This window comes from Melospiza melodia, chromosome 19 (assembly GCF_035770615.1).
Source record: "Melospiza melodia melodia isolate bMelMel2 chromosome 19, bMelMel2.pri, whole genome shotgun sequence".
Taxonomy (NCBI): Eukaryota; Metazoa; Chordata; class Aves; order Passeriformes; family Passerellidae; genus Melospiza; species Melospiza melodia.
In genome coordinates, this window is record NC_086212.1 from 15,407,517 (window position 1) to 15,471,353 (window position 63,837).

The 63,837-nt window shown below is 53.5% G+C and overlaps 2 protein-coding genes across 4 annotated transcripts in view; one reads left to right on the forward strand and one right to left on the reverse strand.

The window, feature by feature from the left end:
* SLC9A8 (solute carrier family 9 member A8) overlaps positions 1 to 5,617 on the reverse strand; it is a 19,030-nt gene extending 13,413 nt beyond the window's left edge. For 2 of the 3 annotated variants that reach the window (XM_063172665.1, XM_063172666.1), the window contains exons 1-4: positions 5,563 to 5,617; positions 4,778 to 4,956; positions 4,392 to 4,472; positions 1,256 to 1,314 (exon numbers count right to left, since the gene is read on the reverse strand). In XM_063172665.1, the coding sequence (XP_063028735.1) occupies positions 1,256 to 1,314; positions 4,392 to 4,472; positions 4,778 to 4,956; positions 5,563 to 5,570 (327 nt within the window). In that variant the 5' untranslated portion in view covers positions 5,571 to 5,617. Of the gene's footprint in view, positions 1 to 1,255; positions 1,315 to 4,391; positions 4,473 to 4,777; positions 4,957 to 5,039; positions 5,179 to 5,562 lie in introns of those variants that run through there. The other variant, XM_063172667.1, reaches the window with a different exon arrangement.
* An 18,438-nt stretch (positions 5,618 to 24,055) lies between these two features.
* B4GALT5 (beta-1,4-galactosyltransferase 5) lies at positions 24,056 to 56,031 on the forward strand. The gene is made up of 9 exons (XM_063172668.1): positions 24,056 to 24,182; positions 45,993 to 46,127; positions 48,577 to 48,690; positions 49,447 to 49,571; positions 49,976 to 50,092; positions 50,820 to 51,007; positions 51,252 to 51,374; positions 51,895 to 51,996; positions 53,086 to 56,031. The coding sequence occupies exons 1-9, from the start codon at positions 24,056 to 24,058 to the stop codon at positions 53,231 to 53,233; spliced, it is 1,179 nt and encodes a 392-aa protein (XP_063028738.1). The 3' UTR covers positions 53,234 to 56,031.
* The last annotated feature ends 7,806 nt before the right edge of the window (positions 56,032 to 63,837 follow it).

Here is a 63,837-nt window from a genome sequence, read left to right on the forward strand (position 1 = left end):
CTCTCACTATCAGCTGTGAGAACAAGAACAACCAGCAAGCACAAGGTCCTAGTGCTGAACCTGAATGAACACTCAGAAGTTAAACAGCAAAGTTCTCAGGGCAGGGAGATTATCCAAGATTTGCTTTGTACAGGGATATAGCCTGCAGTTAAATATTTCATTTTTTATCTTATCAGATAAACAGAAGGTATTTAGTAAATCTAGAACCATTTAAAACCATGTAATAAAGTCCATAATTATTGATCTAACATTACAACAGCCTATGTTAAAACCTAAGTTTTATTACAATGAAAATAACTCAAATAAAAAATAATAATGTGATATCTGTGGCCTTCCACCTTGGCTGACAACACAAACAAGCACAACTCCCCAGTGCCTCCCAAGATGTGACCAACACTTCCCAGAAAACCCCCATGTAATTGATCAGCTGTGATCAGTATTTGCTGTGTTTAGAGAACAACTGCCCTAATCAGAGCATGAAGCTTTCTTTTTCTCTCTTACATGCATGATCTTACTCAGATTATTTTATTTAATCTGTAAGAAACTACTTTAAAATGCTGATGTTGTGGCCATTTAATTGATTTTCAATTTTAAGTCAAATCCAGTTGACACAAATCATGAATGAAAAAGCACTAACTACTGCAGCCCCCATTGTTTCTAATGACTTCATATGTAAAAATGAAATATTTCAACACAACTGCTGAGCTATGTAATTGTTTAAACAAGTGTACACAGAACCAGTGTGGTTAGTTGATAAAAAAATAAAAGTATAATATGTAGTTCAAAAGCTACATCAGATTGAAAATCTATGCATTTTAATGTATTTCAACTAAGGAGAAAAAGATCTTCCTTTAGGGCAATAACTGCCAAGAAATATAAAATTACAAGCTAGGATTAAAATTCACTACTCAGACCAAGATGTTCAGCTGGCAGATATAAATTCTGTTCAGAACTGGCAATTCAAATCACTGTGACTTCAGTCAGTTCACTGATCTAATAAATTGTTCAGTGCTGTGAAACAAAATCATAGTTTAAATGCCGCAAGATTTTAAATTAAAGCAGGAATAGTGAAGAGTTCATTGCTTCGATAATGTGGAGAAACAGTAGGAGGCAAAATCCTTCCTTCAATGGAGACTTCAGCTCTCAAGAGAAACTTCTGCCAGGACTTGCCCTCTAAAACACCAAGTATTACAAAGCCTTTTTTGTAAGATTGAGGGACTTTTCTACATTTAAAAATTAATTGTTACAACTATACCTTCCAGTTGGCCAGCTTTTGAGCCTCTATGATTTTTATAAAAGCTCCCATAAGGATACCTAGGAGAGAATAAGAAAACATTCTGAAATAGCAACAAAATGTGTCACTGTTTATCAGCTCTCCAAGTTTTAGAAGAAGAAAACAATGCAAAACATAGTGCAAGTTAGTTTCATCCCTAAACCATGAAAGCACTGAGTGGTTTTGGGTTTAATCCCCAAATACCCAGTTTCCAATACCTTACATAACTGCAGTTTCCCTGCACAACAGATTGTCTCTTGGGATATCCCAGCTCCAAACAGACCTACCGAGAGAGTGATGCTCACTGGGTCAGAAAGATAACAGGCTTAACTACTCAAAACCACTTCACATCCTAGCTGCACTCAAATGAAATTGCACCTTGCTTGCTGAAGAACCAGGAAGTTATGAGTTAGGCATCTGTGCTTCATGTCACTTCAATATTATCTGCAGTTAAAGCAGCTTAAACGAAATCAGTCTTCTCCACAGAAATGAATTTTGTTTGAATGAAATCATAGCCCTTTCTGGCAATGAAGAAGGCAACAAACTCTGATCAGGGTGGAGATCCTGTCAGAACTATTTTCCAAATGAATTACACACTGTTTAAGTCATGTAGAAATAATGTGAATACAGAAGATAGAATTTTATCAAGGCTGCTGCAAACTTGGTGGTTAAAGGTTATAGCACTCTTTCCTCCCATACATCTTCAAACATAAAACTGTAACAAGATTTCCTCTAGAAGTCAAGAAGATAACTCATGAACTGTCATTAATTGTTTTCAAGTAGTTCTAGGGAACTTGTCTTCAGCCAGATTTCAGATCTGTGCCTCTGCCTACTTGTGTTTTATAATTTACAGAATGGAGACTTCACAGTCAAACACTGGGACAGAAGCCAAATACTCCAAACAAAAGGTACAGAGTGTCTGAGGAGCCTGAAGTATGCCTTCCTGTAACTCATGTTAAGTGTGCTTTTCTGTGACTCATGAGACCTCCTCTCCTGCTGCAGCTAACAAAAGAGTCTCACAAACAGAATCACATGGATTACTGCTGATGGATGTGTCACACACACAAAGCCACGAGGCCTAAGCCCTCCTTTATACAAAGATCTGGGAAGGCTTCGGTCCCAGAGGGGAGAAATAATTGTTCCATGAAATGGTTTCTGCGGAAAGGAAGAGGAAAACATAAATGAAGCAACATCAAAGGTCTGCTGTTCCTTGAAGGACAGAATGCAGACAGCCATTCACATGCCACATGCATTTACAAACTACTCTTTCTTTATTACTAAATGAATGAATGCAGGTTTAGATCAGCTGTTTCTATTAAATCAGGCAGGTCAGTTTTGTCAAGGGGTTAATTAGAAGGGTTAGTCTGCACCAGTTAATCTATACCTCATTTTTTAAAAATTTTATAGGCATTTTCTTATTGCAACCAACCTTTATTTTTCCTGAGAACATGTTAAAACTCAGTAACAAGTCAAAGAGAAAAAACATTTCTGGAAACTATTTTTACCAACAAAATTCCAGCAACTTATAAGGATGAGGATCAAAACCCAGCCTCAGAGAATGCACTCCCACCCTGTCCACCAGGAGAGACACACCCTCTAGGAAACATAAACCAGAAGCTTCCGAGCAGCTCAGACAATGGATGGAAAAACACTTGTGAAAATCATATCTCTCTTCTCTGCTGCCACTTTTATTAGCCTTCAATAACTTCCTGAGAGGACTGCTAAATTTACAAGTCAAAACAGGACACACCTCACTTCTGGCACTGCTGGCAAAACTGGATACTTGAAACTCAAGCTGTGCTCTTGCAGCTGTGCAGAGCATTAGCAGGACCAGAGGGTCACTGTGCTGGCAGCTGCAGGGATCACACAGGTGCTGTACTCCCACCAGGCTGAGAGTACATTGAGAAAATAATGAATATTAGAGAAAAATACAGTAGAGAAAATAATCAATATTTTACCTGATTTGCTCCTCAATTACACATTTATAAATCAGGAGCAGCAGCATACAAATAAATTAAATTACCTTGACATGAAACTGTAGGCTCAGAAATACTCCAAATTTATTCAAAATGAAGTACACACCTGATCTCCATGAAGCATGACACTCTTGTAGCCCTAGCCATAGGAAAAGCTCTTGTCATGGTACTGCTGGGACAGTTAAGGGTCTGGCAGTCCAGGTGAGTTTTTGGGACAGTTGCAGTCCCCAGCTACATTAAAATCCCACACTCAGACATAAATCTGCCAACACCAATATAAACTCATGTAGCAGCTCAAAGGGAAGGCTGGAGCCTCATGACCAGGGGGTGTTGCACATCTTGTCCTGCCCTGAGGATGCAAACCAGAGGAAGATGCCAAAGTACTCAGGCAGTGACATCCCTACAGGTGTCATTTTCCTGGGCCGGTCTCTGTGTGTATGCTCATTTCTTTATTTATTCAATCAATTTAACTCTGAGAATTACTTGTTTTCTTCACTGCATTCAGTGTGCCGTATCTTTCTAGTGATGGCTAACACACAACAGAGCATTATCTCTCTTATAGGTAAAAGTTAAATTAGGGTATAGTTCAATTATAGTGTATTAATTATGTTATATTAATTGCATTATGTTAAGGGGGGGTTATTAGAATGTTCTAGAAGGGCCCAAGGTTTGGCGGAACAGCGGCCTGGCGGCGCAAGGCGAGGATGAAGAGGGACTGGATGGAAGATCTGACCAATCACTCGAAGCCCTGCAGAACGATTGGTCCGGAATGAATGGTGGTAAAGACCAATGGGAAGCCTGAAAACGGACCAATCACCATGCGGATCCAAAATGGACCAATCCTGGCCTCGAGGGGGACTATAAATGGGGCAGTTCCGTGGCTCGGGGTGGTTCTTTTCAGAAACTTGTATTGTGGGGAGAGCCCAGTGCACTTGGGGGTAGCGCACTGTTCTGGTTTGGCTTGCTCTGTGGGTGCCTGGGCTTACCCTGGGTACTCCGTTCCTGGCAGCTGTTTTAATAAACGAGAATCTCTTTCTCCAGAGGAAGTTTGGCCTCGTTCATATTCGTAACATCTCCAGTGCACACTACTGACAGTCCCTGGATTAACACAAATCCAACATAAAAATGTCATGGTTACTTACCTAAGGAAACAACAGCCACGCTCTCTGGTAAAAAATGAAGCCGGTATTCTATCAGTAAATGCACCAATATGATGCAAATTGCTGTGAAGGGAAAAGAATGGAGATTCAGGAGTGTTGGAAAAGAGTAAAATATACTTTTAAGTAGTATTTTTAAAATACACAAACTTCTAATGATTTAGTAGACTTCACTTTGACAATAAACCAAAGCACCAGTGTAAGCAGTGGCTTCCATCACCACAAATGTTCCAAACCCCTGTGCCTGCACAAAATGCCACTTCTCAGAGAGAACCAGAGGAGAAATAATAACTATGATTTTGAGTTGGCCTATGTCCTCAGACACAGAGTACAGTTAACAGAGATTAACAGACTTTCAATTCATCATTCACCTATAACAAGAAGACTAAAAAAAATCGTCATGCCACTGGACTGTTCCTCTTGCTGTGCCTGGACTCCAGTCTGAACTGGAAGGATGGGCTTGGGAGGCGTAGGTGCCACCAGCTTGGTAGTGGCGGCCAGCAGAGTGTGGAGGGTGGCATTGATGACCTCGTGGGTGGCATTTGCAGACCTGTCAGGACAACACAATGTGTGATTATAGCGGACGGGAGCAGCACGACAGAGCCCAGTTCAGACATGCACACACCGACCCACCGCCAGATCACCCGGAGCTCGTGCCGGTGACCGGCTCCTCACGGTGTGCTTCACAAGCAGTCCGATCAGACAAACACGGCAGGCTCCCGTTCCCGGAGCCACTGCTGAGTGCCCCACGCACCGCAGCGCCCACCCCGCTGTGCACCGAGCCTGGTACCGAGGGCACGACCGGCGCACCCGGCTGGGCACGGCAACAGCAACAGCAACAACCCCGCTGCCGGTCCCGGTGCCTCCGCCACTGCCACTGCGGCCCGTGCCCGCCGCTCCGGCACCGCGCGGGGCCTGGGGCCGCACCGCACGGCACCGCACCGCGAGCCGCTGCGGAGGGGACGGGCACCTCCGGCAGGCACGGCACAGCACAGCCCGCCCGTGCCCCGCAGCGCGACCGATCCCGGCCGGCACGGCGCCGAACGGAACGGAACGGAACGGCACGGCACGGAACGGCACGGAATGGAATGGAACGGCACGGCACGGAACGGCCGTGGCTCGCAGCCCCGGGCCGCCCCCGCCGCCCCGCACTCACTCCGCCATCTTGCCGGGCTCACGCTCCCACGGCGCTCCGCGCGCCGCCGCTTCCGGCGCTCGGGCGGGCACGTCCGGCCGCGCGCGCGGCGGCGGAACGGCCGCGGGGGCGGCGGCGGGCGCGCGACACCGTTCCCGCTCCGCGCGCGCATCGGGGCGGCGGAGCCTGGGGCGCCCCCTGCCGGCGGGGGCAGCGGCTGCAGCGCCGCCATCGCTCCCTGGCCCCAGGGCCGCCGTCGTGTTCTGTATCCCAGAGCCACCATTGCTCTCCGTCCTCAGAGCCACCACTGCTCCCCATCCCCAGAGTCACCATTGCTCCGTGTCCCCACAGCTGCCATCCTGTCTTGTCTCTCAGATCCACCATCGCTCCCTGTCCCCAGATCCACCATCGCTCCCTGTCCCCAGAGCCGCCTCTGCGGTCACGGTGGCACAGGCTGTCCCCCAGGCTGCTGTGACTCCAGGGTGAGATGCCTGCAAGTGTCACACCAGGCCTGCTCTGCGGTGCCCAGGGCAGACGTGGATCCTGATTTTCCACCCAGACACGTTCACCTGCTGGAGCCCTTGCCCTGGCTGAGCTGAGCTGACCTGTGCAGGGCACAGCTGGTCACGGCTCCCACCTCCAGCCACAGCCTGGCCCTACAGCAACAACAGAGCCTCAGATACGTCCCACTGAGCTGAATCAAAGCCACTGCCTCAAAAACAGCATAAAAATTCACTTGAATTAAAATAGCAGTGAGTAATTAATTAGTGATTTTAATCAGCAAGTTAAAATAAAATTTAGACCAGCTTTATTTGGTCTAAGTTCAAATGCCCTCCTGGCCCAGGCTGCTGCTGGGATTGGGTCTCTAAAGTCTCCTGTGCATCCTGGAAAATAATGCTAATTAGCACCTTTCTGGTTATAAAGTCAGTCGAGGATATCCATCCATCCATCCATCCATCCATCCATCCATCCATACATACATACATACATCCATCGCAAGTTCAAGCTGCTGGGCTGACAGGGACATGGGACAGTATAACAGCATCACATGCATTTCTTTGATTTCTGGTCTGACTAGCTCAGGAAATAAAAGGGGACCTGTACAAACACACTCATTGAGTACCTCAAATTGTTTTAAAGGCCCTCTGAAATATCAGCTGTAAACTTAATCAAATTAAATTTCAGATTTATGACATTGACACTCATTTACTTAAAAGTGAAAGCCGCATGAATAGTTACGAACATGCCTGAATTTTAAAAACCGGCGACTAGGACAGTAGCTGTTTTTCTCCGGGTTACTGGCAGGGCAGAGCGGGAGAATGTCTGGTTTCTTGTTGACAGACTGAACCTACACCTCCTTTGCTCATCTGATGTAGTTTTGTTGTGACCTACTTAGATAGTCTTACCACAGTTCTGACCAAGGGTTTTTTTCCACATTGGCTAATTTCCGATGATCTGCAGTTTGCTAATCCCATCTGCTTTAACTCATTCTCTGCATCCCAGTAGCACTGGGGACAGAGTGCATGGCTTCAGCAGAGGCACAGCCCATGGGGTGACTCAGCTCACAGGTGCCAGTGAAAAAGGAGACTGGTGCTTTGGAAAGTGGTGCAAGCTGATCTCCAGAGTGATGTGCACATCTTCCTCCACTTGGAAACAGCGGGACTGCAGGCCCCCAGCACATCACAAACCCAGGCACTTCTGCTTTTTGATCTCAGTTTTCATTATATACTGGAGTAGAGATTTTGAACAACACTTCATCCATAAATAATGAAGCTTGATCCAGAATGAGATGCACTTAAGCTGATGAAACACAGGAAATTTCCATGTGAATACTGTCTTCCTTTTTTCTGTGAAAACTAAAACTCAGAGTTTGCCAAGGAAGGCTGGAAGTAGCTGGTCACTAAAAGGTGAATCATCAGTGTTCCCCTTGAGAATGCCTCTAAGAAGAAATTAGTCTTCTGCAAACTTGCATGGTCTTAGCTATAATATCTTTTGGGGGTTTTATTTGTTTTTCTGGGAAGCACAGTGAAAAAGCCAGAAGTTCTGTTGAAAGGGACCAAGAGTCAGTGGGATTGTGGCAGAGAAGGACAGTGGGGACCATGTTCCCCTCTCCTCCATGCAGTACACCTCATGCTCTGGGTCACAGGACAGAAGAAGCTCCCCAGCTGTGCAGCCTAGTCCTCTTTGGCAGGCCAGCATCCTGTCTTCCTAAAAATCAGAGAAAAATATCATTGAAAGCACCTCTGGAGAGCTCCAGTCTGTCCTCTGTTTATAGCAGGTCTAGCTTCAAGGTCAGAGGAGTTTGCTCAGGGTCTTGTCTCTAGAGAAATTTTGATAATGTCTAAGGAATGGAATGTCTCTGTGGATGGAGCTGCTCTGGGAGACCTGTCCTCGTGCTGCACTGCTCTCAGGGTGAAGAACTCTTTCTCTTGTGCAGCTGGAAGCCCTTTATTTGCACTTCATAGCTGCTGCCATGGCAGGCACCTGCTCCTCTTCCCTTACAGCCATGCCCACACTGATCTGAGGCAGGAGTAGCTGTGTCCATTCCTGGTGGTTCAAATCCAGTCAGACAGTGGTGGAAAAGTCAGCTGGTCAGGGAAAAGGGCATGCCTGCAGTCCTGTGTGATCTTCAGCAGTGGCAAAGGGCTCCTGCCCTTGTCACCAGAGCAATGCTCAGCTCTGTACCAGGCTGGTGCACAACAAGAGGAAAATCTTAAAACTCTCTTTCCTAGTCATGTGAGTTGTGTTTGGCATAATGAGTAGGTCATCTGGCCTAAGAAAGAAGGCCAGAAATTGTACTGGTTTGCTTTTTCTTTGCTATTTCTTTGCTTTTGTTTTGTTTGGGGTTTTTTTGGTTTTGGCCTTGGCCTCAGCCTCATTTTTTGGGTTGTTTTTTGTTCCTTGAATCTTTCAACTGGTGTGATCAGAAAGCTCCACACTTGTTTTGTTTTACTGGCCTTTTAGCTGTCATGTGCTTTTAATCATGAGGGACTGGTGCGGAAAAGGGATGAGTGCAGATGTAAGTCTTCAGGAGGTGACTGACCTCGTCCTCTCTGTGCCTGCTGGCCATGGCCAAAAGGAAACCACAGATGGGGTTTGGTAGCCATGGGAAGGATTCAGGAAGGGATGTGGAAGGGAGGAAGATTTAGCCAGGAAAGCAGAGGCCTGGCAACATAAACACAAACTCAGGACTGAACCTCACGAAGGCCTGGATCTGAAGGGAAAAAAACAACAGGAAAAGGGAAAAAGGCAGATGGAGAACAAGGGAGCATCAGAGGGGCGAGCATCACAGCAGTTGGAGGCAACAAGGGCTGCTGGGTTAGGCTCCTGTGTGAGAACAGGAAATTGCAGCAAGCAGCACGTAGCAGTCGGTGCCTACTCGGAACCGTCTCCTTCCCACCGAGCTGCAGCGCTGCACACACACGCTCAGCACTGCACGCTGGCTGAAGTAATCACAGGTGATACAAATTATAACGTCTCAAGTGTCCTGTGCCAAGAGATGGTGATTTTCATGTCTCATCTCTGACTCATCAGCAGGAAATACCACTGCCTGTTTGACCTGTTGTTTCCAGTGAGAAGGGGCCAGTCCGAGGTAGTGCCACTGAGGTAACCAAGGCAAGCACCGCTCCAGCATCACGGTGCACTTGGGGTTTCAAGGACTTGGTCACAAGGAAAGTAATCATTTCAGCAGGAGGCTGTTCAGGCTGCTTCTCACTTGTGGTTTTCTGATGCACAGCTACTGAGCATCTGTTGATTAATGCATGCCCTGAATGTTGCTTTTAATAGATCACAGGAATTTCACAGTTGTTTAAGCTCATCTAAGATGATGTGGCTGTAGGTAACATAGTGTTTAGTTTTAATTCTTAAATTATGCAGAGCAGCCTAAAGAGATAGCTGTGTAGAGCATGGAGGGCAGGCACAGATGCGTTAGTGACCAGCTGTAACCTTGTGCTGGAAATGTTGGGGAAGGTGCTAATTTACAGCCCAGAACTTTGTTCTCGCTCGGGAGTGGAGTCTGTCAGCTCTAAAGGCCAAGGCCATGGCAGATTTCCTCTAGGGAGTTGGTTTAGCTCTTATGACAGTCTTTGGCCTTGAAGACACGTGGGTTTGCCTCTTAGATTATCTACATACATGGTGATCTCAGGCATGTTGAAGTCACCCTTGAGTCGATTCTCTCTGGAGCAGTGCTGAACTTCTTTGCAGTGGGTGCAGCAGCAGTGGGAGGAGCTGCCAGATGTAGGGAAGGTGAAGTGCTTCAACCAGATTTACTGTAGAACTATCCTACAAGTGTTTAAATACATCAGTTCCCTTCCAAGCCTGGATTCATAGTAAAGATAAAATATTTCCTGGGTTGTGGAGAGGGATTCAGCTCTAAACTTACCTGACACCAGATCCTGATCTGGCATGGAATATAGTATAAATCCAAAATAAGCCAGTGTTTTCAAAGACAAAATCAGCAATACTGAGAACACCAAGATCAGCAGTGGTCTGAAAGTGGCCATATCTGTGGGCTGCATGTGAGGAGGGAATGCCTATGGCTATGGCACCACAGTACCAACAGGGCTTACAAAACACCTGCCTTTTGGGGGCTGCAGCATCACCCGGGATTGGCCCCATCACAGCTGCTGAAGATCTTGGCAGGCTGGGATGTGCGTGCTGGAGAGCTGCACTGGCCTGAGAGCAACCTCTGCACAAATGGATCAGCTCCTCTCACTCCCCTCTCTCAGTCTGAGACTGAAAAAGAGAGAAATGGCGGTACTTTCACTGGGCAGAGGAATGATCTTTGTTATTAAACTGAGGACATTTCTTTATTACACATATGAAGGTTCAGCTGCCACTAAGGAGGCAGGGAAAGCATGTACTTTGCTTTATTGCTTTGGGATAGATGTGAGAGATTCTCTTAAGCTGACTAAGAAATGTTGAAAACACTTTTAGACCCTTCACTGTACAGAGTTGTTTTTCCATTTCTTCAAGTGCCCTAGCATGTACAACATTTTGTTCTCTTGTTTTCTAGCTATATGCAGTAACATATGCCTGGGTGCATATATACACACAGACTTGCATGTATAAACATAAATAAATACATAGGCAGGCACTAGTTCTCAACAGATAATCTCTCTCCTGTTGCTTTGTTATCTGTTGCTTGAAACTATTGGATGCTTGGTTTGTTTGCTTTTCATTGCATGTTTAGTCTGGTTTTGACATGCTCAATCTGGAGTTTATCCAGGAGGAAGCAGTGACAATGGGAATCGCACTGCGTGGCTGCAGCCAGTGCTTAGCAAGATGAGCTGCTGTGGCCAGGCAGCAAAGGTTGTGATTCACCTGCAGTGCAAAGGGGACCAGCTCTTGGAAACGGGGACCCAAAGGGCACAGGAGGGAGTGTCCCCAGGGACACTGCCGCCTCACCTGCTGGCACTGCTGGCTGAGTGGCTCAGTACCCAGGCTGGGGAGACTGAGTCCTCTGTTGCCTTGGGTGGGGACGGGGTGAGGAGCACCTCGCTGAGGAGTGATGCCAGCTTCTCCAGCCCTGATTGCTTTTCAGGGAAAGGCAGCTCTCCTGACCCCAGCCTCTCGTCTTCAATTTTGGCAGCAGAGGTTTGTTCATGCTGCCTTGTGCCCTGCCACACCAACAACTGCTCTGCCAGGCAGCAGCCACAGCACTGTCCCTATGACTGAGCTCGCTCCTTTACCCGCAGACAGGCTCTGCTGGCTGCACGGTTCAGACACTGACAGGTATGGCCAGGAGGTGCTACCCCAGAGACAGGACATAGAGGAATTTTCCTCTCTTGTTTTTTGTTTTAAACACTGAATTTTTTTGACTGTGAACTCGGGCATTTCATGAATTTCAGAGCTGGTGCTGTGCCGTGACTCATCGAGTCCCCTCTCCCAGCAGTGTGTGATGGGCCTTCTGTCTCACGACGTGACTCTCCCAGCACAAATGGGCTATGTTTAGTGACAGGCTTCGGCAGGAGGCTGTTGCTGTTTTACAAATGCCTAAACTGAGGCAAGAGAGGCTGGAGAAACGGGCCCAGAACAGACAGCAAGTCAACGAGTGAGCTGGGAAGCGTCTCACAGGGTCTCTTCCACCTGCTTTCTGACCAAGGCTTTATCTGGAAACCCAAACACGCTGGGGAAACCTGCTCCCCCATTTTACCCCAGTCTCCCAGTAAAGAGGTTTCTGTTTGTTTACAGGCAAAGTGGGCGATGGCTCTCACTGACACCACTTACTTATCTGCCCATCCTGCACCCTGCAGGCAGGCAGCCAGCCGGGCTGGAGCCCAGCACAGGGCAGCTCCACGCTCCTGTCTGCTGCCAGTCCAGGGACAGACACACTGCACAGGCCAGGGAGTCCTGCAGGCCCTGAGTCTTCTTCCCAGCAGTGGCCAAGGGCTGCTGCATGCTCATGACATGAGATGTGACAAGGCAGTGATGACTAAGTACCATCCTTTTCCTTTTCTTCCTGAATGTCTTCCTCAAGTCAATCCACTTTCTTTTTCAAAGGACTGTTCAATGCTTCATTTCAAACCAGCATTGCAAGTTTGAACCTCGCCCACCGTGCCCCAGGTGTGGTTTCTGGGGTGTATTTATGTATTTGGTGCTTGTGTATCCATCCCAGAATTTGATGGCACATTGCATGTGTGTGTGTGTGTAGGGGAATGACAGGGAAAGAAGACTATAGCAATAGAAAGTATAATTTCTAAACTAAGGGGAAAAAAGCATGAAGAGTGGAACAATCAATTATGGCCAGGCCAAAATGAGAATTTAAACAACCAAATGTCCCCCTTTCCCATACCCAAAGCCAGTAGAGGCTGTAAGGAGGCATCTCAGGAGGCAAAGGCAGGGTAAGCCTGGCTCTCAAAAGCCTCTCCAGCTGCTCCTCAGTAAATAAAAATCATGGAAACTTCTAGTATCTGCAGCTTCCTCTGGCAGCCAGTCCCCACTGGGCTGTGAGCACAGCCCCCTCCGTTTCTGTCTGGGACCTGGTTGCCACCAGATTCCTTGGGCACGGGCCCATGTGCTGCAGGAACCCAGGGTGTTGTGCCCACGTTTGCCCTCAGTGGGCAGACAGCAGCTGCTGCCAGGCAGGAGCCAATTGTCACCCAAACGGGGAGGTGAAACCCCAGTGCCATCTGCAGAAAGCTGGGGCTGAGCCCTGCCTTCCTTCCTGCACAGCTCACCTCCCCACTGCCTGCCCTCTGCCCGGGGTTTGTTCCAATGCTGAACACCTGTTTGTTAAGGGCAGGGTGCAGTATTCTCTGGATTACATTCTTTCTCGTCTATAAATTAAAAGTTCTTCCTCTTTCCTCATTACAGACTATCCTGAAAGGCCTTCTGTCAATGGGAATTAACAAATCTTTATGACAGCTCTGACAAACAGAGTGTTTGGTTAGCTGGATTACATTTACTGGTGCCAGCTGCAAACGAGTCCAAGTATCTGTTGTACTGGTGAGGTGCATCTGCTGTGACATGTCTACAAACAAATGGCAACTGGAAAAGAGAGCAACTGTACAAACAACTGCATTTCTCGCTCATGGCAGGAGCCTGGAGCTGCTGGGCACTCCCAGGGCTTGTCACCTCTCGCTCACATGAGCATCTTGCTCTCAAGCTGCTCCAGAGCCGCCAGCCCTCACAGGAGGAAAGGCAGGACCCTTCCAAGAAGGATGCCAGTGTTCTCTGCCCTTTGCCAGTAATGGGACGGCCTGGCAGGGACACAGGGAGGCACAGGGGGTGGTGCTCCAAAGTGTGTGCCAGTGTGCACACGTATTTCCCAGCTGGTCTGGCTGGCCTCCAGCCCGCTCTGCTCTGCTCAGGAGCCCTTGCTGCAGCTGGCCAGACACCTCTGCCCACTGCCATTGAGCACATTGTTGGGGGTACGAGCAGGAGGACCTAGAATTTTTGGGAGGCTCCATTTCCTTGTCCATGGTGCCTCTGCTGGGAGATGGAAGCTTCATAGCTGGAATTGTATAAGTATTCTGTTCAGTACCCAGCAAAGAGCAGAGAGAAAAATAATCACCTGAAAGTTCTGCTCGGCCCGGTACACCACTCTCTCTCTCATCTCCTTCCTGTCAGAGTCTGCTGCTGGTGGTCTTTAGGGGCATTCTCTGAAGTGTAAGAAGTAAAAGAATGTTCTCCTGCTTCTGTTATCTCTGCAATCCCTCATCAGGACAGCAATTGCTTTGTTGATAAAACACAGCTCCTGTTCACACCCACTTCACAAATCACTTTTGACACACAACATGCAGGACCCATAGGACAAGAGCTACATCCCCTCCCAGGGCCCTGTGGCCTTTCTTGCCCTGCATGGAGAACATGGCTCCTGCATCCTGAAGCACTGATAAGGGACAAATGCAGATTCTACAGAGGTAAAGTGGAAAAGCAACGTTAACAAAGATTTAATGCCACACAAGCAATAACCATCTCATAGGAAAAAGGGGATATATTGTGAAAGAAAGAAAAGACAATGGAAGAAAAGCTATCTAGCTGTGGTGGGCTGGTAAATACCCAAGCAGGTGTTCACTCCCCTCCAGCCAGATGGGGGAGAAGATCAGAAGGACAAAAGTGAGAAAGAAGGAGTGTGTTGGGACAGGGCAGTTTAGTAAGAGAAGCAGAGCTGTACAAGCAAGAAAGCAAGATAAGGAATTCAGTCACCACTTTGCATCAGCAGGCAAATGTTGGGCTGCTCCTAGGGAAGCTCATAAATGTTACTTGGGAAGACAAACACCATAACCTTGAACATCTCTCTTTCCTCATCCTGTCCCTGAGCTTTTATTGCTGAGAACAATGTCCAGTGGTGTGGAATGTCCTTTTGGTCACTGAGGGGGTCAGCTGTGTGTCCCCCCACAGGCTATTCACTGTGGGGGCAGAGTGTGGAAAAGAAAAGGCCTTGGTGCTGTGCCAGCCCTGCTGGACACTGGGTAAAGCACTGTGGCATTAGCAGGGCTGGTTTTGTCCAAACTACAAACCACAGCACCTGAGCAGTGCCACTGAAGAAACTCCACACGTCCCCAGCCAGAGCCAGTCTGGCAGCGCTGGAGGAGGTGAGAAAGGACTAAAGCCAAGGACAAGGGAATCATTTCTTTCCTTGGCAAGGCCATTTTCCTTGGGTACTCCTCTCTCTCCAAGAAGAGATGACTCTTTTGATAGACACAGCTGCTCCTTCTCACTGGCACATCCATGCAGCCGTGGCACACAGGCTGAAGTGGGTGCATTGCCATTCCTGCAGTGCTCCTGCCCGTGGCTGTTCCTGGCTCAGGTAAGATGAAGCTGTAACCAGCAGCTCCCCCTGCTCTCTAAGGGCCAGGTCTTCTGCTGATACTCCAATTAATTTCAGGTCTGATAAAGGGTTGCATAGTCTCAGAGTTTCAGCTGGGACATATAATATCACATCCCTCTGTCCCAGCAAAGCAGTGATGGCTCAAAGTGATCCATGCTATCCTAAACCCAGAAATCTGCAGCAGCAGGGAAAAATGTTAACAAAAAGGTATTTGTTTAGTTTAAAATACCCTTACAAACTAAACAGCTTAAATCCAGGTTGTGTACAATGAACTGTGCACTGTAAAAAAATATTTTTCTTAGTTTCTCTGAGAAAAATATGCTGATGGCAAGGCCAGGCCTGGTTTGTTGTTGTAACTAGGCACCGTTCTTAGCAAAGTCGCTGCTCGCCTCAGTCAGCCATTGTGAATAACAAATGGAGGTTGCATAAGAAGAGAATCTCTGCGAACCTGGCTGGAACCAGCTGGCCATGCAGGGAGCACCCTCACCCTGCTGAATCACAGGGTGGTGGCTGTCTGGGGACACAGCAGATAGGGCCAGCAGAGCCACGAGGTGACCTTCGCTGGCCACCTCTGTGTCACAGGCCAGTATTATCCTCTGTGAAACCCCGTAATGAGCCCCACAGCTTGTATTTCAGGATGTGTGGCTGACACTTAAATTCCCTGGAATTGCACTGATTTAATTGGGTGACAGCAAGACATCAAAAACCCCATCACTTCCACTCTGCTCTTACAAAACTCAGCCTGACTTTCAATTGGAATATTTCAGGCTGCAGTTATGTGGTCACTCAGGTTGGTTGTAAGAAGCAAGTATGAGCCCTGGTGTCCTGGACAAATTCCCGTTCAGGTGATTCTATTCTGCTTCCCACCATTGCTGTACTGGCTGGTGATGCACTGCCTTTCCTGCCCTGCCCCACATCTCAGGGTTATTCTGCACTGTCAGCTGCAGACCCTGCTGTAGCTTGGGTGGAGATTCTGCGATTCCCAGAGGAAATACCAGAGCAGGGTCAGCCTGATTGTGGACTGCAGCTCGTGTTCCTGTTCCGATGGCACAACCAACCCTGTCACACTGGATCCCTGGTGTCCTTGGGAAATGTTCTGCCTCTTTCAAGCCCACCTTGACACAGCCGCTGTCTTTCCCTGTGTGGGACCAGGGCTGGTGCCTTTCTTTGTGGCTTTCCTGGGTAGATGGTTTGTGCAGGCTCAGCAAATCCACCGTGCTCGAAAGGTGCTGACCCATCACACACACACAGCTGCACAACACCTCCACGGTGAGCCTGATGCTTCCAGAAGGTGTTGGGCTTGCAGCACAGGGACCATGCAGCAGACAGACAAACACTGTTCTTCCTGACTCTGCTGTGTGGCAGCACGGCTGGGGCTGCTGTACAGCACTGCTGGCCTGCCTGCACGCCCCTGGCTGCTGCCAATCTCTCCTCTCTCCAAGTGCAACATCTCAGCTGAAAAAGGGCAGGTATCTGGGCAGAGGCAGGCAGGCAGCAAACTCCTCTTCAGGGACAGCTGCAGTTGTGAAATAGGTTGTTTCCAGATGCCTTATGATCCCTTGCAGTGAGGGCATTAAATCAATACCTATTTCACTCCTATAGGCAGGGTCCTGCTTATGTCAGCAGCTGATACTTGCATTAAGTAATTAGAAAAGTGAACTGCCCTGCAGAGTGAGATATTCCATGGAGTAAAGATCTGTTTAGATCAGATTGTTGGGACTGAAGCCGGGTAATCTGCGAGGCCGCTTGAGAGACACTTTGCAGTTGAATTCTGGAGAAAGAAGGACAAGAGATTCGTGCATGGCCTTGTGTGAAGATCACTGGAGCGATGTTTCTGGTGAGCATTTTCCAGAATCAGTGCTGAGAGCACAGGGTGTGAGTGTGGTGTGGGTGCGGCGTGGCGCAGGTGTGTGCCCTGCCCTTGGTGGCAGCTCCCTGGCCCTGTACTGCTGAAATCACTGATTTGCTTTGTTTGGTCAGCAAGTCAAGCCAGTGGCTGGGAGCAGGCAGTGCTCGTGCTGTCAGCATCGAGCCCCAGGGCCAGGGGCAGTCTGTGTGGAGAGTTTGCAGCCCTGGATTCAGAGTCCTGCTGGTGTGGCTGTTACACTTGATGCCACATTCAAACCCTGAGTTTCCCTTTCTGCTCTGTGCTGGGGAATTTCTGGTTGTTAATTTTGCAGAGGCACCCAGCAAAGCTGGGTAATGCAGAGAAGCAGCCTCAGACTGCCTGAGTGTGGAGGAAGTTACACATTTGGCATTTGAGAAAATGTATGCAAATAGCTTTTCCAAGGCGTTCTCATCACCATCTACGTTTAAAGCAATTAAACCTCCCTCAGAGCAACACTTCCATGCAATAAACATTATACAGCACCTCACCAGTCTCCAGCACAGCCAAATAAATAATTGAAGACAAGGATTCTGAGCTCTGAACTGTTGTTCTCTAGCTGAGGAATAAATCAGCTGCAGCAGCAAGAGCTGCAGCTGTTTTTAGAGCTGGTGAAGGTCTCTTTAGCTTGACTTCACCTTTCCTGCTCCCAGTCGCGCTCACTTCTGCAAAGATTTGAGAGTCAGATATTTATAGAGGATAGCAGGAGTCCTGGAGCAAACAGGATCAGAATCAAGTATGACAGGAAATCATTAGGATTTCCTCAGAATAAAATAAATATAGTAAAGGTGCAAATGGTCCTTTGGGGAAAAGTAAGAGCACATGGCACAAGGGGTGCTAGTGCCAAAAGCAGGCGGTAATGAAGCCCAGAGGAGAGGGAATCCCAAAGGGCAGCGCTGGCTGCAGCAGCTCTCTCACAGGCTGAGCTGCTCCCCAAGCCTTGCTCCAGCACATGCCTGACCCCTGCAGAGGTCTGTGACTTTTCAGCAGGTACCCGAGTGCTCTGTCAGACTGCAGGGAGCAGGGACAGGGATGCCTGCCCACAGACCCACTCGCTGGGTGTGGATGATGTTACCCTGCTCGTGTCAGCTCCACATCACTGCTCTGCTGGGAGGAAAACCCCAGAGCCATGGCCAGGAGCCCCTGACAGGAGGGAAATGCCCAGAGCCATGGCCAGGAGCCCCTGACAGGAGGGAAACCCCAGAGCCATGGCCAGGAGCCCCTGACAGGAGGGAAATGCCCAGAGCCATGGCCAGGAGCCCCTGACAGGAGGGAAACCCCAGAGCCATGGCCAGGAGCCCCTGACAGGAGGGAAATGCCCAGAGCCATGGCCAGGAGCCCCTGACAGGAGGGAAATGCCCAGAGCCATGGCCAGGAGCCCCTGACAGGAGGGAAGCACCCAGAACCATGGCCAGGAGCCCCTGACCCTGCAGCCAGCTCCTCGTGGCTGTCACTGCTGTCACTGCCCAGGGAGGGCTGCAGGAGCCAGCAGCTTCAAGGCAAGAAGGGAGGGCCCCCAGCCCCAGCTTTTCATGGGGACACGTGCGACACAGACAATGCTCCAGCTCCTGTTGGCTGTGGGGGGCAAGGCAAGGCAAGCCTCCCTCCCTCATCTGATGATTGAGAAGAAGTCACTCTCACAAGATGAGCAGCAATCACTCTGTGCCATGTTCACTGCACAGCTTCTGAGTGATAAATCCAAAAACTGAGCCCGACCTTGCTACAATTTTAAGAGAAATGAAAGGCTGCACATGTTTTAAGGAAGTCCTACAAGGCCTTTCCTTGTACATCAAAGGGCAATGACTACAGAGGCAGCGCCTGGGTGGTCAAGAGGTTCATCTCTTTGCCTTTCTAATTAAACATTTATTCCAGCTAATCAAAATCCAAGTTAAGAAGAAGATTAAGGTGGCGGGAAGGCTTCATACTTTATTCCAGCAACATACCCAAATATATTCCCGGGATTGATCATGATTTTTTGTGTGGCTGAAAGTGCAAGGAGGGATCCCGAAGAGAGCCATTTTGTATGGCCACCTGAGCAGCTTACCACTGGTCAGCTATAGAGCAGAAATGGTTAAAACCCCATCTGTTATAGCTTTTGAAGGAAACGAGCATTTTTTTTTTTTTGCTTCACAGTAGAATTTATATTCTGCATTTGAACCATCATACTTAATGTGACCGTGGAAGGTTCTTATTCACCACACAACTGTTTTCCCCTCTTGGGAATACAATTAAGCTATTGGCCTTTGTGAGTTAATTTTGTATTATGTAATTATGAGTTAATAGAAAGCAATTTCCTCTGAAATGTTATTTTGTTCCTGGTGTCCTTGTCCCTGGATTTCTGGAAGGCAGTTGCATTTCTGCGTGGTGTGAAGTTGTGAAGTCAGGTGGCTTCAAGAAAGGCAGAATTTTTATCCTTCATCACTTTCTTGCTTCTGCTGCTAGTTTTGAAATCCAGCTGTGTTCCTGAATAATGCAGATGTTTTTCCATCCCTGTCCCCTGGCAGGAGTTAGGCAGGGTTTCACCTCTGCCTGCATTGCCTTTTCATCTGGTTTTGCCTGATGTCCTTGCAATGTTTCACACACTAGGGAAGAACAGCATTCTTCCATCTGATCCACAAACAAGGCTGGTCCCAGTGGAGAGCTTTCTGACATTCTCCTCTTGACCTCCAGGTGTACTGGAAATAGCCTGTTTATTTTCTGACTCTTGGACAGTTTGGGCTGTTTGGCAGTAGTTTACCCCAGCTATTGCCATAGCCTTTTGACAGGGACTTTTTGAAACAGTATTTTTAAATCCAGATAAATTACTTGCACTGAATTACACAATAATTTTATCTCATCAGCTGAAATCTCCTTCCTTGGGAAGCTTTGGGAAGTACAGCCTGCTGTATTCCCTTGACTGAACATTTAGATCTCAAAGGCATTTTATGAGTCTTTGCACAAGTCCACTTTGACTGGGTGAGATGATCAACCTTCAGAGGTGGGCTGATGCAACAAAATCATTTGAATCTCTGCAATGTGCCATGAGAAGATAAACATTTTTGCCCATTTCTCTGATGAGAGCTACCTTCCAAGTGAACGTGGAGCTTTGCAAAATCGTTTCTGTGGATATTGCCTCCTTTTGGGAGCTATGAGACATGTGTTGACTCTGGCAGAATGAGTCATCCCCATGGTTAGGCACAGGTACAGGTGCTACTAAGATCAGAGCCCTAATAGCCTTGTTAGAAAGTGTAGTGGGTGGCATAATCTGAGAACTGGTCTAGAGCAGTCCTGTGTGCAAGGAGCACCTTGCAGCATTCAGTGGAGTTTTTCCATCTTAACAAACAAATATTGCTTTGGTTTTCTCTCTGCCACTGCCGGGACACCAATGTGAGATTAAATAGCTGCATCCGTGGGTGGCAGTGGTCTGATACCCAGCCGAAAATGCCAGGGCCACTTAGGTATGCTCTTATTGCCAAATTAAGTACACACCCTGTTGTGTCTTTCTGAAAACCTGCTGCATCAATTATTATGTCTCTGATCTGGCGCATGGCATATGCTGAGTATTTATTGCATACACTGGGGCTGTGGGTGTACATGTAAAAAATATTTACATTCCTACTGTGCATGGGTCCTCTGCGTCCTGCTCAGAGCCTGGGATGACACTGTGTTGTCTTTAAATGGAGCTGGAGCCTCAAAGAGACATCCAGTAAAACACAGAGGGAGCACACGGCTTCTGCAAGGCCGGGAGCTGGTCAGCGTCCACTGCACCCCAGTTTCTGTCTGTCTGTCTCTGAGAGACACAGCTCAGGTTCCCACTTCCCTCACAACCATCTGGCAGCAGGAACTCCAGGGAAGAGCTGAAGCAAGCGGCACGGCTGACAGCTGGAGGGCTGACACAGTGCGATGCTGACTGTCCTCACCTTTATAAATGGAGGCGTTTCCTCAATCATAGCATGAAGTCTGTTCTGGAAAGTCTCTGCCATTGGGGCTGAAGGTGCCAGAAGTCCCAAAGTCCATGAAAAAGACTGCAAAATGCTGGCCAGTGTGGTGACATCCTTGCTATGGCCTGTCCTTTCCTGTAGTGGCAGAACAAAGATCATCTGCCCAGATTATCTAGTCCACATCAAGTATCCATGGAAAGTGACAATAAGAGAAGTGCAGCTGAAGTGGAGCATCCCTTTAATGATGGTTCAAACTCCAAACCTGAGTGTTACGTGCTCCACAGCAGTCCTTTTACCTCCCCTGGGTCAGCTCCAGCAAGGCTTCGCTGCTGACCCTGCCAGGCAGTGCTCCCCAGCTCTGTGTCCCTGGAGCCCCTTGGCAGCCTGTGGCATTGCCCAGCTGAGGGTGAGGACCTCGGGGCGCCTCTGGGCAGGTGGGTTCGCTGCGTGCAGGGTGCCAGGCAGCCCCAGCCTCCCTCTCCCGTGGCTGGGTGCAGGATCTGACGTGCCAGACTCAGCCCAGCCGTGCCATGGCAGCATTCACCGGGGTGGGCAATGGCAGCTGCCCCTCACATGCATCACTGCAGGACACTGCTGTGTCCCTGCTGCGGGCAATGTGCAGCTCCAACCTCCCCAGACCCCGCATGGAGCAACAGTGTCCGTACCCTCCCTTGGAGCACTGCCAGCCCTGGGCACCCCGAGCCATCAAAACCGCTCTCCCTCCAGATACAAAATGTCCTTCGTGTGGATACGTGCTCCAAGGGTGCAGCTACATCTTCTCGGCAGGGTGGGTGCACTGGCAGGACCTGTCCCTCCGTTCCTGCTCATGGCCACGCACCAACAGACCTTGCCTTCCCCTTGAGGCCATCGGCAAAGCTGCTCACACAAACTCACCTTAAAAAGTGTCTGAGGCACCGTGGGCTCGTTGAACTCTGCAGAAAATGGGGCTTTGCTGCTGCCACAGCTGGGAGAGTGCAGTGCCTGTGCAGGCTGGAGCTGGGGCAGAGCCAGGGCTCCCCCGCACTCCTGAGACAGCCCCACTTGGCAGCGCTCCCGCCCCAGTCCTGACCTGGCCTGTGGAGTGATCCGAGACTTTGAGACCTCCCGTCCTGTTCAGTGTCAGGTTTTTATTGGAAAAGGGTGACCAGTGGGAGGGTGGCTTTGACTGATGCTCTGAATCCCTTAGCTGGGATGCAGTGGAGGGGCAGGGAGGGATAAGAGGGGAACACACAAAGCAAAATAAAAGGGTCAGAGTGAAGTGGGTTGCCTGGAGGCCTGGGGAGAGAGGGAGATGGGAGGTGAGTCAGAGCGGGACAGGCATGTCCCAGTGTGGCTCCAAGGCTTCTCTGACTTCACTTGTCGGTGACAGTCCCCATTGCGGCAGCCAGGCCTGGGAGCCAGTTTCTGGGTGGCTCCTCCAGCAATGTCATTGCTAATTAAATATGTTCTAAAGGTTAGATTATTGGTTGCGACGATGTCTCACCTTTGACCATGTCTGCATCAAACAAATCATAAACCAACCAAGAAATCTTCTTGCATTTCCCTGCCCAAGGCATCCTTTTAGGAGTTGGCTAAACGCTATTTTGTGAACAGCAAATCCAGCCGCCGCTTGGCCATGCAGTTCTGTGGCAGTACTGTGAACTAGCAGAAGTTGATAGGGCTCAGGATTTAATTTGTTTCAATGAAGGGGGTGATAGAGTAGCAATCCTGGAAAACAGGAACAAGTACCAGTTTCCTCATTCCTGAAATTAATGCAGCTCATGCAGCCTCTCCAGGGAAATCCCTGTTTTCCTCCTCAGCATCCTTCCATGACTTGGCACATGAAGGAAATGAATACCTTACCTTTTAATGAGAGATTTCTACTTTTCTGCTAAACTCCCCTCTTTTTAAACCTTATTTTTATTCCCTGGCTCCATTGAGACTCTGTATCTAAGAGAAGCTTGCTTGTGTGCCATTTGTTGAACGTGGGAACTGTTTTCTTTATGTGCCCTTACTGCATCCAGGCTGGAAGGGGGGCTGGTCCTCCCAGGGCTGCTGTGACACACAGCCACACCTGGAGAATCCTTTATCACCAGGCTGACACGGGCTGGTGCAAGGCCCTGCCCAGCCCACAGCCCCGCAGTCGCTGTGCTGTGGGGTCAGAGTTTGGGTTGGGCAATGCCTCGCTCCTTGCCTGGGGGAGACTCGCCCCAGGACGCGTGTCTGGAGGGACATACAGGGCATGTCCTGGCAGATGGCCCGGCCCCATCTCCTACCCCACAGCCCATCATTCCTGGGACTGCTGCTGCCTTTGCTGCCCTCCCAGTGGCACCTGGTCATGTCTGGCCCACAGCCTTGCTTCCTGCCTGGAGCCTTGGCTTGGTTTCCTCAGCACTATGTGTTGGTGAAAGAAGAATTGTCTCTCCTTCCAGCCTCCCCCGAGCAAAGTCTCCAATCATAAACGAGGCAAAACCCAGTCCTCTCTGGGCTGGGCTCCATCTGCTCTGCAGCTACTTCCGGCTCCCTTGATAAAGAAGGTGTTTCTGGTCTCTCATATTTTCATTTTCAAGCATCTCCATATCTGCTTCCAACTCCTCCTACACACATCAGGGGAGCTGCCCACAAATGTGTGCAAAACTACTTAATTACTCTGTAACTGACTGGGGTGCTGGCTGCTGGTTGTGCTGATTATTGCGCTGACTGTGATGACTTCACCCCTGTTCCCTTCCACACATCGGTGTCCATCACACCCCTCTGGCTGCGTCTTCCCCCACAATGTCCAGCACAGGCTTGAACAGACCCTGCTGCTCGGTGGGGCAGGGGCTGAGCCCTTGCTCTCCTGGGGCTGTGTGTCCCAGGTACATGGCTGGGCGTCCCAGACCACCTCTGGGTGCCCTGAGCCATGGATGAATGTCCTGGGGCCATGGCTGGGTGTCCTGGATGGCTTCGCTGGGGCCATGGCCTGCTGCCCTTGGCCACTCTGAGTGTCTCGGGGCCGTCGTTGAGTGTCCCTTGACAGCTGCGGGGTGTCCTGGACCATTGTTGGGTGTCCCCTGATCGCTGCGGGGTGTCCTGGGCCATCGCAGTCTGTCTCGGGGCCATTGTGCGGGCCCCAGAGCCCGTGCCCAACGTGCTGGGGCTGATGCTGGCCGTCCCAGGAGCGTCAGTGGCGCCCCGGGAGCGCGGCCGGGCGCGCTGCGGTCGCCGCCGGCTCCCCGGGACCCCCGGCGGGGCGCGGGGCGGCGCACGGCGCGAGCGGCCGTCGGTGCGGCGGGGGCTCGCAGGTCCCGCCCCGCTCGGTGCCCCGCCCCGGCCCGCCCCGCCGCGGCACATTCATGCGGCGGCGCTGGGCGCGGGCGGCGGCTCGGAGCGGCCCCGGCGCGGCGCCTCCCGCCGGGCCTCGGCGCATGTGAGCGGCGGCGGAGGCAGCAGGGCGGCGGCGGCGCCGCATCGGCCATGCGGTGGCCCCGCGGCCCCCGCGGCGCCTGGCGGCTGCTGCCCCGGCGCTCGCTGCTGGCCGCGCTCTTCCTCTTCTCGCTCTCCTCCTCCTTCCTCTACTTCGTGTATGTGGCGCCGGGCATCGGTAAGCGGCGGGCCGGGGCCCGGGGCGGGGGGGCGCGGGCAGGGGCGCGGGCGCCCCGGCTGCCGCTGGAAACGCTGAGTAATCCGCGCCCGGCCGGCCCGGGGCCGCGGCATCCCCGGCGGGGCGAGGGGCGGCCCGGGCCCGGCGCCCCCGGCTGCGGCTCCGCGGTGCCCGGCGCTGCCCGGCGCGTCCTCATCTCCCGCCGCGGCCGGAGGAGGGGGCGCTGCCCGCGGCGTGCCCGGCGCCCCTCGGGCCCGGCTGCGGCTCCCCGGATCCCCGGGGCCCCGCTCCCCGCTCCCCGCGCCGCCGGGGCCGAGCGGCGCCCGTGCCAGCGGCGAGCGGGGGGCAGCGAGCCCGCTGCTGCTGCCCGGAGTTCGTTTTGGAGGAGTGCAGTGTTGTCCAAGTGCTTGTGATCCGAACGTGCTCCCTCGCGGAAATCCTAACTCTGATTGTCAAGTGGGAAGGTGAGAAGTGTGTGTTTTAGAAGGAGAGCGAACTCGTCCCTGTGTTCCGTGTCATCGCTTCGTGGGGAACTGGAGGAGCCGTGTGTCAATATGGCCAGCACCCGGTGCTGCTGGGGCTGTCTGTCCATCTCCGCGGAGATGCGGGAAGGCTTGTGCCCGGAAAGCATCTGTTCACTTCATACGGTGTATCTCGTTTCTGCAAGGAGCCAAGGCTCGTGGTTTGGCCTTCAACCAAACTTTGGCAACAATTTATTTCTATAGAAACGGCCCTTTCCAAAGAAATAGGGAGTTTCTCCTTGAAATGTCATTGGTATTGCTCATGCCATTCCTATCTTGGACATCCCAAGGAGATCCCTGTGTGCTTTCAAGGTGACTTCTGTGGGTTTTTATTTACAAATGATGTCCCGTGGCTGCCTCTGGGCTTTGGGAGCCTTTCCCAGGGCTGAGTAGGGGTTGGCTGGTGTGTGAGGCTCTGCTCGTGTCCTGGGCATGTCGCAAGTGAGGCTGGGTGTGCTGAGCCTTGCCGTGGTGGCCCAGGGAGGGCTGTGCTGGCCCCAGGCTCCGGGAGGCACAGCCTGGCCCCTTGGGTTCACTCTCGTGCTGCCGTGGGCCAGCGGCTCTGTGTCCAGTGCATCCTGCAGCCCCTTGTGGGGCAGGCACAGGGAATGGCGTGGCTCTCCATGAGCTGCCCAGGCCCACATAGAACTGCACTTGAAGAAGGAAATTTCTCTTGTAAGGATGTTTTTTTTCCTTTTTTTAGAGTATTCTGATTAATTTCATGTTACTTCTGTGTGGTCACCAGTCTTAGAGGTGGTGTAGGGTATAAATACATTTAAGGCTAGTTCTGTGCCAAGAGGATTTTCTCTGTGTGGACCTCAGATAATGTGGTCACGTCCTACCCAATGTTCTTCCTCTGTGATGCTCAAAGACGAGGCAAGGAGGTGTTAGTGGTCCCTGTCCCTACCCACCCATGGATGTCAGTGATGTTCTGAGTCATCTTCTCATCAGGTGACAGAAGATCTGCTTCCTTTTTTTTTTTATTTCCTTCCTCTTTTAGCCAAAAATGTTTCCTCATGAAAGCCCAGCCCAGTATTCCTGGGATGGCTGGGCTAATCCTGCCAGCACTTGGAGGGAGTTTGTTTTTGGGCTGCAGGGGTGAGTAGAAGCTTGGGAGAAGAGTGAGTGTGATAGGAGATGAGCTGAGCTGGGGATTTGAATAAATCAGCCACATGCAGGTGATGGCGAGATGCTGTCAGCAGAGAGTTCTGGGGCATTTGTCCTGCCTGCTGCTGCCTCAGTGCACAGAGTGGGGCTGGGCTGCTCTCCTGTGGCCGCTGAAGGGCTGGGGAAATCTCTGTCCTGAGACCATCCCTTGTAGGGAATGCTGGGGAGGTGGGCAAAGAAGGACTCACAGTTCATTGGCTAAAACCACGGGCAGGGAAGTGATTAATCCAGTGATGAATCAATTCCTTGATTGTACCTCAGTTGAAAAGAAAAAAATCCAAATAAATGGGACCTGAAGCTGCAAGTGAGCTTGAACCAGCTGGAGCCTGGAAGGGCTTTTGTCTGCCAGGTGCCACAGGCTGCTGGAAGGGTCTGTGCTTGTGGGCCAGCAGCTGCTGGTGGCAGGGCTGGAGCCAGCCTGCCCTGCCTGGGCATGGCCCTGTCACCATGGCTGGGAGCTGTCCCCAGCCCCACGTTTGTGGGGTGAATTTCACGGCCCTGCCGAGGCGTGTTGTGTTCAAGCAGTTGTGCGCCAGTGCCAGGAGAAAACTGGGACGGTTGCACTTCTGGGTGCTGTCTCAGCATTGGTGTGGAGCTGGCATGCTTGTCAGCTGGAAAAGCTGGATAACTGCTCCTGGTGCCTTTTGGAGATGGGCAAGGGACCCCAACCTGGGTTCTGAGTTGCCTGCCCAGTGCTGGCCTGCTACCTGATTGACCGTGGTGTTTGGCTCCTCACAGCCCAGGTAACCCAGCAGTCTGCTCCAGATGGAAATGCAGGAAGAAATTTGTGTTTACTGTCAGCAAATAACCATGCTTGGCTCCTGCAGGCAGTCCAGGGCTTTTGGGCCTTATGTTTGTGTTGTGCCTGGACTTACGTGATGCCCAAGGTAGCTCCTCGTTTCTGTTCTTCCAAGGTTTCCTCCTGGGAACTGAAACGTTCTTGTGGCCTCAAGTTTGCACAGTGATCCAATGTAAACACCGGTGCCAGCTCCTTCCCAGCTCTCACATCCAATTCCCATGTGTCCTCCCCACACATCGCCCTGGCAGCTCCGTCCTGGGCTCCCACCTTGGCACGTGAAGTGCCAGGTACCCGGCCATGGCACAGGCACAGCAGGGCTCTCCTTGAGCTCCGGCTGCTCCCGGTGACTGTGTGGGTCTGTCTCACCGTGTCATTGTGTGCAGGATGAGGTGGCACATTGTTCTGGAGGCTCCAGGAGCTGCCCTGGTGTCCCTGCTCAGGCAGTGGGTACGAGGGATGCCCGTGTGCATGGGGAGGTGGCTTGTGCTCACTGCTGTGCTCAGAGGGCCTGGGGCCAGCAGGGCACAGGGCTGCAGGGCAGGCTGGGCTTTCACTGCAGGAGCTCACACTGGCCTCATCTTGGAAAAAACAGAGCATGGCACTGGGCAAACAGCTTTGGCCTGTTACGGAGGTCAGGGGCCACCTCGACAGGTTATTTTGTAGGGCTTGCTCTTGGCACTGAGGCTCTTGCCCCCAGGATAGCTGCCCTCTGTGCCTGTTGCCTTCCCAGATGGGATGTGGAGAAATGGGCTCACCAGAGTCACTCTGTCCATGCCCAGACCCCAGTGTTGGAGCAGGGATGATGTGGGCACAAAGAGGGTGCTGAGCTGGAGGTGGAACACCTGGAGAAGCTGTTTCTGTTTCATGCTATCCTCTGCTTCTGAATTCCTCCCTGGGATGTGGGGTTGTCCCTGTGTGTCCCATTTTCACATGCTGGTGGCTCATACAGCTTTTCTACAAGTGTCTGGTTTTATTCTCTTTGAACAGGGCCTAGGAAACTAAGGGAACTCCCTCCTGCAGCTGAAAGCAATAATGCTTTTTCAAGCTGCAAGTCATTTAATCTTGATACCTATAACTGCAACAGTGGGAAGGTCTCTGACCTTGGACTTGGTCCTGGTGTGGAGGGTGGTGGCTGCACGGCTGGGAGGGCTGGCAGGGGCCTTCCCTGGTGCTCAGGTAGCAGCTCTTGGCTTTTCCTTTGTTGTCTCAATGGCTGTTGGAGCCTCTATTTAATTTTATTTTTTAATTTTAATTTTCCCAGGAGTCATACTTGGTTGGATATGATGCAGGAAAATAATGCAGAGAATTTAAATTACTGGGTGAAAGATTGTTACCTTTGAGAGAGAGCTGTAATTCAGTCTGCCTTTGCTTCCTCCAAACTTATCAGGAATTGCTCCCAACTGGTCATACAGGGCATGAAATAGCACCACTAGCCCTGAATTACATTTATGGTGCAAGAACTTGATTTTGATAGGCAGGAATGCTTTGAAACGCTGTTTTGTCAGGCTGTGTGTGGGTGACCAGCAGAGCAGGGCCGTGGGGACCAACAGCTGCCATGGTACAGCTCATTTGTCACTTTTGGAGCAATATTGTATCACCAAAGGTGGCTGATCCAGCTTGGCTGTCTAATGCATCAGCCTGGCAGATCTTAGCACAGAGGAGTTCTGGGGATGAAAATGGCAAAAGGGTTTGCTACTGCCAGCTTGTCCCAGCTGGAGACACTCTGGCTGAGTGTCACCATGGTGGTGAGGGGCAGAGTGGTGGCCAGGGCAGGGGGATGGCACTGGGGAGTGGAGCTGCTGGGCTGGGGAGCCCCAGCGGGGCAGTTGTGTGTGTGGGGAGAGGCGGCTGCTGCTGCTGCTGCTTTGCCTCCTGAGCCCTGCTGTGGGAGCCCGGGCAGAGGGAAGGGGTGGCAGGGCAGAGCCCCGAGCCAGCCCAGGGCGCGGGTGAGCCCCCGGCAGGGCACGGGTGAGCCCCTGGCAGGGCGGGGCACGGGTGAGCCCCTGGCAGGGCAGGGCAGAGCCCCGAGCCAGCCCAGGGCACGGGTGAGCCCCTGGCAGGGTGGGCAGGGCATGGGTGAGCCCCTGGCAGGGCAGGTCACAGGTGAGCCCCGGGCAGGGCACGGGTGAGCCCCTGGCAGGGCAGGTCATGGGTGAGCCCCTGGCAGGGTGGGCAGGGCACGGGTGAGCCCCGGGCAGGGCACGGGTGAGCCCCTGGCAGGGCAGGTCACAGGTGAGCCCCGGGCAGGGCGGGCAGGGCACGGGTGAGCCCCTGGCAGGGCGGGACGCCGGTGAGCCGCGATGGCCTCGGCTTGGCCAGGCAGGGGCTGGGTGCAGGTGTCCTTCTGGGTTTGCTAGCAGCATGCTGGGTGTGTCTGAGCATGGACAAAAGGGGAAGGTGCAGCTTGGAATTATGAAATGAGGTTTGTGCTGTCATAGCCCTGGCTTTCATCTCCAGGTCTTCCCCAGGCATATGAGCAGTGTGGTCTCTTACTGTGGAGCACAGCAGCACTGCCCTCCCTCACCCTCCTCTGCCCAAAGATCTGCCAAGCAGCATTTCACAACCTGAGCAGGGAGCAGCCTGGTTCCACAGTGTGTCTCACAGAGAATATTGCAGTCATTGGGTCTGACAGTGATTGGGGGTGGTAACAAATGCTCAAGTGCTCCTTGATACAAGAACTTGAGCTTGGGGTCTCCTGTGCTCTGAGCAGGAGGAGACTGGTGGCAGCTGTGGGAAACGTTCCTTTGGCAGCACCAGGTTCTTCCAGCACAGAGTCCCACAAGGCAGGGCTGGGATGGGGAGCAGCCCTGTTCACCCAGCTGCTCCTGTGCCAGTGTGTCCAGGATGTTGGTGGTGCAATGTTGGTTGGAGACCACTTCTTGCTCAAGGCTAACAAATTACTGTGAGGGCAGATGGATTACTGGGTTTTCCTTGCCTGTAAGCACCTGTGCTGTTTGTCAGGCACATCTGGTTTGGGTTATTTTGCTGGTGGCTCTCTGGGTGTTGCAACTGCAGATTATGTGTAGAGTTCATGTTTCATCCCTGTGTCTCTGGAAGCCTGGCTTGTGGGAGCTGATTGGCAGACACAAAAGCTTCCAGGTACTGGATCATTCCAATGAATTGAGTGCTTCAAAACCTCAATAATCTGTAGCAGAGCAGACCTTAAAGCAAAAGCACCCATGCTGTCAGCCCAGGAGACAATGGTTTTCATGGGTTTGGGAGGCCATGGAAGGCCAGGGCTTCAGCAGGCACTCAGCTGCCTCAGGTGGTGCTGGTTCTGGTGGAGAGAAGGGCTCTGGCACTGCTGCTCTATTTCCTGGGCTGATCTCTGCCTCTCTTCCAGGTGGACTCATTAATTGCATTAACTCAGGCAGCATCTGCTCTGCAGGGTACGATGAACACCCTGGGGACCGATGCCGGAGCTGGGCGGTGTGGGGAGCTCTGTGTTTGCTCTGGATTCCATTTGAATGCTCTTACAACTGCTGGATTTAAATATCCAAGCACATGGAGTCCTTAAATACTTAATCTTAACTGAAATTTCGGGGAGCCTCCCAGGGGTGGCAGCAGTGGGGGTGGCATGGCTGATGTGCCCTTGGCTCTGCGAGGGCTGAGGGCTCTGCAAGAGGAGCTGGACAGAGCAAGAAAAGCCTTCCCTCAACAGCTTTATTTTTAAAACATCATTGTCACAATACAATGTGTGTATTTACTTTGACAAAACCTTTGCTGGGTTATTTTAGTAAAGTTTATTTCCATACAGGCTTTTTCTTCTCCGTTGCATTCAGAATCTTCTGGCTGTGGTTTTGGCTGGCAGCATTTTGAACATGGATGCTTTAGGGTGGTTAATGTGTGTTTGAAGCTTTTCTAGCACAAGCTCTAAATACCATGGGGATTAGTCCTGTTTAGAGAGATAGAGGAGAAAATGTATAGTGGACTGTGCTGTTGAAATGCAAGATAAGCCCAAATCAAAAATTTTTGAGAGATGGTGGGTGTGGTTTTTTGGGGAATGTGGAATAGATAACATTAAAACCACCAGGGCTTTCAGCATTACCCTGGAGCTGCTCTTATTTTGAAAGGAAAGGTGGATTGGAAAGCTGAGGGTGATGTCAGTGCCCGGCAGGAGAAGAGCCCTGGGCCATCCTCATCTGCTGCTTGGACAGGTCCCAGGGGTGACAGTGGATGGCACGTGTGGCCCTGGTCCTGGTGGGAGGTGTCCTTGTGGGACACTGCGTGTGGAGTGGAGTGTGATGGGCAGGGCCACGGGGCCTTTTTCCATTCTAGAAGGGATTTCCTGGTGGTTGCTGGCCTTGCTAAAGTGAAGGAGGGACCCGGGGGGAGGTGGTTTTGGGGGATCCCTGGTGCTTTGTGGTGACACTTTGCTTTCTTAAGGCATGCAAATGTGCCTGCAGGGGTTTGAGAAGCTGGGTTTGAGCTCCTGCCTCCCTCCTGGCTGTGCAGGGGAGGTGATGGGTCAGTGCTTGCTGGGGCTTTAGCTGCAAGTGCGTGGTGATGTTGTGTGTGACTTCCTAAAGGTCATTTTCCTAGGTTTTTGTTTGAGGTGCAAAACCAACAGGTTCTGCTTTTGTAAGCCCGCAGCCCATCCGTGGGCTGGCACAAAGCTCTCTGGAGCCCTTGCCCTGGGCAGGGCTGTCATCCTGGGGCCCCTCTGCAGGTGCTGCTGGGCAGCCCCTTCAGCACAGGGGACCAGCTGGGTGTGCGTGCCTGTCCCCAGCTCCTGGGGCAGGGCAGGGCTGCTCCCGGGGCATGTGAGTGCAAATAGGACTGTGAATTTTCCCTGTGGTTTGGGCCTCGGTGTCCCGTGCTCGGGGGGAGCCTGTGCCCTTTTCCTGCCCCAATGGACAGGCCCCTTTCCCTGTGATGGTTGGGCTGTGTGGGACAGCTCCTATGATGCTGCTCCTCCTGTGCCTTTCCAACCTGACAGGTGAAGGCTGGGAGCTGTTTCTGTGTGGAAGATGCCATGCACACATGATGGAAGGAAGGAAACACAGGCAGAGCACCCTCTGCACTGCTGTGGGCTGTGCTGTGAGCAGTTCCACCCGTGCTCGTTTGTGCGTCTGGAGAATTTTATGGCAAAATAATTGATTGGCTTTATTGAATGCTATTGCCATACAAATTATCCAAGGAGACTCTTGAGCCTGGTGCTGTGTTAGGCACCTCCCTTGCTTTGGAGAGCCCGGGCTGGGCTGGGCTTGGCTGAGCTGTGCTCAGAGCCTGCCAAGAGGCTCCTGACTGGGGCTGGGGGGTCCCTGCACTGGCAGCGCAGGCTGGAGAGGGCCATGGGATGCCTGTGACACTCTGGATTGATGGTGAGGCCCTACAGCAGCAGGTTGGCAGCAAGCATTTTGGGTGGGAAGTGGAGAAGGTGACTAAGGTGACTACATGAATGCCCATGTTTATAAATTGCCTCCAAAAAAACTGTACAAAGCAGCTGGAATAGGAGAGGAAAGCAAACACTGCAGTGCACCAGGTAGTCAAGTGCAAACAGATATTTTTTTCCCTCACTACCTGGCAGGAAAAGGAGGCATTTCAGTGCCTGCCTCCGAGCCCTCTGTGCCAGCAGGGCTGGCAGAGGCGCAGGCTGTGCCTCGGAGCCCTGGGCACTCCTGGCAGGGCTGGCATGCACGGGGGAAGCTGTGGGGATGCACAGAGCACAGGTAAATAAAATCAGCTGCTGGAACAGCCGTGTGCCTCGGCAGGAAAGCCAGGAGCTGCTGTGGCTGGAAATGAGTGCAGGCCGTGCCCAGAGCTCAGGGTGGGATCTGCAGCAGCCTGGGTGAGGGAGAACACCGTGCATGCTGAGCTCCTGTCAGCAGACACGGGCTTCCCCTGGAGCTGGGGACCCTGCAGGGGCACGGGCTGGCCCCCGCGCCCGCAGGAATGTGAAATGCTTCCACACATGCAGCTCGCTCCTATTCTGCAGTCATTTTTTTCTCCCTCAGTGTTTTTCCAACTCATGTCTTGCTGCCAGAGTCCATATTAATAATGCATGACTTTTTTTTATGGTGCTTCCTTCCCGGCGTCCCTTTCAGCTGCTGAGTCAGAGAAGATTGTTATAGCAGCAACCTCTGAAGCGGTGAAATGCCCCTGCAGTGCTCAACTGCTGTCATTTATCATCCCAGCTCCTCTGCGGGCAGCCTGTTCCCTTGCCTGGCTTGGGGGGAGGCTCCTCATGCCAAAATCCTGATTCCTGTTACACCAGCTGGTGACTGGCGAGCTGAGCTCTGCTCAGCCTTCCTGGCTGCTGTTTGGTGGGGGCAGGTATTGCCTCTGTTGGCTGCTTCTTGTTGTTGTTGTTTGAAATCCTGTGAAGATTTTCCTGATCTGCCTGAAACAGTGTTTTGGGATTGTGCCCAAGACTTTTTTTTCCCCTTTTTTTCCCCTCCTTACTAATTTTTAAATATTTTTTTCCTCCTCTCGGCATGCCTCTCAAGATCAATACCTGGGCTTTTTCGGGTAATTGGGATGACAGAAGCCATATAATGTGTTATGGGTTAAATTAGCTTAAAAATCTTTTCGGTAGCTGTTAAACATGCCTGGCTGCTGCAGGAAGTGTTGGAGCTGCTAATGCAGCATGAACAGAGATCTGCACGCTGTGACCAGCCCCCAGAGGGTCACCTGCATGCAGAGCCAGTCCCCACCTGCTGGCTCCAAAACCTGGAGGGAAGCAGGGAGCAAGAGCACTTGTCAGGGAATTATTCTTCTAAAGACTTCAGTAACACCTGCACTGTGGTCTCGGGAGCAGATCTCCCCTGTCCCAGTACACCTTTGGGTGGCAGTGGTGCTGGGGTGGTCACTCTCCCTGTGTCCCCCTGTTGAGGACGGCACACACACGTGTGCACCCGCAGTGCTGTGTGGTCTGGGGAGTGCAGAGGCTCTGGAAGGAGGAGCTGCTGCCTTTCCCTGCTCTCTCAGCTGCAGGAGCTCTGGGTGTGAGCCTGATGTCCTGCCTGCACACCTGCATCTCACCTGGGCCAGGCCCCTGGCTGGCCCTTGTGCTGTGCTTCCCCCTCAGCACCATCCTGTTCTGCTGAGGCTCCACGGGGCTGGGCTACTGATTCATTCCTCCCGAGGAAGGAAAAACTGCTGTGGTGTGAAATTCCCCCAAAGCTGCAGCACATCCTCCTTCCCTGCTGCAGCCTGGCTCCCTGCTCAGGATCAGTGAATTCCCTTTTCCTGGTTTTGTTTTTTTGAGGGTTTTGCTGGCTGTTGGGTGCCCTGGGGGCACCCTCGCTGTACCTGCCAGCTGGGAGGGTGCAGGTGCCTTCGTGGGCGCTTTGTGCGTGCTGCAGGGGAAGCTTTGCAGGAGGATGCCATGGATGGGAGCGCACAGGGGCTGGCAGGAGCAGCCTTGCTGTGGCCAGCAGCTGCCCCAGTGCTGCTGCCTGCCCAGGACATGCCCCGGGGGACACCTGCACGGTGCCACAGCCCCGCTTGCCCCGCGGTGACACACGCTGCCACCCACAACTGGCGAGACGAGCAACTTGCTTCTCGGCTAACAAGATTTAGGTGGATTATGCTATGTATTTAATCAAGGGCTAAGCTGATTGCCTTATTTGGAATGGATCAAAGCCCTTGGAAATGCCAGCCTGGGGACCAGCTATTGAGTGGGAATGTGCCTCAGCCCTGTGCCGGGGTGCCGAGCCGTGCTCTCGAGGAAGCCAGAGGTTCAGCAGGCAGGTTTGACAGCAGCACTGACCAAGTGCCGAACCAGATTGGAGAAGTCTGAGGGGATGGGGAGGTAGGAGTGTGAGAATGTTATTAGTCATTGACCACCATGGAGCATTTGGGGGGAAAGGCTTCCTTTTCTAGCTTTCAGGTTGAAACCACGTTTCCAGATAGATAAAGCTTTGTGCTGACAGCTGAGATGCTCTGCTGTTTGGCAGTCAGGCTTCCACCTTCTAGAACAGCAGCTCTTGTAGCTTGTGTGGCTCTGCACTGGAGACCAAACTCCCTGCTGCTGGCACAGGGAGCCCCACATCTCCCTGCAGTGGCTGTCAGCAGCCTTGGAGCTCTCGGGGGCCTCTGCTCACCTTGCCCTGGGCCCTGCGGGGCTCTGGCAGCACAGGAGCTGGTGCTGGTTGTGGAGGAGCCGGGCAGAGCCAGGCACTGGGTGTTCCTTGCTGCTGCCAGCCCACAGGCACTCGCTCCTTGCTGTGCCCTTGGTGTGCAGAGGGAGCCCACGGTCCAGAGCTGTCCCTACAGGCAGGTGTTTGCAAGGTGTTAAAAGTTTGAAATTACTTTCCAGTGAAGAGCTGTTGTGCTTGTCAGGGTTGGCCTGGAGAGGCAGGGCCAGCACAGTGTCCAAGGTGTGTGGTGTCTCTGTCCTGTGGGGCTGGGGTTTTTGCCACGAGAGGTGTGGTGGTGCTCTGGGTGCCCTGTGAGCTGTGAGCATGATCTGGGCTGCTTCACCTGTGGGCACTGAGATGGTCCAGTTGAGCAAGATGTTGGAAATACACTGCTTATTCAAATCACCCTCTCTTTTTCTGAAAAGGGGAAGTTTATTCTAGGAACCAAGCTCTGTCTTGCTCCATTTGATGCAAGTATGGCAAGCATAGGTCACAGCTCTCCCACTCTGTGACTGTGGGCACTGCCTGTAGAACTGAAAATACCCCAACCAAAAGGCTTGGCTGGAGGAGCACAGGCAGCTTCTGCTTTGAGGTGGGTCAGGCTGCTCTCAGGCAGCAGCAGGTGCTCCCCACAGCATCACTGCTCCTTCCTTTTGCATAAAGCAGCCCTGGGACCTTGCAAACATCTCTCCCCTCTGCCTCTCACACGTCCTTGTTTTTGCCTGCTGCAGGAATAACCCTGGAGCAAGTGCAGGGATGTGCTCTGTCACACCCTCCTGTGCTGTGGGCCCTGGTGCGGGGCTGACAGAGCGTTTTGTGTGACAGCCAGGTGTAAAACGTTCCATGTTCGATTACTGCTGATCAAACCTGCAAATAAGGTTGGGGGGCTGGCAGAGCATCTTGTGTGACAGCCAGGTGTAAAATGTTCCATGTTCGATTACTGCTGATCAAACCTGCAAATAAGGTGCTGCCTCAGTTCTCCTTCTGCCCGGACCCATTATGCATCTTCCTGCCGAACTCGTATTTGGAGCTATAGGAAAGGCTTGGTCGAGCATCCCTTTGTGTTTGGAGGGCCTGGGCAGGATTGTCATTGTGCCAGTGTGCAGCCACCCCCTCAGCCTGACTTTGGGGTGTCCTAGGCTGGCCTGGATGGCCTGGCAGTTTCTGGGCTGCAGCAGCAGGGTCTCTGCTGGTACCTGCCCTGTGAGCAGCTCCAGGGCTGCTGCTTCTGTGCACGGGCTGGGAAGGGCCCTGGGGCAGGAGCAGATGGAGGGAGCTGTGGCAGGAGGGGGTGCTCTGGGTTAACCCTGCTTTCACCTAATTAAACAGGAGAAAACGCCTGTCAACACAGCATTGTGGGTTTGCTGTGGCGCTGCAGAAAGCTGGGGCAGAGCAGGGCTCGTGGCAGTGCTGACTCTGACCCTTTTCCCCACACTGCCCTCCCCCAGCTGCACGAGGGGCGTCCCCTTGGCTGGGGAGGGGTCACCAATCCCCAGCAGCACGGCATTTACGGGGGAAAATGGCCTTTGGCTGTAATAGCTTGGGGAAGCAAACACAACCCACACAAATTGGGTGACTTGAGTGGGTAAATGGGTGTAATGCAACATCTCGGTTTCCAGATGGAGGGAATGGCTGGTGCCTTGGCAGGGAGGAGGAGGAGGGTGGGCTGCTGCATTGCTGTGGGCCCATGCCATGCCCAGGGAGCTGGAGGCGGGCAGGGTCTGTGGGGTGCCAGCCTCAGCCAGCTCCTTGCTGAGACCCCTTGGGCTGCCCTGGCCCAGTCCTGCCCTCGCTGCCTGCTCTGCTCTTCTGGCTGCCCCACCTGGGAGCACTGGCCTCCCATTCCCGAGGTGTTTCATTTTTCCAAGGTAGCCATATGTCTGACTCTTGTTTGCAGGGCTCCATTTCTGGCTGCAGCCAGGCTGGAATTGATTAGTTCATTATTTTTCCCCCCCTCTGCCCTGTTGCTTGTATCAATGGGAGAGTGGTCAGAACCCTTGGCAGACACTCGGGTCTCTTAAGGAAACTTAAGTTGCTGCTGTGTGCAAGGAGCAAGGAGGTGTTTCAGTGGGAGAGAGGGAAGGAGGAAAAGGATGTTTGCTGCCCCCTCATGTGCCCCTGTGTGTGCTCATCCCTTCCGGAGCAGCTGCAGAGCCGATGAGAGCTGGTGCCCGGGGCAGGAGGAGGCAGCGATGGCTGCTCCTGCCCACAGAGGGACAGGCAGGATGTTTTGTGCCCCATGTCCACAGGCTGATCACAGACAGCCTGTGCTGAACCTGCCTCAGGTTGTTGCTGTTTGTATGGAGCCAGGTGAGCCTGGTGGGCCGTGAGCCTTGTCCCCCTCGGTGGTGGTGGCCCCTGAGCCCCGGCTGCAGCTCGGGGCTGTGCTGGTGCTGATCCCTTGCTGAGCTGGCTGGCTCAATAGCCTTGTGGCCGCTTATCTGGGATTAATGTGTAACTTAATGGCAGTGCTGGTGTGGTGCTGTGGTACAGGGTGGTGCCGATCAGCTCTCTAATTCCCCCTGCCCGTGATAAGGGTCAGGGCCTGCCCGTGCCTGGCGCCGGCGCTGCTGGTGAGGGTTGGGGTGTCTGGGAGGAGGGAAGGGCAGTGCTGGGGCGGCACGAGCCTGCCCTGCACACAGTCTGTCCTGAAGGGCATGGGTGGCACAGGCCTGGGGTGATGGAAGGAAGGGATTTTCTTTTCCCTGTTCATGGCACCCCAACAGACTCATGCTATTGCTCTTCTGCTGACACATAAGGAGGTGTCACACAGGCTGGGATTTGATGGGCAGTCTCTTTGGTGTTAAATAAGTTCATAGATGGAGGGATGATTTTTTTCCAGTGAGGTCATTCCCCACACTGATAATGGAATCAGTTAATTTATTTACAGCAGCTGTGTTACCAGTTTGCTTGTCAGGCGGAAGAAAATCATATAAAAATATTGTGTGTTCCAAGGTTGCATAGCTCACAACAAAGCTAATAAATGTCTTGGGACATGAGAGTGCTTACAAAATCCCATAGGTAATGGTCTGTATGTTGGAAGTTCAAAGTTGCACCCTTTCTCTGATAGCTTTTTTGCTTCTAATAAAACACAGCAGCTGGAGAGGCCATTCAGTGTTGCCTTTAATTATTGCAGACAAGAGCAACTCTGTAATCTGACTGTGGAGGTCAAGCTGCTGTGGGTCCTAAATGGGTACACTCACTGCATGGTGAGAGTACCCTTGGCAGGGAGCTCTGAGCTGCTGCCTTTGAAAATCTCGGACAACAATCATCCCACCTGATTTGAAGAATTCCAGCTCGGAGAATTTTTTAGGAGTTGAAAGGGCTGGCAAGCCAGGCAGATGCATAGTGTGGAGGTGGGGCTGTGGCTGTGCTCCTTCCCTGGCTGCTGGCACGGCTGCTTTCCCAGGACCTGGCGATGTACAGAAAAGAAACCACAGCAGGGACAGTCTCGGGGTGTTGCTGCCGAGGGATCTCTCCTTGTCTCCATGGTGCAAATCGCGTTTGCTGCAAAGCAGCCTCTGTACGGTCGGGGCTGAGGCAGCTCGGGATGCTTTATTCCCGCGTGGCATTGCAGAGATGGGCCTGTCCCGGGCCGTTTAGCCCCGGTGAGAGTGGAAGCAGCAGGTTCACGTCAGGTCAGAGGCCGCAGCTGCTGCAGGTGGCCGTGTCGTGCCGAGCAGGGCGGTGCTGCGTGTGCCAGGCGAGCCGGCGCGCTCTGCCCCTGCCGTGCCCCTCTGCTGGGCGTCCCCGCCTGCCCTGCGGAGCTCGGAGCCAGGGACAGGCTGGGCACAGGCCAGCCCTCCTCGGGGTGAGTGTCCCTGCCCTGGGATCCTCCCGTGCGGGTCCCCTGGGCCGCAGCATCGTGGGCGAGCTCGGCCGCGAGCAGGGCTTTCCCCGAGCTGGTTTTTTCAGGCGATGTATGTAGGACATGTTGGACCGTGCTCCAGCCATAAATGGCACCGGGAGCTGTGCCGCGGGTCTCGCTGAACGGAGCGGGGAGCGCCCGCTCTCCTGGACGCTGCGGCACCGCCCTGCGCGGTGTGCGGGGCCCTGCCCCGAGTGCGGCCGGGAGAGCGGAGCCCCTGCCCGGTGTGCCGGTGGGCAAGCAGCGCCCTGCCCGGTGTGCAGCCCCTGCCCGGTGTGCAGCCCCTGCCCGGTGTGCAGCCCCTGCCCGGTGTGCCGGTGGGCAAGCAGCGCCCTGCCCCTCGCAGCCCCTGCCCCGGGTGCAGCCCCTGCCCGGTGTGCCGGTGGGCAAGCAGCGCCCTGCCCCGGGTGCAGCCCCTGCCCGGTGTGCCGGTGGGCAAGCAGCGCCCTGCCCGGTGTGCAGCCCCTGCCCGGTGTGCAGCCCCTGCCCGGTGTGCCACCCTTCGCAGCCCCTGCCCCGTGTGCGGCCCCTCCTCCAGCCGGGTGTGACAGGCAGGGCACTGACCTGGAAGAGCCTCTCGGACCCCCTTGGAACGGCTCCCTTGCAGCAGGCATGAGGCTGTGCATGTGATAACCCTTTTTGTTCAGCCACGCTGAACTTGTAAAACATGCTTGAAAAATCAGGTCTGTGGTTTTTTGGGGGGGGGAATAGCCAAAACAACAGAACCTGTTCTCTTTTTCTCGATCAAAGTCAGGGTGTTAAAAGGCCAGGCAGTGCAGTTTGTGGTGTGTGAACTGAGTCAGTAGATCCATTACTCTTAAGTTGTTTTTTGACAGTTTCCAATGGGTACTCTCCAATGGGTATAATCTCCTAATTTGCAAGACTAACAAATCAATGATTTCAAAATCTATTTAACTGGTGTTTGATGTGTATGGAAATTTAAAATCCAAATTCCGCCTGTCTCCTGTTCCCTGCTATGGTCTGACTGTATTCTAGATTGCTTCCAGCTGGTGAAGGACAGCGCTGGTGAACTCCCTACTGACTGCATTTCCTCGGCAGTGCCACTCCACATGTCCCCATTTTCCTGCATGTCCTGTGGCTGCCTGGTTGAGCAGGATGCCCAGGCTGGTGGCAGGGCCTGCCTGCAGTGGAGGATTTCCTTTGTCTCCTGCAGCAGTTCCAGTTCCCATGGCCCAGGGGATGAGGAGTTGTCCCCGTGTCCTTCCCTGCCCTCCTGCTTCAAGGACAGTGCTGGGGAGGTTCTGTGTGTTTTTTTCCTCTCCCTTGCTCGCCCAAGCGTTCACTTAATTCTTATTTATTATTTTTCTTAACGAAAGCTCTCCCTCTGTTTGTTCATCCTGATCCTCCATGAGCACTGGGCTCAGGCGCTGGGATTCCTGACGCCTTCGGAGGGTGTCCAGGAGGCAGGAATTCCCACCCCTTTGTCTCCTAATGAACAGAAGGAACAAGCGCAGGGCTGTGAGTGTTTGGAAGTGCAAATGTTTGCTGTGGCAGCAGCAGCCGGTGCTGCCAGCCCCGAGGTCGGGTCGGTGTCAGCGGCTGCTGAGGAGCCTTCGATTGCTCATTTGTGGTGGCTGCGTTTGTGCTCTGCCTGCACGGAACGTGCTGCCGGCGGATCCCTGCTGCTCCTGGGAGCCTTTGTGCCGATCCTGGTGAAGGGAGTGGGATGGGGAGAGCGGACTGGCTGGAGATGGGCACGGAGGGGTGGAAAATAGCCAGGACATGCAGCCGTGTGCAGTCGCATCTCCTGAATGGCAATTAAAGCAGGAGAGTCTGGATCTCTCGAGGAAGGGTAATATTTAACTCGGGCAAGTGCTTGTTGTGCTCTGTGCTCCAGCCTGCACGTGTCACTGTGCCCTTCCTCAGAGAGAGCTGCAGCAGAGACCTGCATTGCTCTGGGGCTTTGCAGAGCCTGGTGTGATTTTACAGCCATCCCTGCATTACATTGCACAGGTAACTGTGTGCTCCTGGCTCTCCCCTGCTCGGAGCTGGGTTGGCACATGTTGGCACTGCACCTGGCCTGGCACCACTGCCAGCCCTGCCTGCTGCTGGGGTGCAGAGCTCCTTCCTCGGCTGCTTTGGGGCTGTGGGTGTTTTATGAGTTCCCTTCTGGGCTTTCCCGTGTGTGCAGAGCATGTTGTGCTCCCCTTGCTGGGTATCCTAAAGCAGTGCAGTGGCACAAACATCTCCGTGCAGGCAGCTGTGGGAGTACAAATGGAAGTTGCCACCTTAAATGTGTACCTGAAAAATTTAGAATCTCTTAGTATAATACGGATTTTCCTCCCCTTGCAGAGGCTTCCCCAGGGTCATTTTTATGTAAGAAAATTCAGGCACAAATTTCCCATATTCAGGTTTTGACTGAGTGTCGCTTTAGCCTCCCATCTTCCTGCTTGCTGTGTGCACGTGCAAGCTGCCAACTTGCCCATTTTGGGAACAAGTGGTTTGTAATTACCAGCTCAGTGCTGCTGCTGCACTGTTAATTCTTAGACCATTTAATGTATCAAATTATTCCTTCCTGTGCTATTTAGAGGCAAAGGGCTAAGTAACAGTGATGGCATTAATATTAAATTCTCTAAAACTAATAGGAACCTCTTATTTAATTGTTCTGGCACTCAGCATGTCTGGGGAATACAGTGCCACTGGAAAGCTGATGGAGACAGAGGTCTCATGGTGTATTAACGCTGGGATGCTGCTACTTTTCCTAGTTGGGTTATTTATGAGTTAAGACTATCGTAACTGTCTATCAGTGCCTTAGAGGCTTACTTTGATTAAACCCCTTTATTTTGCTAATGCTAATGGAGCTGGATTGATGCTGGGGATCTGCGGGGAGAGCTTAGCAAAAGGCTTAACGCAGACATGACTCTGCTGGTTTTGCTGTCTCTGGGCCCTGCAGGAGGTGTCTGCAGCGGGCAGGACCCCCCAGCCCTGCAGGGTGACCTGGGCACCCACCCTGCTGCCTGTGGGACCCTCATCCCTTCACAGTCACTGCTGCATCTCCCATGTGAGGCGTCCCACGAGCTCTGCTGGGCACCTTGTGCCCACTCCCAGCATCTGGCAGAGTGTTCAGCAGGAGTTTCCCTGGTTTGTGACTGTGCAGGTTGAAATGGGGGCTCTGGGGGCCAGCAGGGATTGTCCTTGCTGGTGCAGGGCTCCAGGTGCTGGCAGGAGTAGGCTGCACGTAGCAGTGAGACCCTGATGAGCCCAAAGAGCCCTTCTGTGCTTCTGCAGCACGAGTGCACTAATGAATGGGAAAATGCTGAATGTGACAGAAAGCCCTAAGTGTCAAAGCAGAGGAAGGCTGGCTCCTTCCTCAGGAAAGCCTGGCTGCCGTGCTGGGCGCTGATACTGCTGCAGGCATGCAGGGCAGCTGTGAGCCACTTGGCCCCTCTTCCTGCCCCGGCTGCAGGGGCTGTGTCCCCCAGCCCGGGGCTCCCTGCTGTCCCTGCAGCTGCAGGAAGGTCCCGTGTCAGGGTCAGCAGTGGGACGTGTCAGTCTGCCCCTGTCCTGTGTCGGGGGCTGGCACAGATCACAGTCAGTCCTCTTCCAAATCAGCTCCCAAGCTGCAAATTACCCTGTTGCCTCTTCTAGTATGTATCATCATGATGAAACCAATTTTCCATGGGAGAGTCAGCTGTTTCTTGATTAGAAGTGCTCCAAAAATACTAACAGAGAAATGATTACAGGAAGACTTCAGTGCTCATTTATATAATTGGACTTTACTTCCCTGGCTGAAGTTGTTGCATCCACTCCTGGCTGGAGTGAGCACTGGCTCTCCCAGTTTGCTCGTGAGCAGAGAGGTTAGGGTGCAGCATCCCAAGGGGTGCCATGCCCTGGGGTGCAGCCTCCTGCCTCTGTTCCAGCTGGTGACAAGCTGTCCTGTTTTCTGTGTGTTTAAATCACAGCAGGGTTGACTTGTCCTTTAATGAACCAACAAGAATAATCTTTAGGCAGTTATTTGAGCAAATGGATTCTTAAATTCTGCTTGTTTTCTGGGTGGGGAGTGAGGATTTGCTGGAAATTAATAGGAGAAGGAACAGCTCCCCTCTCCCATGCTGTCCCTGTGCAGCTGCCCAGTGGCAGCAGCCGGGCTGTTGGCACTCCGTGCTGTGCTCTGCAGCCCCGCATGCTCACAGGGAAGAAAGGCAGAAGGCCGATGCAATTTCCGAGATCATCCTGTGTGATGAGATTAGCAATATTTCACAACAGGGAGAATTGCTTTCTGGCTGAGCCACGGCTCAGGCCAAGCCCAGCACGACCCTGTGTCTGCAGCAGAGAACGCTCAGGGTGATGGGCATCTGCTCTGGGAAATGCCTCTGGGTACAGGGGCCCTGGGCTCTGTAGGGTCGGCCAGGTCAGGCTTAATAAATTTAAAACATGGCTAATTTGCTCATCAAAAGAGCAGTAAATGGAGGAGGAGTGAGATTTGAGCTCGGTACAGCGATTCCCAAATGATGGTGCAGCCCCAGCCCTGGCCACAGCAGCCCCTGGAGCTAATCTGAGTACCGTGTGTGCACAGGGAGTGAAGTGTTTACAATAACGTGGTTTAAATCCGATTTTCTGACCTGAAAGAATTGCATGTTCTGGATAAACACAGTGTTTGTGAAGCTTATCCCATGCAGGCGGTTTTGGGGGTAGGAGAAGGAGCTCTGGTCATGGGGGGCTGTTGATGTTGGATGTTTGGCGTGTTGATGGCACACCGTCCTTGGCCAGGTATCTCTTAATCATCTGCGTGAAGGGGTTAATATGTGAAGAGGCCCCTGCTGCTGACACAAAGCCGGTGGTGTTGCTGGCCCTGCCCTGGATGCTGTGACGGTCTGCTCGGGACTGCCGCGGCCGCCGGAGCAGCCCGGCCCTGCGAGCCGTGTCATGTGGCTGCGGCGGGGCCGGCTCGCTCTGCGCCGCGCGGGGAACAAACGGCGCTTTCAGCGCGCCCGAGAGCCGCCCTCTGCCTCAAACGCACCAGGGCTGCGCGCTCATCTGTCTCTCCTGCTCTTTCATGCTTCGCCAGACCTGGATCTGCTTTACCCAGCCAGCAGAAGCATAATGAAGTAGAAAGTGAAATTACTTGGTCAGCATCAGCGAGCTGTTTTCCCGCGCTGGCCCAGCTCCGTGTGCGCTGGGAGATGCGGGCGGGCTGCCCCTTCCTGCGGCACCTGGGCCCGAGAGCAGCCCGGCTGAGCGCCTCCGGCCCCCGCGGCTCTGTGCTGGGGAGAGGAGCCGTGCCTGCCTCCTGAGCGGGCTCAGTGTTTGTGGGAGGGCTGTCCGAGCCGCCTGGAGGCGGTGCCGGGGCTGCGGTGCCCTGTCCTGCTCAGTCCGTGCCCGGCCGTGCCCTGCCCGGAGGGATGCTGTGCCCGTGGCTGCATGCCCTGCCATGCCCTGCCCGGCTCTGAGGGTTGCTGTGCCTATGGCTACATGCCCTGCCCAGCTCTAGGGGTTGCTGTGCCCGTGGCTGCATGCCCTGCCATGCCCTGCCCGGCTCTGAGGGTTGCTGTGCCCATGGCTACATGCCCTGCCCAGCTCTAGGGGTTGCTGTGCCCGTGGCTGCATGCCCTGCCCTGCTTGCTGCTGCCTGCTGGTAGGGCCTGGTGCCAGCAGCAGGGCGGCTGCTGTCACTGGGCAGGACGTGGCCTTGGGGACCAGGTGCCCCAAGTGCCAACGTGGTGGTGGTACACCCGAGGCAGGGCTGTGGCTGGGCCTTGCTGAGCAGCTGCACCAGAGCTCACTCTGATTTAAGCTGTAGCTGCCACCAGCTGACCTGGCAGTCACTCTGGTAGCAGAGCTGGCCCCAGAACAGGTGGCTGAGCCAAGAGGGTTTGAGCTTTGTCTGAGGCAGCTCCTGCTCATTGCTGTGAAACCGCTGGCTTAAGGTGCCATCACTGCCCCAACTGCAAAGCGTACACACGTGGGAAGGGAGGGGCTGGAAATGGACATTCAAAATTGCATTTCAAGGTGTTTAATTGCCAAGCACTTAATGCACTGGACCTCCTTCTTTATGAAAATCCAGTGATTCCCCATGGCTCAGAGACAGGGTGGGCATGGGCAGGGCTCTGGGCATGACGTGGGGCTCCATCCCCCTTTCAAATATTTACTTTACTGTGTGAAAACAAAATACATTTGGGATTGGGAAATGTATCTGGGCAGGCTTTCTGGAGCAGCCTCAGTGTGTGGGTGCAGAAGGGGGGCGGCTGTGGGGGTGCAGGGTGTACCCCGGGATGGGGACCCTGCTCTCCTGTGGCAGTGCCATATCCAACCTGTGCTCCTGGTGCCTCCAGCCATGGCTGTGCCTTCCTGGTGCTGGTAGCTGCTGGTGTCAGGCTGTGATATGCCTGCTGTACAAATGACCTGTCTGGCATGGGTGTTTCCTGGTGACATTGCATCAGCTACTGCCCTCCTCTGAGCAGGGTCTCTGTTGTTTCCTTGGCCCAGTGCCCTCTTTATCCCTCCTGGAGTCTTTTGACCTGGTTTTTTAATGACTAGTGCAGAATAGCCCTTCTAGGTTGCCCCTTCTCAGTATCTTCATGTCAAGATTTTATTTGTTTTCCACTTCATTCTTAAGCCTCAAACTCCACCAAGAGGGTTGTGGCTGGCACCGTGATGCTGGCGAGGGGTGCTGTGCATGGTGTCTGTCCTGCTGCCCCTGTGGGTGTCTGTCCTGCCCTGCCATGGGAGCTGCTGGGGATACAGGGCTGTGCTTGCTGCTGTTGCTTTGGGGCCTGGTGCTGCCAGCTGGGTGTCAGCTTAAACTGAAACCTAATCGGGCTCAGCCTGAGCTGTGCCGGGGCATGGGGTCAGCAGGAGAGGAGAGGGGGAAGGAACGTGGCTGGGGAGCTGCCCTGGGGACCCAGGGCTTGTGCTGCCGCCTGCCCAGGGGTGTGACATGCTGAGGGCTCGGAGCCTGGCGTGGGGATGCTTTTTGTGGTGCTTTTTGTGGTGCCTCTGCCAGGCAAGTGCCAGCCCTCAGTGCTGCAGTCTGGAACAGCTGCCCTTCTCCAGGTACACAGCTGGGTTTCCTGTTATAATGATATTTCCTAATTAAACCTCCCTAATTAAGCAACCAAAGGTGCTGTTGGTGAAGCTGCAGTGCTGTCTCACAGCCTGTGGGTTGTGGTAGTCAGGTTTGGCTGGGTACATCCCCCTTGTCACCAGCTGGGTTCCCACACGTGCCCTATGCCTCCACTGCCCGATTCCCTGCCCTTCCCAGCTCTGCTGCAGCACATGCAGCCCAGGGATCCTTCTGGCATGGCAGCTGAAATCAAGCAGAAGGCTGGGAGTGCTTCCAAAAGACCCTGATTTCTTTTCCCTGCAAAAGCTGCTGCTGATGGAAATATTCCTTTTTCTTCCTCCTTGCAGTGAACACCTACCTCTTCATGATGCAAGCCCAAGGCATCATGATCCGTGAGAACATGCGAACTATAGGAGCTCAGGTGTATGAGCAGGTGGTCCGCAGTGCCTATGCCAAGAGGAACAGCAGCGTCAATGACTCAGGTACTTCTTGAATAACTGAAATTTTGATTCAAGGTCCCATTCTCATTGAAAATTAAGGTGAAGGCATTAATTTATACTGGTAAATGCAGGGTGGAAGCTTTGATTAATTGTCTGCAGCTTTTATTTTTAAATATAAAATATATATGTAACATTGAAATACCCTATATATATAGAGACACTGTCAAAACATAAAAATTTTATTTATTTATTTATATATGTAAAAAGTTCAAATGCTTCTAACTTGTATAAGGAGTGAAAATCTTGAAAGGTCTGAAGTGATGGGATTTGATCTGAAAACCTCTTTGCTTTCCAGGAATTCAACTTGTAGCTTCAACCAGTCTGAGGGTAAACACTTTCAATTCAGTGCAAGGATCAGGTTTCATATTTAGAAAATACCATCCCAGGCGTGCGCCTGCGCAGAGCCCTGGCTGTGGGCACGTGGAGGAGCTGTGCCCGTGTTCTTCACTCTTCCCATGCAAGCATGAACCGAGCTGGCTTGGCTGGAGATCTGCCACAAATAATGTGCTGAGCTCTGGGCAGGATGTGGGGAGCGGAGCGCAGGCTCGCCCTCCCAGCCCCTCATCATCCCCACACAGGAGCACATAGGGCTTTAAGCTGTGCTGTCAGCGTGGTGCGGTGGGGCAGAGCTGCCCTGGCTGTGTGCAAGGCACTGCTGCTGGGCTGGGGACTCCAGCCTGTCCCCTCCCTGCTGGCACGTCCCCACGCGCCGGGGCTGTTGGCACCAGGCTGGCGTGGGGAGCTCGGCTCCTCGCCCGCCGGGGTTCAGCAGCAGAGCAGGGGCTGACAGAGTTTTACAAGGCAGGATCATTTTCTCATTAGCAGCAGTATGAGCCGTGTCCTTGGTGCCCAGCCTGCTGAAGTGCAGCCACCAGTTCAGCTGTGCCCTGGCTGGGATGGCACGGGAGGGGAATTATCGACTTAGGAGGAGATGAACACCCCAGGTCACCCCTGTGCTGCACCAAGTCAGCCAGGGCAGCCACCCCGGGCTATTTTTAAGACTGGAAATATCAAGTAAAGCAGAGGCAGGGTGAGGAAGTGGCTGATCCTCTGAAGGGAGGAGGGTTAGAGGCTCCATTACTGCTGCTGGAGGTGGTGAGAGCCTTCATCCTGCTGGGGCTGTGGCCTGGGGGGCATCAGGTGATGCAGGAACCTGTGTCCCCCACAGTGCCACTGACACCAGTGCTGCTGCTGCTGCCAGACTGGGCTTTGCTTGAGCCTCATCCCAGTCAGTCCCAGCTGCGCAGGCACGTGAGGACACTGTCCCTGCCCAGGAGCCCCAGCCACGAGGACAGTTTTAGCACATGGGAGCACCGTGCACCGTCCTTGGGTGACCTTCCCTGGCAGGCAGGTCAGGGCAGGTGCAGGATGGCTGGTGGTGGCGTCTGGAAGGCACTTGGTGCTGTGGCCACAAGGACTGCACTAACACTGGGGTCAGAACCTTCTCTCCCTGACAGATTTTGGGTGTCACTGCCTGGGGAATGCAGGGTCACCTCTCTGCCCATAGCAGTGAAAAACAGAGTAAAACAGAGCCGTTGAGCTTCACTGTGGGCAGGGACCTGGGCTGAGTAGTGCGGGTGTGCTCTGGTAATGGGAGTTTACCGGGAAAATTGCTTCTGGAAATTTGGAACAGTATCAAGTAACCAAAATAACATCTATCCTACTTGAGAAGCCCTTAGGTTCTGTGTACAGCCCATTTTGAGTTTTGAGATAGTTTGGATACTGTTTACTTGAGTGAATAAACAAGGTTACTGACATGATGTTACGTACTAGCGCCCACAGCAAGCGGCTTGCTCAGGTGGAAAACCCTCAAACACCCTCAGGTGCAGGCTGGGGGGGCTGCCCGGGAGGTTCAGGGATGTTAAAGGGGATGGGGAGCTCAGGGGCTCCTCTGCTCTTGCACGGCAGGAAGCAGAGGGAAGTCTGTGTGTAATGTGAGAGTTTGTATTGATCCTTTGAGGAGGATTCCAGGCAGGATTGCCCTGTGCAGGGTACTGCACTGGCAGTCCTAGCTGGCATTGAGACTTGCCTCTCTCCTGCTGGGAAAGGCCCTGCTGGAGGAGCACATCTCCCCTTGCTGTACCAGGGTCCTTCAGGGACAAGGCACTGGTAGCTTTTCCTTTCAAGAGTCACATGCTCCTTTGGATGCTCAAAATTCCTCCTTTGGCCAGAAAATGCAAAAGTTTCTTTGGTGTGGTGCTAAGGCTGCTGGGACTCCTGCAGGTACCTGTCCCAGGATGGGGATGAGCACCCAGCTGGGTTGCAGGGCTAGAGCAAGTTCCACTGGGGACACAGCTGTGCTGTTGGGGACATCCTCAGCTGAGGCTGACTTTGGAGTCTGCTCACAGTAGCATGGGGAGGTGGCTGGAAATCACAAATCTATAGCTCATATGAAAGCTCCTCTCCTTTTTTTTCTTTTTTCCCCCCCCAGATTATCCTCTTGATCTGAGCCACAATGACACCTTTCTGCAAGCCACAACGTTTCTTCCTGAAGACTTTACCTACTTCCCCAACAATACCTGTCCTGAGAGGCTCCCTTCTATGAGTGAGTGGCATTCCTGTTGCCCCGTGCCCCTCTCCTGCTCCCCATGGCTTTGGAGGGCTCTCAGTGGCATTCCCAGCCTCACCACCACTGCACCTTTCCCTGCCGGGCACCTGGGGATGAATGGGAGCACTGTTCAGAGCCCGCTCCCTCCTGGGAAATCATTGTTTACCGTAACACCCTCAGGAATTAATCCCTGCTGTGTCGGAGGCATGTCTCCCTGCTGAAGTAGGAGCCCATTGCCTGGCAAACACAAACAAAAGAGGGATTGTGTGCTGGGAGCTGGTGGAAAGGCTCTGCCAGCCCTTTTCCAGGGGCAGTGACGGCGGGGTGGCTCCCTGTGCCTCGGCAGTGCTGCCAGCCCCAGCCCCGAGCTGTGCCAGGGCTGCTGTGGCACATGGGCTGGGCCCTGGGGGAAATGCTTCACCAAAGCTGCCCTCAGGTGGAGAACTGGGCTTCTGGGGGCAAATGTTTCCAAAGGGGAGAACGCTCTCTGCTGAGGTGGGAGGTTTAGTCTGCTGGAAACAAGCAGGGAGGAGCAGAGGGGTACCCCTGGCATGGGGCTCTCATGGAGAGCTGCATCCAACAGCAGCCACAAAGGCTGAGGAGGCTGAGGTGTTACAGCAGCAGCATTTCCTAATTGCTTTTGATGGGGCTGGAGGAAAGAAGCTGAGAGCTGGAGATGGAGGACAGGGATGGAGCGATTGCTGCCCCAGCACCACAGCAGATCCTCACCTCTCTGCTTCTCCTGCTCCACAGAGGGCCCCATTGATGTAAATATGAGCGAGATCACCATGGAGGACATCCACCAGTTCTTCTCCAAAGACCCTTCCATCAAGCTGGGAGGGCACTGGAAGCCGAGTGACTGCCTGCCTCGCTGGAAGGTAACTGGGAGCTGGGCAGCAGGAGGGCGATCATGGGAGCGCCTCTGCTGTGCTGCATCCTCAGAGCAGCGATGGGGGAGCTCTGGACTGTGGCAGTGCAGTGCCCAGGGAAGCAATAGTGAACTCAAGGGCTGCTTCAGTGTCCCCAGTGCTGGGCAGAGAGGACAAGGGGGCACTGCAGGTCTCCCTTCTCAAGGTGACACTGAGTTTTTGCAAAGCAACAATTCCTCAAAAACTGGATAGGAAATCCATGTTTTGGGAGTTGGGAGGGTTTCAGGCTGGTCTGCATGGGAGAGCTTAGAGTGCTTGGTCAGTGCTGCTCCTGCTCCTCTAGCCCCAGCCCAGCCCAGCTGCTGCCCAGCCCGCCGTGGGGCAGTGGGTCAGGGCCTGTTCTCTGCTCTCAGGTGGCGATCCTGATCCCATTCCGCAATCGCTACGAGCACCTGCCCGTCCTCTTCAGACACCTCATTCCCATGCTGCAGCGGCAGCGCTTGCAGTTCGCCTTCTACGTCGTGGAGCAGGTGAGGCAGGGGCAGGCACAGCTCTGCCCTGTCCCAGGGGTGTCCCTGCCAGGTCACACCTCTGGCGTGCCAGGTGCAGGCTCATGCTGCAATGTGTAAGTTGTCCCGTTCTGTCCAAAAGGGGCACAGCTAAGAGATTACTGGTGCCTGGAAATTACTGGTTTTATATGAAAAATAGAAATTGGGGACTTGTGTTGATTTTTTTTTTTTTTGTTTTGTTTTTTTTTTTTTTTTTAATTGTGTTTAGTAGGAGTTATTTTTTTAAAGAAAGCTTTGGACCAGGTATTTGCAGTTTTTTTGTATATCCCTGCAGTGGTTCCAGGCAGCATCCCCTAGGCACAGAAATGGCCTGACCAGAGTTAGGCATGTCATGTAGAACATGAGTGTTATTTCATGTGTACATGGACCTCTCACTTAAGCTGTTTGGCTTCATCCACACAATAAATGTGCCTCCATATTTAGATCTAGCTAAAACATATTGATCAAAATTGGAGTTTTTTCCAAGTGTCTGAGAAACAAGGCTTCAGCATCTTTATTTTTACTCCTGTATTGTAAACTGGATATTGCAGTGTTGGTTGATCTCACTGGTCTGCTCCAATACATCACTTCTTTCACGGTGCCAGTATGGGAGCTGGTTGCCCTCTGCAGTTTTCTAGGCAGGGCTGGGAACACGCACAGAGCAAGAACTGCAGGGACTCCTCTTGAGAAGGAACTTTCTCCCTGCCAGGCTGGAAACCAACCCTTCAACCGTGCCATGCTCTTCAACGTTGGCTTTCGGGAAGCAATGAAGGACTTGGATTGGGACTGCCTCATCTTCCACGACGTGGACCACATACCAGAGAACGACCGTAACTACTACGGCTGTGGGCAGATGCCCAGGCACTTTGCAGCCAAGCTGGATAAGTACATGTACCTGTAAGCACTGCTCTTCTCCCTGCTGCCACAACTGCTGAGGGCACAGTGATAGATTTCATTTATCTATTTTTAAGGCAGAAAATGAGTCTGGGTTTTTTTCTCAGGCTTTGTGCAAAGGGAGCGTGAGAGGAAATGTCAGAGAGCGTCCTCAGGGCTGGGGCTGTCCCATGGCAGCTGGGAGAGCCCCATGCAGGGGGCTGTGCCCTGACAGGGGCCTCTGCCCTGACCCTTCTCTCCTGCTCAGGCTCCCGTACAACGAGTTCTTCGGGGGCGTGAGTGGCCTCACTGTCGAGCAGTTCCAGAAGATCAACGGGTTCCCCAACGCCTTCTGGGGCTGGGGTGGCGAGGATGACGACCTCTGGAACAGGTACGGGCACTGTGGGCCCCGTGGTGGTTCTGTGAACTGGGCCTGGCACTGATGCTCTGAGGGGACAATTGCCATCCTGGGCAGGGGCACTGATGCTCTGAGGGGACAATTGCCACCCTGGGCAGGGGCTGGGCTGGCTGTGCCTGCTTGGCTGTGCTGGCTCTGTGGGCAGGGGCTGCCCCAGGCTGCAGGGCAGTGTGTGGGAAGCAGAGGGGTGCTGGCTGGGAGGCTGCTGGCTCTGTGCAGTGTCCCAGGCCCACTCTGAGGCTGCTGGCTCTGTGCAGTGTCCCAGGCCTGGCTCTGTGCAGTGTCCCACTCTGAGGCTGCTGAGCGGGCCCCGAGGTGCTGAGGGACGTGCCTGAGCCCAGGGCAGCGGGAGGTTTGTGTGGCTGCTCCGTGGGTGGGAAGGCTGAGCCATGGCCCCAGGAGCTCTGAGTGCAGCCCTGAAGCACTGCCAGCACAGCAAACACAACGGGTGATTATTTTTTATTTTATTTTATTTCTCCCCTTTCTAATGCAGAGTGCAGTATGCAGGCTACTCGGTGACTCGACCAGAAGGAGACACAGGGAAATATAAATCAATTCCCCACCATCATCGGGGTGAAGTGCAGTTCCTAGGAAGGCAAGTAAATTTTTTTAAGAATCCCAATACATCTTTCACAAACAACTTCAGGAATTAACACTTGTAGCTGAGCAGCTGCTGGACAAGCAGTGCAGACTCTCTTCTGCAGAGGGGCTGGAGGTTTCTGCTGCAGAGGTTTGAGCTATCTGCTGGTCTTCTTTTGCAGCAGACTCATTTTTGGGGGTGTTTCCATTTGAGTTTCCATCTTTAGCCCTACTTTTCATTTCTTTGTTGCACAGAATGCAGCCAGTCAGAGATGCTTCTCTGACTTCACTCTTGAAAAAGAGAAGTTGCTTTTGGTTTAAAAAAACCATATTTAGTCAAACCAGTGAAGCATGGCAGGCTGATAATGGCATGGGACTGAGCTCTGGTTCCTGGTACTTCCCCCTTTGTTCTCAGCCAGCACCTTCCCCTGCCTCATGGCACAGCCCTTCCCTGGTCCCTTCTCTGTGCCCAGGTCATAGCCCAGCTCCCGCTCGCCCTGGGGCCTCCAGGCTCCCAGCACTGTGCTCAAGGGAGTCTCTGTCCTGCTGAGATATTTCTGCCTATTTTCCTCTCACAACCCTCCTCTTTCTATTTCCTCATGCTGCCTCTCAGTGTGTTTGAGGCTGCTTTTGTGCACCAGCTGCAGTTTCCTTCCCTATATCACCATTCTGCTGGTTTTACTTCCTTGCCCCCATCCCTCAGACTAAAGCCATTTAGTTCTGTTCTTATTCATGTCTGGTTTCATAAAGGTGGCAAGGACCACGTCCCCCTTCAGCTGTGTCTCCCTGGGATGGTGTGGAAGGTGGGCTTGGCAGGACCCCTTTGGGCAGGTGCCACAGGTTGTTTTGGTGGCTGAGTGCTTGCTGGTGGCACAGTGAGCATTTTGCCCTTTATCAAGGGATGGACTTCTCTAGAATTTTCTGGTATTTACTAACACAGGCTATTTAAATGTGATGGCTGCCTTTATTAAGGACTCGGAAGTTCATTGCTTTGTAGCTGCTCCTGGGCCTGGCTCTTTGAACGGTGTTCTGGTAGTCCCGGGAGGAGTTTGCAGGTGCTATGAGATCCATGAAGTGACTCTGGCCTCTGGTTCTCGTTGCACAGGTACGCCTTGCTGAGGAAGTCAAAAGAAAGGCAAGCCCTGGACGGCCTCAATAACTTGAACTACTTTCCAAACGTCACATATGACGCCTTGTATAAGAACATCACTGTTAACCTGACACCGGAGCTGGCTCTGGTGACTGAATATTAAGAGCAGAAAATAACTTTGCTCTGCCCTCCACCAAGAAAGCACCACACTAGACTTTCTTTTCCAAGGGTTATTGAGGACAAGCAACACTTTGTCGAATGAAGGATCACAGTATTTTGGAGAAGGAGGCTGAAAGTGCACGCACAAATTGCCCTAGCTGTACCAATCCAGACCGATACCTGGGCAGCGAGCTCAGCAGTCTCTTTATTTTTTCTGCCACTTGCTTTCTGGGTTTCAGGACAACAGTTCGACCTGCTGCTCTCGTCTCCACATTCCTCCTCTAGCAATCTCTGGCACTGGGACTCTCCTGGGATGTGCTCTCTCCTCCGGGAAGCGGCTCAGCTGAGGGACTCTGGCTGCTTGGCAGTGAACGTCGCGAGCAATTTGGGTGGCAACTGCCCTGGTGGGAGACCAGACGATTTCTGATGCCATTCTTCTATGTCTGTGCGGTTTTTTAAATGACCTGCTTGAAGTACATACAACAGAATCGCTTCTTAAAGAAGTGTAAGTGTAAATATGCTGTGTAAATCGCCCCTTTTTATTTTTCTCCTATGGCTCAAGTCCAAGCGAGAGGTTTACATACGGTCACTCATTTTAGTCCTGAGTTCTGAAAACACTTGTGTGAGCATCACTGTACTTGTGCAAGGTGTTCCCTTTTAAGCCAGTGAGCCTGCTCGCATGATCCCAGCTGGGCATTTGCAGAAATGTTTGTGGGCCAGGGCCCAGAACCTTCCAGTGCAGTGGGTGAGAAATACAGGTGGGTCATCACTCATTCCAGAAACCACAGGGCTGGCTTGTTCAGGGAGGGTGAGGAAATGGGAATATTTATTACAAACCCTCCCTTTTCTGTCACTTTTGCAGCGTGATGTGCAATGAATCCAAAAGCCCTGTGGAAGGCAGTCCTGTGGCTGTGGCTCTGTCCCACTGACAGCAGGGCTGAGCCAGAGGGGCTGGGATGGAGCCACTGCTTCCATGTGAGCCCTTCCCACAGCCGTGCTTGCCCTCACTCTGGAACGTGCTGGAATGGTTGGGGAGGTTGGTTTAGTTTGTATTTATCGTGTAAATCCAACACAGAGGTGCTGTCAGGGGCAGGCAGCCCCTTGTGCTGTCCCCCTCGGTACCTGGCAGCACTGGCATGGGCACAGCCATGGGACAGGGTCCCAGCTCAGTAAGAGGCATGAAGGACACGTGAAAATATGAGGACTGGGAGCCAGAGCTGGGTCTGACAGCCCATCCAGCCACCCAATGCCATCCCTCTGTCCTTCACACCATGGCCAGGCTGCACTTCGGGCCCTGTCCCCACGGACACAGTCCAGCCCTTACACAGCACTGACACCACCACTTTCACTGGACCTCTCTGACTTAAAAGTAAATGCATTGGGTGTTGGTTTTAGTTTGTATTTCCACACAACAAGGGCGGGTACTTGACCTCCGAAGGACTTCAGCTCTTTCATTGCATTGTTTGCCTTCGGTTTCCTTAACTTCTCATGGTTTACACTGTTTCCTCAGTTCTGTGGACGTATGATCCCCATACGCATCTGTGGTGGGTGTGACTGCCCAGGGCATTCCTAACCTGTATCCAGAAAACGTTAGTTTAGAAAACACATGTTTTGTGTAGATCTTATCGGCCGGCATGAGAGGACAGCGAGCCTGCCCTTGAAAAGCGCTGATGAGTTTGTAACTAAGTTTTAAAGTCTCTGAACTTACATGTGCTTTAAACTCGCTTCCCGAGGGGATTCAGCCTGGTTATTTATAGGCAGAGGTGAGGATTTGCTTTTTCTGGCGCATACAGCAATAAAGACTTTTGCTTCGGAGTCTTGATCTGTAATTCACGTGGACCCTTTCCGGGTATTGAACCTGCGTTGCCCTGCCCCTCTTTTCTTTCATCTTGAGACCTTGCTAGAAACCTGTCTTTGTTTAATGGTGCTTCAAACAAGGAATGTATTTCAACTAGTCCAAGTTCACTACCCCGGAATCATGCATGTGTGTGTGAGTAAGTGTTGAACTACCTTAGTTGGGATCCTCAGCCTTCCATGTCCCTGACACCCAGCGCACCTGGCGTGGAACAAAAGCCGTTACCTCTGCTCAGAACTGCACTCTGCGGTTGGCACAGAAGGGTCCATCCCCAGCAGCATCCCATCCTTCCTTCTAACCACGTTGAGTTTTTTTTCCCTTTTTAAAATGTGGATTATCTGAAAATGTGCACTGTTAATCTTATCAGCTATGTCAAATACTGTATAGTAAATGTAACTGTTAAAAACATACTGTCAAGCGCATGTGCTGTTATGGTGTAAAAATTCTTGTATTAAGGAGAAATTGTACATATTCTGGCAGCTGAAGCTCGACAAGGCCACTCGTTTGCCCCTTCCACGTCAGCGCCGTCACTCAGCCCTGCTGGAGGGCAGGTCCTGTGTGATGCTGATTTATTTTTTTAAATGAGCCATGTGGGTTTTATTTGCAAAACTATTTATTGACAGTTAATTCTCCATAAAGCTCTGCTTCTCTGAGGGAGGTACCGTCTGAGCATCGGCTGCGCACTTCAGGCCCCTCACCATCAGAAGTGGCTTTAAACTCTCAAGTAGCTTTCCATCATCATGGCTTTTGAGCTTACTGTTATGTTTTTAAGAGGTGCCAGGGGGACATTTTTGCACTGAAGATTAGTGTTTTACAACACACACACACTTCTCAGCAAAGCAATCCTTTGTGTCATTACATTTATTTACCCATGTGTTTGTACATTTTTGTATTTGTTAATTTATGAATGATTTTTTCAGTAAAAAATACATATCCAAGAACAGAGATTGCAATGCTTTGCTTTTTTATTTTTTTTTTTAACAGGAGGCTGGGGTGTGCTTTTTTGCTAGGAGGTGAGGTTTGTAAGCCCAGAGGGGTAAGTGTCAATGAGAGTTTGAGCAGTTAAGGGTGAGCCCTTGATGCTAAAAGCTGGTAAGAAATTTCTCATTAGGACGGACCAGAAATAAATAGAATGTGAGATGTGAATGCTCCCCAAACTCTTCCCGATGTGTTGGTGCCTAAGCCTTTTTCCAAGCATCTGCTCCAGTGTGGTTCTGGTGGAGGGGTTGGCTGCCTTAGGGTGTTAGGAAGGTGTTTGGCTGAAGGTGGTGCAGGACTGGTGCTGTTGGTAATTGCATTTTTGGACAACAAACCCAGGCAGACAGACAAGCTTCCTTGCAGCAGCTTTAAAATATCTTTCTCCTGCTCTGCAGCGTACAGGCATGCTAGAATAAATAGCTGGCAGCCCCGGGTTGCTCCAAGCCTTGCCTTTTTTTAGCTCTCCGTCTTCTGGGAAGCTTCCTCCCAGCCGCGGCGCTGGGCTGGAGCCGGGGGGTGTCGGGCTCCTTCCAGCGCTGCCCCAGCGCCCGCGGCAGGGAGGGAGGGAGCCCCGGGGCTCCTGCAGTGCCGGGGGCTCCTGACCCGCTCCCCCCGTGGGCAGTGAGGCTCGGCCGCTCCCTCGCCCCGCTGGCGGGGACGCGGATGGGCCGCGGCGGCTGAGCCCAGCAGGCCGGGCCGGCCAGCCGGGAGAGCCGCAGGATGCCGGGACACTCGGCTGGGAGATCCTCGCCATCAGCGCCCCTCGAGCCGCACGGACGGTCCGAGGGCCGCGGGTGCGGTGCCACCTTCGGGACCCTCTTGCGCCAACACCCGCACGGCCGGGGCCGCCTGCTCACCTGCGCGGCACCTTCTGGTGGCCGTGAGCCCACGGGCCACCGTGTGACAGGTGCCGTGCGCCTCCCCACCTCATCCCCGCGCTGCTGCCCTCCATGGCATCAGAGCAGCTTAATGGCTTTATTAATGCCAATTAATGGGGTGACAGCCCCGGATCCACCCGGGTACCTGTGTGTATCAGGGGCTTTGTTATCAACAGCTGCCTCCAGCACAGGGCTCAGGGCTGATCGCTGAGCCTGGCAAAGCACATCCATTCACAGTTCAGAGCCGCTGCTGCGGCTGGAAACCTTTCCCAGGTGACCGAGCTGAGGAGCCTGGGCACGGCCGGGCCGGCAGCCAGTCCTGGGGCGCACAGGGGTGACAGGGATGCCGTGCCTAACAGAGCTGGTTCCCGTGGGGGCTTAGAGCCTGTGGGGCGCTAATTGAGCCACGGCCGGGCGCTAAATGAGCCACGGCCGGGCGTTACGGCAGCACAATGGGCAGTGACCGTCGGCGCCGGGCCTGGAGGGAACCCGGGCTGTGCCTGGGGACAGCGGGACAGTTCCCCGAGCCCGGGTCACCTCCGCTGGGGGAGCCCCTGCCAGGCTCGGTCCGCGTCGCTGCCGGGGGCGTTCGGAGCCTGGTGCGAGCCCCGCTCCTCAGGATGGGCTGCGCTGGGGCTGCCCGGCCACGGCTGGCGAGCGCCGGGGACCCTGGGGCGAGCGGAAAGGGCTCAGCCCCGAACCAGTCCGGGCGGCCGGAGGAGGGGAGCCCCGGGCCCCGGAGCCGCAGCCGGCTCAGCTCAACAAGCTGCAGGTGGGCTGGAGGCTCGGTGCCCCCGGAACCGGGCACTGGGCAGCGGGGCTGGGCTGGGGGCACCGAGCGGGGCCGGCCTTTGGGACAGGGCCGGGCCGGGCCGGCGGCGCGCGCTCCCACAGCGATCTCTGGCGGCGCCGGGAGGAGCGGCCCCGGCCCGGCCCGGCTGCGGGGCTGCTGCGCGGGCCCGTCCCCGTGCCCCCTGTCCCCGTGTTCCTGTGTCCCCGTGCCCCGTGTCCCCGTGTCCCGTGTCCCCGTGTCCCCGTGTCCCGTGTCCCCGTGTCCCCGTGTCCCCGTGTCCCCGTGTTCCTGTGTCCCCGTGTCCCCGTGTCCCCGTGCCCCCTGTCCCCGTGTTCCTGTGTCCCCGTGTCCCCGTGCCCCGTGTCCCTGTGTCCCTGTGTCCCCGTGTCCCCGTGCCCCCTGTCCCCGTGTTCCTGTGTCCCTGTGTCCCCCTGTCCCCGTGCCCCCTGTCCCCGTGTCCCCGTGTCCCGTGTCCCTGTGTCCCCGTGTCCCGTGTCCCTGTGTCCCTGTGTCCCCTGTCCCTGTGTCCCCTGTCCCTGTGTCCCCGTGTCCCGTGTCCCTGTGTCCCCGTGCCCCCTGTCCCCGTGTCCCCGTGTCCCCGTGCCCCGTGTCCCCGTGTCCCGTGTCCCCGTGTCCCCGTGCCCCGTGTCCCCGTGTCCCGTGTCCCCGTGTCCCCGTGCCCCCTGTCCCCGTGTTCCTGTGTCCCCGTGCCCCCTGTCCCCGTGCCCCCTGTCCCTGTGTCCCCGTGTCCCCGTGTCCCCACCTGCCGGGCTGCCACGCCGCGTCCCCACCGGCACACGGCGGCACCGGCCCTCTCCCGGAATTCTCCTTTCTTGGGGCAGAACGGGGTCCAGCTCTTGCCGGAGGGGGAGAAATCCCAGTTTGTCAGAGATGTCGAGTGCAGAGGGAAAGCGCAGCCCCACGAGCCCAGGGGAGGCAGCCGGAGGCTTTGGCTTCTTGGCCTTGGAGGTGCCCCAAGCAGCCTTGTGACACCGTTTGTTTGGCCCAAAAGCCAGGTGTTGGGCTGCAGAGAAGGAGGTTGGGATGTAAGCTGGGGCAATCTGGGAAGGCATTTGGAAAAGGACACAGGTGTTTCTGCACATCCCACGACTCTATCTTTAGAGGTTTTTTCCACAGTGGGAAGTTTGTTGGGAGCTCTTGGAAAATCAAGGTGTCTTGAGGGCTTAACTCACTCATCCCTGCTCCCAAACCCCGTGCAAGCCACTGGCAGCAGCTGCTCCCTGGAAGCATCTCCTGTGATCCCCCAGGTGCAGTTTAGGATGTGGTGAATGTTTAAAGTCGATCCTGCAGACTTTTCAAGCTCTCTCTCCTCCTGAGGCACTGCAGTCCCTGTTTTTCTTCCATGTCCATGGGCACTGCAATATCTGCCTGTGGTTTATGCTGTCGGATTCCCACTGCCCTCGTGGATCTGCCATGTGTGAACTGGATGATGTGAATGAGTTCTTTGGGTTTTTCATGTTCTTATTTGGTAAACTTGTGTTGGTGTTCTGGGAAACTCATCCCAGTGCTCCACAGGGTCTGTGGATATAAATCTGCTCTGAACTCCTGCTTATTGCCAACATTTTTCAAACCAGATACCGAACAAGAGAGGGTTTTAGTTAACATAAACCAGAGGCAATTTATGATGACAAAGTATTGCAAGATGTGTGAGGGAAGAGACAAGCTGCTGAAATGTTTGGCTGAAGTGAAGAAGTGGAATGTTTTTCTCTGTTCAGTGGCGTCCCCAGGGCGGGCTGGGGCAGGGTGAGGAGGCTGCACAGCCCCAGCTGCCCCTGCCAGGGCCTGGGGGGCTCTGGGGAGGATGGAGACCCACGGTGCCCAGCAAACCTTGGCAGGGCCGGCTGGGTCAGGCTTCTGGAGCTCAGCTGCTGTTCCGTTGCTGGGTTTGGGGGTTTGTTCTCTTTTCCTTTAAGGTACCTTGAGAAGGGGTGTTGGCCGGGGGTGTGTGTGGCCCTGCAGAGCCCCCGGGGTGGCTGCAGCAGCCCCTGACACGTCCAGATGCTGACAGCCCCAGCTCAGCGGGCTGGGAGGACTCACCGAGCCCCATTCTCCTGGCTGCTTTCCACCGGCCCAAGGACAATGGTTCCTCCCGCTGGGACCTGAGGGAGTTGGACCTGGAGAAGGACTTGGAGACGATCCCTGTGGAGATGGGGAACTCAGCTCTGAGATATCACGGGGTTCGAGATTAGCGTGGTCTAACACACAGATATTTAAAAAGCTCTCTGCTTTTTTAGCAATGTGGAGCAGTGTGTGGGCTAATGGGGAAGTGTCCCCTGCTCCAGGTGGGAATTGGCCTTTTCCCTCCCTGCCTGGTGCCCCGGGCTGGCTCAGTACGGCAGAGCCCAGCACGGCAATGGATGGCACTGCTGGCACTGCCAGCAATAGGTGGCACTGCTGGCACGGGCCAGGCATGGCAATAGATGGCACTGCTGGCAATAGGTGGCACTGCTGGCACTGCCGGCAATAGGTGGCACTGCTGGCAATAGGTGGCACTGCTGGCACGGGCCAGGCATGGCAATAGATGGCACTGCTGGCAATAGGTGGCACTGCTGGCACGGGCCAGGCACAGCCATAGGTGGCACTGCTGGCACTGCTGGCAACAGATGGCACTGCGGGCGCTGCTGGCCATAGGTGGCACTGCGGGCACAGCTGGAAATAGATGGCACTGCTGGCACAGCTGGAAATAGATGGCACTGCTGGCACGGCTGGAAATAGATGGCACTGCTGGCACGGCTGGCAATAGGTGGCACTGCTGGCACGGCTGGCAATAGATGGCACTGCGGGCACTGCTGGCCATAGGTGGCACTGCGGGCATGGCTGAGCCACTGCCGCTGCCCCGCGCCTGCCCGGGCTCTGTCGGAGCTGTGGGGCCGTGATCTGGGCAAACCCCTGCAAGGTGACTGCAGCGAGGCTTCATGGCAGCACCCGAATTTTGGCTTCTCTTTGCCTGCAGGGAGAAGGAGACATCTCTGGAAAGCTCCATCTGGAAAGCTAGAGCAGCAGAGCAGCAGAGCAGCAAAGCAGCAAAGCAGCTAAGCAGATGGGAGATGCCCTCAGTATCTGCTGCTCAGGGCTGGGGTTCCTGTGCTCTGTCCTTGCCTGGGCCAGCCCCACAAACCAGCTGGGACTGATTCTCCAGAGCCAGAGATCTGGAAAAGGAGGGAGAGGACGGTTCCCTGCAGGGTTATTAGGAATTAAACCCTTAAAAGAAATCACCTGCACTCTGGCTGTCCACCTTCAGAACATCCCTGCTTGCTGGGGAGAACCTGCCTGAGGCTGCTGCTGGGCCAGGCTGGTTCTGCAAGCCATTGGCTCTCCAGCACCTCATTCTCTTAGCCAGGCCTCAGCAAATGCATCCTCCCAGGGCTGCACAGGGGTGAAAACACACTCCCATCACAGGGCAGACCTCATATTTTTGCAGCCCTGAGGTTTGCTGGGTGTGATCTAGAGAGACATAAGAGCAGCTTTATTCTCTCTGATGCATGACCGAGTCAGCTTGTTTCCAACATGAATGATTAAAGAACCCATGTGCATTTGTAATGACCATATTCTAATTAAAAAGCAGCCCCCTCTTTGAAAATTTGGGCAGCTACAGTGGCATCATGCTAACAAAAAAATAATTAATTATTTATATGAAGTGCTCTGGTCTTTAAATTACTTGGGTTTAATGTACTGCAAAGGCACTTGTATCAATAACAGGGCTATTTTACTTCCACTTAATCATCACAATTTTATTTATTTATTTATTACCAAGAACAAAAATACCCAGGCTGGTCCATCTGATACTTTGCTGCACCGCTGAAGGGCTGCTTTTCCTCCAGTCTTACATTGCAGTGCTGGTGGTCGTGCTGCCCTTCCACAGCCCCTGGGGGCCTTGGAGCCGTGTGGGGGCCAGGATGGGGCTCCTGTCACCCCGGGCATTTGTCACCAGGGTGGTGCTGTCACTGACCCAGGCGCTGCTTTGTGGGGGCTCTGCTCACTCCAGCACCCCTGAACAGCTCCGGGCCCTTCAGGTGTTTATTTTAGGGTAATGTAGGCCTTGTGTTCCTATGGCTTCTCCTGTTTCTCTGGTTTCCTTCAGCCATGGCAGCAGTTCAAGGTGAGTGAGGAGCAGTGACTGAAGCAGAGGCCAGGCTGCAGGGCTGCTGTGTGGGTGTAGCTGGATGATGCAGCGGTTCTGGGCTGGTGCTCCTCTTCTGCCTCTTCTGGTTACCAGCAACTCTTCACTTTCTCTTCTTTTCAGTTATCAATTTAATTTTTATTTTAATATTTGCCATTCAAATCAGTTGGGATTCAAGCTGCCCTGCTCAGCAGCCACCCCACTGGGGCTGACTGACATGTTAATGTGCTGTTAATGCCAGAACAGGCAAGACGGTTTAGCAGAAGCAGCTTTGGAAACCAGGAACTGATGGGCTGCAGGAAGGTGTTGTTGCATTGCTGCCATTTCTAAGAGGGGGGTCAATAGATTAATAACAGAATTTGCTGGTTAAAGTTAAAGGAGAATCACTGAGAGGTGGAGCAGAGACCCCTTGAGTGCTGCTGCTGGGACACTGAGCTCCCAGGGTGGCGTGGCCAGGCTGGGAACTGCTGAGTGTGACACAAGGTGGGCCCAGGGAACGCTGAGAACCTTTGGGTACCTTCTGAAACACCTGCCCCAATTCTGGCACTGCAACCAAGATGACTCCAGTGCTCCAGGGGTGTGTGATTGCAGTGCACACGTGAGGTTCTCACAGAGCAATCCCAGCATGGCAGGAAGGGAGATGGAGATGTACCCTAATCCATCCTCCTGCACCAAGCCAGGACCAATATGTCTAGACCATCCTGACAGGTGCTCAAAGATCCTTTTCTTGAAAGCCCTAATGATGTCTCCACTCCCTATTGTCCTTGGGCATACTACCCCAGGACTTACCCTTTTTGTTCCCAACAGTCATGCCAATTCTCCCATCCTATTGTATTTTGTCCAGTTCCCAGCAGACAAGGAACACAAACCATTGCTGTCTTCTACAGAAGCCTTTTATAAACAGAAAACTGTCACCCCAACTCTGCTGTGCCTTCTGTTTCCATGAGCTGACCATTTTCCTCTACCTCTCCTCAGCGGCTGTTTTCCACATCTCTGGTCACTCCTTTTGCTGCCCTCTGGGCTCTGGCCAGTGGGGGCCTGGCTCCCTGGATGAGCAGTGCCCAAACTTGGACGCAGGGCTCAGCCCAGGCTGTGGTAGCAGGGCATGTGTCTCACACACAGCTTTTCTGTTTATGAATTCCAGCATGATAGCTGCAAGAAAAAAGCAAACAATGTCCTGGTAGCCCTTGAGATTTGGACATGGTGGAGATGAGGACCATATAAGTGCATAGATGGATGTGTGGATGAAATGCAGACTTTCAGCGGTCAGACAGAAGGAACCGAGCGAGGGGAAGCGGCCCCAGGGTGGCTGCTGGTGTTTGTGAGCCCGGCTCTGCCTGCTGGGCTGTGGGAGCAGGGGCATCCCCACCCACAGGACACAGCAGCAGCCCTGTGTTTGTCCCCTGGACACACACAGCCGCTGGGTTTGCTGTGCTGGGGCTCCCAGTCCCTGTGGGTCCCAGGGCTGGGAGGGTCTGAGCCCTCCTGCTGCTGCAGCTGGCTTTGGTTTGGGTTTGGGTTTGGGTCTGAACCCTCCTGCTGCTGGAGCTGGGTTTGGTTTGGGTTTGGGTCTGAGCCCTCCTGCTGCTGCAGCTGGCTTTGGTTTGGGTTTGGGTTTTGGTCTGAACCTTCCTGCTGCTGGAGCTGGGTTTGGTTTGGGTTTGGGTCTGAACCCTCCTGCTGCTGGAGCTGGGTTTGGTTTGGGTTTGGGTTTGGGTCTGAACCTTCCTGCTGCTGGAGCTGGAGCCTGCTGCATCCACAGGCAGTCCTTAGAGCCGTTCTCATTTCCCTGGCACGCCTGAGGAAAAGGCTCTCTGGGAGAAGATGAGTTGCACATTTTCCCCCTCCCCTTCAGCCCAGGCGTTCGGCAGGAGCTGCGGCGTGATGCAAAGTTGGGCTCTGCAGAGGATGGCAGGGAGGCGTCGGAGCAGCCCGCGGTGGTGGCTGGAATTCCTGTTGCCAT

Excerpts from the sequence above, each read along its gene's own strand:
- B4GALT5 (XM_063172668.1), top strand. The coding sequence starts at position 24,056 with ATGCGGTGGCCCCGCGGCCCCCGCGGCGCCTGGCGGCTGCTGCCCCGG. Across the intron at positions 46,128-48,576 it reads CAGCAGCGTCAATGACTCAG|ATTATCCTCTTGATCTGAGC; the intron begins GTACTTCTTGAA and ends TTCCCCCCCCAG. Across the intron at positions 51,008-51,251 it reads CTGGATAAGTACATGTACCT|GCTCCCGTACAACGAGTTCT; the intron begins GTAAGCACTGCT and ends TCTCCTGCTCAG.